Genomic DNA, 72,089 nt, shown 5'->3' on the forward strand with positions numbered 1-72,089 from the left:
ATTATATCATATATTATATATTATATATATTCTATATGATAACATTATATATTATTATATATATAATTGTATAATTATATATATAATTATATATGCTGTTATATGTAAAAATTATATATTACTTATATTATATTTTATATAATAACATAACATTATATATTATATTATACATAATATATTATATATAATATAAGGATGCAGGATGTAAAAGAAAATTATATGTATGTTATATATATTATAAAATTTATATATATTACGTTTTATAAATTATATATTTTTATATATACACACATATATATATATTTGGGGGTGCCCTATTTCCCATCTCATAACTTATTTTAAGAAGTACAGAGTAGTAATATGTGGGCTTGGGATTAGTCTTTTAAACAAAACACTGAGCCTTCAGTGACATTCCTGTACATGGAAAAGCACTGCTGACTGCCTGGCAGCAGTTGGACCTCACAATGTGGATTGTGCCTTCACCCTGGAAAGTGTATGCACTATCGCCGTGGTGATTTGATTAGGGAACTCCTGCCCTTGGTCCTAAGTGCCACTGTCTTTGATGAGTTTTACAAAGCTTAGGGCAGATTGAACCTTTGTGGTTTCATTTCCCAGGATTTTGATTTTTCTCTTGTTGAATCTGTGTTGCTGCATTCAAGGTATTTTCATATTGACCTGTCAAATGCAAACTCTTCAGATTATTAGTTAGTGCTTTGCAAATATGTTATTTAGAATATTATCCTCTGTATTTTACATATGCAGTTGTCAATAGGTTTCATGGTTATGTTTTATTCCTCAATTTATATATTTGATTATTGGACCAAGCAGAGTAACTTTGAAATTTTTCTTCATTTAAAATATATGTATCTTGGCTCAGGCTTCTAATCCCAGCAATTTGGGAGGACAAGGCAAGAGGATCACAACGTGAGGAGATCAAGACCATCCTGGCCAGTACAGTGGAATCCTGTCTCTAATAAAACTAAAAAAAATTAGCCAGGCATGGTGGCAGCTGGAGTAGTCCCAGTATGGTGTAGTCCCAGCTACCTGGGAGGCTGAGGCAGGACAATCGTTTGAACCCATGAGGCAGAGTAAGCAGTGAGCCAAGATGGTGCAATTACACCCTAGTCTGTGCAAAAGAAGAAGACTCTGAATAAAAACAATTATATATATAATATACATTACATATGTAATATATATTATATAATATGTTATACATTACATATGTAGTATATATTATATAATATATTATACATGTCATATATATTATATTTGTTATATATAATATAATATATATGTTATATATAATATATTATATTTGTTATATATAATATATATAATATATAATATGTCATAATTCATAATATATATTATATATTATGTCATATTGTATACAGTACATATAATATGTAATATATATATCACATATAATATATAATATACATAATGTGACATAATATATTACATAGAACATATATAATATGTTTTATATATAATATATATAACATACATTATATGTTATATAATATATATAACATATATATTCTATAATATATAATATGATCTATATTATATAAAGAAATATAATATGTATTACATTTTATGACATTTAAATAATATATATCATATAATATATATTATATATTACGTATATTATATATTAATTATATAACATATAAAATATATGATAAATATATTATATATAATATGTAATAAATAAAATTTATAATATATTCTATAATATGGATATTTGTATATTATATGATATGTAAAGAATATATTTTATGTAAAATATACCATATATAATAAATATAAAATATGAAATATATTATGTAATATATGATATATATAATATTATGTATGAAGTATATATGATATATGCTATATAATATGATATATGCTATATGTCATATGATATATGCTATATATTATATAATATATGATATACATTATATAGTATATTCTACATATTAAACAATATGTGATATATATTATATATAACCTATGATATATACTATTCATAATAAATGATATATAACTTATAATATATGGTACATATTATATATAACATATAATATATATAATTTGTGATACATATTATATATAATATATGATATATAATATAGGACATATATTATATATAATATATGTTATATATTATATATAATAGATGATATATATTATATATTTTATCAAATATAGATAATTATATAATATTCTATTATATATGATTATATTGTATTTTATATATGCTATATCTTAATATATAATATGTATTATAACATGATATATTATATATTATATTATATTATTACTATTGATAATATATGTTGTATATAATCTAATATTTGTAATATATAACATTCTAATATATATTATATTAAGCTATAATATAAAATATGATATAAAATATCTATTATATAATATATTATATAATATATAACATCTAATATAATGTATAATATGTATAATATATTACATATTATATGTAATATGTAATACAGTATTTATTACATTATATATTAGATATTATAAATTATATACTATATTATACATTTAATATTATATATTATATAATATACTATATATTATACATTAAGTATTATATATTATTATGTCATATATAATTATATGATTATATGTATAATTACATGTTATGTTATATATAATTATATAATATTATATATATTATATTGTATATCATAATTTTATAATATTTTACATTATATTATACATAATATATTATATATAATGTGAGGATGCAGTATGTAAAAAATTATATATGTTATAATTATTACATATGTTATATATGTTACCTTATAGATAATTGTATATGTATATACACATATGTATGTATATGTATATTTGGGGGTGCCCTATTTCCCAACTCATAACTTATTTTAAGAAGTACAGCAAGGGAATGTGTGGGCTTGGGATTCAGTTTTTGAAACAAACAGTGAGCCTTCAATGACCTTCCTGTACATGTAAAACACTCCTGTCTGCCTGGCAGTAGTTTGACCTCACAATGTGGATTGTGCCTTCACCCTGGAATATTTATGCCCTATCGCCATGGTGGTGGGATTAGGGAGCTACTGCCCTTGGTCCTAAGAGCCACTGTCTGTGCTGAGTTTTTCGAAGGTAAGAGCAGACTGAACTTTTGTGTTTTCATTTTCCCTGATTTTGATTTTTCTTATGGGGAACCGTGTTTCTTCATTCCAGCTATGTTCATACTGGCCTGTCTAATGCAAACTCTCCAAATTACTAGTTAGTACTCTCCAAATATGTTATTTAAAAAATTATCCTCTGTATTTTCCATATTCAGTTATCGATATGTTTCATGGTCATTTTTTATTCCTCAATGTATACATTTGATTATTGTACCAAGCAGAGTACTTTTGAAATTTTTCTTCATTTAAAAAATATGTATCTTTCTTCAGGCCTCTAATACCAGCATTTTGGGAGGCCAAGGCAAGAGGATCACAAGGTGAGCAGATCAAGACCTACCTGGCCAACAGAATGAAAACCTGTCTCTACTAAACAAAAAAACTTAGCCAGATATGTTGGCAGCTGGTGTACTCCCAGTGTGGTGTAGTACTAGCTACCCGGGAGACTGCAGCAGGACAATCGCTTGAACCTGTGAGGCAGAGTTTGCAGTGAGCCATGCTGGCGCCATTGCCCTCCAGCCTGTGCAACAGAACAAAACTCCGTCTCAAAACTATCATTATTACTAATAATTATTACATATAATATATAATATATATAATATGACATAATATATATTACATATTATGTATTATTTATAAAATATATATAATATGTTATATATAAGATATATATTATATAAAATATATTATATATATTATATATAATATAAGATATATTATATATAATATATTATGGAAAATATATTATATATATTATACATATTATATAAAATATATTGTATATATTATATATATTATATAATTTATAAAATATATATTACATGATATAAAATATATCATATATATTTTATAATATATGATATAGAATGTTATGTATATTATATAATGAACAATAATATATATTATATTTTGTGACATGTATATAATATACATTATATACTATCTATTATATACAATATTTTATATATGTTATTAAATAAATACATAATTTATAAAATATATGATAAATACATTATATATAATATATTTTAAATAAAATATATAATAAAGAATACAGTCAATAAATCATATATTATATGATATGTAAATAATAACTTATAGGTAATATATACCAAATATAATAAATATACAATATGACATACATTATATAATATATGATAAATATAATATAATGTATGATGTATGATATATGACATATGGTATATAATATGATATATGATATATATTATATAAGATATGTTATATATTATATAATATATGCCATTTAGTATATAACATATGCTATACAATTTATAATGTATGATATATATTATATATAACTTATGATATATATTATTGATAATATATTACATATAACATATAATAAATGAAATATAACATAAAATATATGATGTATATTACATACAACATATGATATATATAATATATGTTACATATTTAATATATGATATATTATATACTGTACATGAAATATCAAAATATACCAAACATGTAATATATACTGCACATAAAGTATCAAAGAATGCAAAATATGTATTATATGCTGTACATAAAATATCAAAATATATGCTAAATATGTATCACATACAGTACATAAAATATCAAATTACATAATATATGTATTATATACTGTACATAAAATATGAAAAACTATGCAAAACATGTATTATATACTGTAGATGAAATATCAAAAACTATGCAAAATATGTATTATATACAGTATATAAAATATCAAATTACCCAAAAAAATGTATTATAGACTGTACATAAAACATCAAATTATGCAAAATATGTATTACACACTGTAGATGAAATATCAAAGTACGCAAAATATGTATTTTACACTGTACATAAAATATGAAAGTATGCAAAATATGTATTATAGACTTTAGATATAATACCAAAGTAAGCAAAATATGTATTTTACTCTGTATATAAAATATCAAACTATGCAAAATATGTATTATAAACTCTAGATAAAATATTATATTTCACAAAATATGTATTATACACTGTAGATAAAATATCAAACTACGCAAAATATGTATTATAGTCTGTAGATAAAATATCAAATCAACTAAAATATGTACTATACACAGTACATAAAATATCAAACTAAGCAAAATATGTATTTTACACTGCACATAAAATATCAGACTATGAAAATATGTACTATACACAATACATAAAGTATCATATTATGCAAAATATGTATTATACACTGTACATAAAATATCAAAGTACACAAAATATGTATTATACACTGTACATAAAATATCAAAGTGCCCCCAATATGGATTATGTACTCTACATATAATATCAAAATACCCCAAATATAAACTATATACTGTACATAAAATAGCAAAGAACACTAAAGATATATTATATGCTGTACATGAAATATCAAAATACCCCAAACATGTATTATATACTGTACATAAAATATCAAAGTACCCCGAATATGGATTATATACTGTAGATAAAATATCAAAATACTCCAAATATGTATTATATACAGTACATGAAATATCAAAGAACCACAAAAATGTCTTATATACTGTACAGAATATATCAAATTATCCCAAATATCTCTTACATACTGTACAAAAGTATCAAAGTGAACCAAATATGTATTATATACTGTACATAAAATATCAAAGTGAAAGAAATATGTATTATAAACCGTACATAAAATATCAAAATACACCAAATATGATTTAAATACTGTTCATAAAATATCAAACTACACCAAATAAGTATTATATACTGTTAATAAAATATCAAATTTCACAAAATATGTATTATATGCTGTACATAAAATACCAAAGTACACCAAATATATATTTTATTCTGTACATAAAATATCAAACTACCCAAAATATATATTAAATAATGTACATGAAATATAAAAGTACCCCAAATATGTATTATATACCATACATACAATATCAAAGTACCACAAATATACATTATATACTGTATATAAAATATTAAACTACACCAAATATATATTATATACTTTACATAAAAAAGTATTAGAAATAAGTGTTATATACTGTACATAAAATATCAAAGCACCCCAAAGATGTATTATATACTGTACATAAATCCTCAATGGGAAACAAATATGTATTTTATACTGTACATACAATATCAAAGTACACCAAATATGTATTATATACTGTACATAAAACATCAAACTACACGAAATATGAATTATATACTGTACATAAAATATAAAAGTACACCAAATATGTATTATATGCTGTTCATAAAATATCAAAGTACACCAAATATGTACTATATACTGTACATAAAATTTTAAAATACCCCTAAAACGTATTATATACTGTTCATAAAATACTAAGTACAGCAAATATGTATTCTATACTGTACACAAAATATCAAAGTACACCACATATGTATTATATACTGTGCATAAAATAACAAAGTATCACAAATATGTACTATATACTGACATAAAATATCAAAGTACCCCAAATACGTATAATCTACAGTAGATAAAATATCAAAGTACCCTAATGTGTATTATATACTGTACATAAAATATCAAAGTACCCAAAATATGTATTATATACTGTACATGAATTATCAAAGTACCCCAAATATGTATTATATACTGTACATAAAATATCAATGTACCCCAAATATGCATTATAAAGTGTACATAAAATATCAAAGTACCCAAAATATGAATTATATACTGTAGATAAATTATCCAAGAGAGACAGATATGTATTTTATACTGTACTTAAAATATGAAACTGAAACAAATATGCATTTTATACTGTAGATAAAATATCAAAGAACACCAAATATGTATTTTATACTGTAAATAAAATATTAAAGTGAACCTAATATGTACTATATGCTGTACATAAAATATCAAAGTACACCAAATATGTATTATATACAGTACATGAATTATCAAAATACTCCAAATATGTATTATATACTGTACATAAAATATCAAAGAACCCCAAACATATATTATATACTGTACATAAAATATCAAAATACCGCAATTATATATTACATACTGTGTATGAAATATCAAAGTACCCCAAATATGTATTATATAATGTTCATAAAATATCAAAGTAACCCAAATATATATTATATACTGTACATAAAATATCAAAGTACACCAAATATATATGAAATACTGTATATGAAACATCAAAGGACCCCAAACATGTATTACATACTGTACATAGTTTATCAAAGTACCCCAAATATGTATTATATACTGTACATAAAATATCAAAGTACCACAAAATATGTATTATATACTGTACATAAATTATCAAAGTAACCAAAATATATATTATATACTGTACATCAAATATCAAAGAACGCCAAATATATGTGAAATACTGTATATGACATATCAAATACCCAAAATATGTATTATATACTGTACATAATATATCAAAGTACCCCAAATATGTATTATATACTGTACATAAAATATCAAACGACCCCAAATATATATTAAATACTGTATATGAAATATCAAACTACCCCAAATGTGTATTATATACTGTTCATAAAATATCAAAGTAACCCAAATACATATTATATACTGTACATAAAATATCAAAGAACACAAAATATATATGAAATACTGTATATGAAATAAGAAAGTACCCCAAATATGTGTTATGTACTGTACTTAATATATCAAAGTACCCCAAACATGTATTATATACTGTACATAAAATATCAAAGTACCCCAAATATGTGTTATGTACTGAATATAAAATAACAAATTAAACCAAATAAATATTACATACTGTACATAAGAAATCAAAGTAATCCAAATATGTATTATATAGTGTATGTAAAATATCAAAGTACCACAAATATATATTATATACTGTAGATAAATTATAAAACAGAAACAGATATGTATTTTATACTGTACAAAAAATATCAAAGTGAAACAAATATGCATTTTATACTGTAGACAAAATATCAAAGTACACCAAATATGTATTATATACTGTACATAAAATATTACATTAAACTTAATATGTATTATATGCTGTAGATAAAATATCAAATTACCCCAAACATATATTATATACTGTACATAAAATATCAAAGTACCCTATATATGTATTAACAACAGAATATGAAATATCAAAGTACCCAAATATTTATTATATACTGTTAATAAAATATCAAAGTAATCCAAATATACATTATATACTGTACATAAAATATCAAAGAACACCAAATATATATGAAATACTGTATATGAAATATAAGAGTACCCCAAATATATATTATATACTGTACATAAAATATCATATTACCCCAAATACGTATTATATACTGTACATAAAATATCAAAGTTACCCAAATATATATTATATACTGTACATAAGATATGAAAGTACACCAAATATATATGAAATAATGTATATGAAATATCAAAGTACCCCGAATATGTATTACATCCTGTACATAAAATATCAAAGTACCCCAAATATTTATTATATACAGTAGATAGAATAACAAAGTATCCAAAAATGTATTATATACTGTACACAAAATATCAAAGTACCCCAAATATGAATCATACTGTACATAAAATATCAAAGTACACCATATGTGCATTATATAGTGAACATTAAATATCAAAGAACCCCAAACATGTACAATATCCAGTAGATAAATTATCAAAGAGAAACAGATATGTATTTTATACATTACATAAAATATCAAAGTGAAATAAATATGCGTTTTGTACTGTAGATAAAATATGAAAGTACACCTAATATGTGTTATATACTGTACATAAAATATTAAAGTAAACCTAATATATATTATATGGTGTATATAAAATATCAAAGTGCACTAAATATGTATTATATACTCTACATGAATTATCAAAGTACACCAAATATGTATTTTATACTGTACATAAAATATCAAAGTAACCAAAACTTATACTATATACTGTACATAAAATATCAAAGTACCCCAAATATATATTAAATACGGTAAATGAAATATCAAATTACCCCAAATACGTATTATATACTGTTCATAAAATATCAAAGTAACCCAAATATATACTATATACTGTACAAAAAATGCCAAAGTACCCCAAATATGTATTATATACTCTTCACAAAATATCAAAATAACCCAAATATATATTATATACTGTACATAAAATACCAAATTACCCCAAATATGTAATATATCCTGTACATAAAATTTCAAAGAACCCCAATTATACATTATATACAGTAGATAGAATATCAAAGTACCCAAACGTGTATTATATACTGTATACAAATTATCAAAGTAACCCTAACATGTATTATATACTGTACATAAAATATCAAGGTACCCGAAGTATGTATTATATACTGTACATAAAATATCAAAGTACCCCAAATATGTATTATATACAGTACATACAATATCAAATTACCCAAATTTGTAATATATACTGTACATAAAATATCAAAGTAACCAAAATATGTATTATATACTGTACAGAAAATATGAAAGCACCCAAAGTATGTATGATGTACTGTACAAAAAATATCAAAGTACCCCAAATATGTATTATATACAGTAGATACACTATCAAAGTACCCAACTGTGTATTATATACTGTACATAAAATATCAAAGTACCCCAAATATGTATTATATACTGTTCATAAATTCTCAAAGTACCCCAAATATGTATTACATAATGTAAATAAAATATCAAAGAAACCAAATATGCATTATATCATGTACATAAAATATCAAAGTACCCCAAACATGCTTTATGTACAGTAGATAAATTATCAAAGAGAAACAGATATGTATTTTATACTGTACATAAAACATCAATTTGAAACAAATATGCATCTTATACTGTAGATAAAATATCAAAGTACACCAAATATGTATTATAGACTGTACATAAAATATCAAAGTACCCCATTATGTATTATATACTGTACATAACATATCAAAGTACCCCAAATATGTATTATATACAGTAGATACCATATCAAAGTACCAAAATGTGTATTACATACTGTACATAAAGTATCAAAGTACCATAAACATGTATTATATACTGAACATAAAATATCAAAGTAACCCAAATATGTATTATATACAGTAGATACAATATCATAGTACCCAAATGTGTATTATATACTGTACATAAAATATCTAAGTAACCCTAATATGTATTATGTAATGTACATAAAATATCAAAGTACCCCAAATATGTATTATATACTGTACATAAAATATCAAAGTACCCAAATATGTATTGTACACAGCAGATACAATATCAAAGTACCCAAATGTGTATTATATACTGTACATAAAATATCAAAGTTCCCAAGATATGTATTATAAACTGTACATAAAAAATCAAAGTACCACAAATATGTATTATTTACAGTAGATACAATATCAAAGTACCCAAAAGTGTATTATGTACTGTACATAAATTATCAAAGCAACCCAAATATGTATTATACACTGAACATAAAATATCAAAGTACCCCAAGTATGTATTATATACTGTACATAAAATATCAAAGTACCCCAAATATGTATTATATACACTAGATACAATATCAAAGTTCCCAAATCTGTATTATATACTGTACATACAATATCAAAGTACCCCAAATATGTATTATATACGTGACATAAAATATCAAAGTACCCCAAAAAAGGATTATATAGTGTACATATAATATCAAAGTACCCCAAATATGTATTATATACTGTAGATAAATTTTCAAAGAGAAACGTATATGTATTTTATACTGTACATAAAATATCAAGTGAAACAAATATGCATTTTATTCTGTAGATAAAATATCAAAGAACACCAAATATGTTTTATATAGTGTACATAAAATATTAAACCTAATATGTATTATATGCTGTACATAAAATATCAAACTACACCAAGTATGTATTATATACTGTGCATGAATTATCAAAGTACAACAAATATGCATTATATACTATACATAAAATATCAAATTACCCCAAACATATATAACATACTGTACATAAAATATATATTAAACACTGTATATGAAATATCAAAGTACCCCAAATATGTATTATATACTGTTCATAAAATATCAAAGTAACCCAAATACATATTATGTACTATACATAAAATATAAAAGTACACCAAATATATATGAAATACTGTATATGAAATATCAAAGTCCCCCAAAATGTATTATATACTGTACATAATATATCAAAGTAACCCAAATATATATTATATAACGTACATAAAATATCAAATACCCCAAATATGTATTATATACTGTATATAAAATAACAAAGTAACCCAAATAAATATTACATACTGTACATAAGAAATAAAAGTACCCCAAATATGTATTATATACGGTACATAAAATAACAAAGTAACCCAAAAATATATTATATACTGTACATAAAATATCAAAGTACACCAAATATATATGAAATACTGTATATGAAATATGAAAGTACCCAAAATATGTATTATATACTGAACATAATATATCCAAGTACCACAAATATGTATTATATACTGTACATAAAATATCAAAGTACCTCAAATAAATTTTAAATACTCTATGGGACATATCAAAGTACCCCAAACGTGTATTATATAGTGTTCATAAAATATTAATGTAGCCCAAGTACATATTACATACTGTACATAAAATATCAAAGTACAATAAATATATATGAAATAATATATATGAAATATTAAAGTACCCAAAATATGTGTTACACACTCTATATAAAATAACAAATTAACCCAAATAAATATTACATACTGTACATAAGAAATCAAAATACCCCAAACATGTATAATATACAGTACATAAAATATCAAAGTACCCCAAATATATATTAGGTAGAGTAGATACAATATCAAAGTAACCAAATGTGTACTATATACAGTGCACAACATATCAAAGTAAACCAAATATGTATTATATACTGTACATAAAATATCAAAGTACACCAAGTATGTATTATATACTGTACACAAAATATCAAAGTATCCCAAATATGTATTATATACACTAGATACAATGTCAAAGTACCCAAATGTGTATTATATACTGTACATAAAATATTGAAGTACACTCAATATGTATTATATGCTGTACATAAAATATCAAATTACACCAAATATGCATTATATAGTGTACATAAAATATCAAAGTGCCCCAAATATGTATTATATACAGTAGATGAATTATCAAAGAGAAACAAATATGTATTTTATACTCTACATAAAATATCAAAGTGAAACAAATATGCATTTTATACTGTAGATAAAATATCAAAGTACACCAAATATGTATTATATACTGTACATAAAATATTAAAGTAAACCCAATATGTATTATATGCTGTACATAAAATATCAAAGTACCCCAAATATGCATTATATAGTGTACATATAATATCAGAGTACCCCAAATATGTATTATATACAGTAGATAAATTATCAAAGAGAAACAGATATGTATTTTATACTCTACATAAAATATCAAAGTGAAACAAATATGCCTTTTATACTGTAGATAAAATATCAAAGTACACAAAACATGTAGTACATAATGTACATAAAATATTAAAGAAAACCAAATATGTATTATATGCTGTACATAAAATATCACAGTACACCAAATATGTACTCTATACTGTACATGAATTATCAAACTACATCAAATATGTATTATATACTGTACATAAAATATCAAGGTACCCCAAACATATATTAAATACAGTATATGAAATATCAAAGTACCCAAATATATATTATATTCTGTACATAAAATGTCAAAGTACACAAAATATATATGAAATACTGTATATGAAATATCAAAATACCCCAAATATGTATTATATACTGTACTTAATATATCAAAGTACACCAAATATGTATTATATACTGTACATAAAATATCAAAGTACCCCAAATAAGTGTTATATACTGTATATGAAATAACAAAGTAACCCAAATAAATATCACATACTGTACATAATAAATCAAAGTACCCCAAATATGTATTATATACTGTACATAAAATATCAAAGTACTCCAAATATATATTACATACAATAGATACAATATCAAAGTACCCAAATGTGTATTATATACAGTACATAACATATCAAAGTAACCCAAATATGTATTAATTACTGTACATAAAATATCAAAGTACCCCAAGTATGTGTTATATACTGTACATAAAATATCAAAGTACCCCAAGTATGTATTATATACTGTACATGAAATATGAAAGTACCCCAAATAGGTATTATATACAGCAGATAAAATATCAACGTACTCAAATATGTATAATATACTGTACATAAAATATCAAAGTACCCAAAAGATGCATTATATACAGTTGATACAATATCAAAGTACTCAAATATGTATTATATACTGTACATAAAATATCAAATTACCCCAAATATGTATTATGTACTGTATATGAAATATCAAAGTACCCCAAATATGTATTATATACTTTTCATAAAATATCAAAGTAACCCAAATACATATTTTATAGTGTACACAAAATATCAAAGTACAATAAATATATATGAAATAATGTATATGAAATATCAAAGTACCCAAAATATGTATTATATACTGTGTATAAAATAACAAATTAATACAAATAAATATTACATACTGTACATAAGAAATCAAAGTACCCCAAATATGTATTATATACTGTACATAAAATATCAAAGTACCCCAAACATGTATTATATACTGTACATAAAATATTAAAGTACCCCAAATATATATTATATACAGTAGATACAACATTAAAGTACCCAAACGTGTATTATATACAGTACACAACATATCAAAGTAAACCAAATATGTATTATATACTGTACAAAAAATATCAAATTACCCCAAGTATGTATTATATACTGTACATAAAATATCAAAGTACCCCAAATATGTATTATATACAGGTGGTACAATATGAAAGTACCCAAATGTGTATTATATACTATACATAAAATATCAGAGTACCCCAAATATGTATTATATACTGTACATAAAATATCAAAGTACCCCAAATATGCATTATATAGTGTACATAAAATATCAAACTACCCCAAATATGTATTATATACTGTAGGTAAATTATCAAAGAGAAACAGACATGTATTTTATACTGTACATAAAATATCAAAGTGAAACAAATATGCCTTTTATACTGTAGATAAAATATCAAAGGACACCAAATATGTATTATATACTGTACATAAAATATTAAAGCAAACCTAACATGTATTATATGCTGAACATATAATATCAAAGTACACCAAATATGAATTAGATACTGCAGATGAATTATCAATGTATAGCAAATATGTATTATATACTGTACATAAAATATCAAAGTACCCCAAACATATATAATATACTGTATAGAAAATATCAAAGTACCCCAAATATGTATTAAATACTGTATATGAAATATCAAAGTACCCCTAATATGTATTATATACTGTTCAGAAAATATCAAAGTAACCCAAATATATATTATGTACGGTATATAAAATATCAAAGTACACCAAATATACATGAAATACTCTATATGAAATATCAAAGTACCCCAAATATGTATTATATTCTGTACATAATATATCAAAGTACCGCAAATAAGTATTATATACTGTATATAAAATATCAAAGTTCCCCAAATATAAATTAAATACTGTATATGAAATACCAAAGTACCCCAAATATGTATTATGTACTCTTCATAAAATATCAAAGTAACCCAAATATATATTATAGACTTTACATAAAATATCAAAGTACACCAAATATATATGAAATACTGCATATGAAATATCAAAGTACCCAAAGTATGTATTATATACTCTACATAATATATCAAAGTACCACAAATATGTACTATATACTGTACATAATATATCAAAGTACCCCAAATATATATTATATACAGTAGATACAATATTAAAGTACCCAAAGTTGTATTATATACTGTAGATAAAATATTTAAGTAACCCAAATATGTATTATATACTGTACATAAAATATCAAAGTACCCCAACTATGTATTATGTACTGTACATAAAATATCAAAGTATACTAAATATATATTATATACTGTACATAATATATCAAAGTATGCCAAATATATATTATATACTCTAAATAAAATATCAAACTACACAAAACATATATTATGTACTGTACATAAAATATCAATGTACTCTAAATATATTATATACTGTACATAAAATATAAAAGTACACCAAATATATTATATATGGTACATAAAATTTCAATGTATACCAAATATATATTATATACTATACATAAAATATAAAAGTACACAAAATATATATTATATACTGTACATAAAACATCAAAGTACACCAAATATATATTATACACTGTACATCAAATATGAAAGTACACCAAATATATATTACATGCTGCACATAAAATATCACAGTATACCAAATATATATTATAGACAGTATATAAAATATCACACTACTCCAAATATACGTTATATACAGTACATAAAATATCAAAGTACCCCAAAGATATTTTCTATGCTGTACATAAAATATCAAAGTAAACCAATTATATATAATATACTGTATATAAAATATCAAAGTACACCATATATATTATATACTGTACATAAAATGTCATAGTACACCCAATATATTATATGCTGTAAATACAATACCAAAGTACACGAAATATGTACTATGTACTGTACATGAAATATCAAAGTACACCAAATGAATATTATATACTGTACATAAAATATCAAAGTACAACAAATATATATTATATACCCTAGTTAAAACATCACAGTACACCAAATATATTTTTTATAATGCACATATAATATCAAAGTACACCAAAAATATATTATACACTGCAAATAAAATATCAAAGTACACCAAATGTACATTATATACTGTACAGAAAATATCAATGTACGCCAAATATATGTTATAAACTGCAGATAAAATATCAATGTACACAAAATATATATTGTATACTGTACATAAAATATCAAAGTACCCCAAATATATATTATATTCTATACATATAATATCAAACTACAACAAATCTACATTATATACTGTACATAAAACATCAAAGTACAACAAATATATTTTATATACTGTACATAATATATCACAGTATACAAAAAACATATTATATACTTTACATAAAATATCTATGTACACCATATATATCTTATACGTGGTACATGATATATCAAAGTACACCAAATATATATTATATACTGTACATAAAATATCAAAGTAAACCAAATATGTATCATATACGGTACATAAAATATCAAACTAAACCAAATATATATTATATACTCTACATAATATATCAAAGAACACCAAATATATATTATATACTGCACATAAAATATGAAAGTACACCATATATATTATATACTGAACATAAAATATCAAAGTTCACCAAACATATATTATGTATTGTTCATAAAATATCAAAGTACACCAAATATATATTATGTACTGTGCAAACAATATCAAAGTACACCAAAAACATATTTTGTAGTGTACATAAAATATAAGAGTACACCAAATATATATTATATGCTGTACATAAAATATCAAAGTACACAAAATATATGCTATATATTGCACATAAAATATGAAAGTACACAAAATATATATTATATAATACATGAAATACAAAGTACACGAAATATATATTATATATTGTACATAAAATTTCAAAGTAAAGTACACAAAATATGTATTATATATTGTACATAAAATATCAAAGTACACAAAATATATATTATATATTGTACTTAAAATATCAAAAATAACAGGAAATATATGTTATATGTTGGACATAAAATATCAAATTATATAAAATATATATTATATATTGAACATAAAATTTCAAAGAACACAATATATATCATAATTTTTACATAAAATATCAAATTTCACAAAATATATATCATATATTGCACATAAAATATCAAAGTATACAAAATATATATTATAGGTTTACATAAAATGCCAAAGTACACAAAATATGTACGAAATTTTGCACATAAAATATCAAAGTACACAAAATATATGTTATATGTTACATAAAATGACAAAGTACACAAAATATGTACGATATATTGCACATAAAATATCAACCTACACAATATATATAATATATTGTACATAACATATCAAAGTATACAAAATACATATCATATACTGTACATAAAATATCAATGTACACAAATTATATATTACATATTGTACATAAAATATCAAAGTTCTCAAAATATATATCATATATTATACATTTAATATCAAAGTACACAAAATATATATTATATATTGTACATAAAATATCAAAGTACACAAAGTGTATGTTATATATTGTACATAAAATATGAAAGAACACAAAATATATATCATATATCGTACATAAAATATCAAATTACACAAAATATATATTATATAATGTTCATAAAATATCAATTACACAAAATATATACTATATATTGCACATAAAATATCAAAGTACACAAAATGTGTATAATATATTGCACATAAAATATCAAAAAAATTACACAAAATATATATTATATATTGTACATAAAACATGAAATTACACAAAATATATATTATATATTGTACATAATATATCAAAGTAACGTTCACAAAATATATATTATATATTGTACACAAAATATCAAAGTTCACAAAATACGTGATATATATTGTACATAAAATATCAAAAAGTACACAAAATATAGGTTATATATTGTACATAAAATACCAAAATACACAAAATATATGTTATATATTGTACGTAAAATATCAAAGTACATAAAATATATATTACATATTGCACATAAAATTTCAAAGTATACCAAATATGTATTATGTATTGTACATAAAATATCAAAGTGCCCAAAATATATGTTATATATGGTACATAAACTATGAAAGTACGCAAAATATGCATTATGTGTTGTCCATAAAATATAAAAATACACAAAATATATGTCATATATTGTACAGAAAATATCAAAGTGCACAAAATATATATCATATATTGTACATAAAATATCAAATTACACAAAATATATATGATATATTGTACATAAGCTTTCAAATTTCACAAAATATAATTCATATATTCTACAAAAAATATCAAACTACACAAAATATATATGATACATTGTACATAAAATATCAAAGTATACAAAATATATGGCATATATTGTATATAAAATATCAAAGTACACAAAATATATGTCACATATTGTACATAAAATACCAAATTACACAAAATATATACCATATATTGTACATAAAATATCAAAGTACACACAATATATATTATATATTGTACATAAAATATCAAAGTACACAAAATATATATCATATATTGTACATAAAATATGAGAGTACATAAAATATATATCATATAATGTATATAAAATATCAAACTACACAAAATATATTTTATATATTGTACATAAATTGTGAAAGTACATAAAATATATATTATATATTGTATAAAATATCAAAGTACACGAAATATGTATTATATATTGTACATAAAATATCAAAGTTCACAAAATATATATTATAAATTGTACATAAAATATCAAAGCATACAAAATATATATTACATATTGGACATAAAGTATCGAAGGAATCAAAATATATATTATATATTCTACATAAAATAGCAAATTACACATAATATATATTATATTGCACATAAAATATCCAAGTACACAAAATATTATATGTTGCAAATAAAAAATGAAACTACACAAAATATATATCATATATTGTACACAAAAATTCAAAGTAAACAATATATGCGTCACATATTATATATAAAATATCAAAGTACACAAAATATATGTTATATATTGTACATATAATATCAAAGTAAAGTACAAAAAATACATTTTATATATTGTGCATAACAAACTACAGAAAATGTATATTATATATTGCACATAAAATATCAACCTACACAATATACATATTATATATTGTACATAAAATATCAAAGAATAGAAAATATATATCTTATATTGTACATAAAACATCAAAGTACACAAAATATATATTATGTATTATATATAAAATATGAAAGTACACAAAATATATATCATATATTGTACATTAAATATCAAAGTGCACAAAATATATATTATATATTGTACATAAAATATCAAAGAACACAAATTATATATTATATATTTTACATAAAATATGAAACTACAGAAAATATATATCATATATTCTACACAAAATATCAAAATACAAAAAATATGTATCATATATTGTAGATAAAATATCAAAGTACACAAAATATATATTATATATTGCACATAAAATATCAAATTACACAAAATATATATTATATATTGCACATAAAATATCAAAGTACACAAAATATATATTATGTATTGTACAAAAAAATCAAAGGACACAAAATATATATTATATATTGTACATAAAATATGAAAGTACACAAAATATGCACTATATATTGTACATAAAATATCTATGTACACAAAATATATCTTATATATTGCACATAAAATTTCAAAGTACACTATATATTATATGTTTTACATAAAAAATCAAAGTACACAAAATATATAATAAATAGCACTTAAAATATCAAAAAGTACAGAAAATATATGTTATATATTGTACATAAAATATCTAATTTCTTAAAATGTATATCATATATTGTCCATAAAATATCAAAGTACACAAAATATATATTATGTATTGTACATAAAATTTCAAAGTATAGAAATAATATATTATTTATTTTTCATAAAATAACAAAGAACACAAAATATATACCATATATTGTACATAGAATATCAAATTACAGAAAATATGTCATTTATTGTACATAAAATATCAAAGCACACAAAATATATGTTATATATTGCACATAAAATATCAAAATACAGAAGATATATGTTATATATTGTACATAAAATATAAAAGTAAACAAAATATTTATGTATTGGACATAAAATATCAAAGTAAACAAAATATATATTATGTATTGAACATAAAATATCAAAGTACACAAAAGATATATATTTTACATAAAAAATGTACAAAAATATATATTGTATATTGTACATAATATTTCAAAGTACACAAAATATATATCATGTATTGTACATAACATATCAAAGTACACAAAATATATATCATATATTGTACATAAAATACCAAAGTACACAGTATATATTTCATATATTGCACATAAGATATCAAAGTTCACAAAATATATTTCATATATTCTAGATAAAATATCATAGTACACAAAATATCCATCATACATTGTATATAAAATATCAAAGTACAGAAAATATATGGCATATATTGTATATAAAATATCAAAGTACAGAAAATATATATCATATATTGTACATAAAATATCAAATTACAAAAAATATATAACATATATTCTACATAAAATACCAAAGTACACAAAATATATATTACATATTGTACATAAAATATCAAAATACACAAAATACATATCATATATTGTACATAAAATATCAGAGCATACAAAATATATATCATATAATGTACATAAAATATCAAACTACACAAAATATATATTATATTTTCTACATAAATTGTCAAACAACTCAAAATATATAGTATATATTGTACATAAAATATCAAAGTACACATAATATGTATTATGTATTCTACATAAAATATTAAAGTACACAAAATATATATTATATATTGAACATAAAATATCAAAGCACAAAAAATATATATTATATATTGTACAAAAAATACGAAAGTACACAAAATATGTAGTATATATTGCACATAAAATATCAACCTACACAATATATATATTATATATTGTACATAAAATATCAAAGAACACAAATTATATATCATATATTGTACAAAAAATATGAAAGTACACAAAATATATATTATACATTCTACATAAAATATCAAAGAAGATAAAATATATATCATATATTGTACATTAAATATCAAAGTACACAAAATATATGTCATATATTGTACATAAAATATAAAAGTACAAAACTACATATTTTATATTGTCCATAAAATATCAAATTAGAGAAAATATATATTATACACTGTACATGAAATATGAAACTACACAAATTATATATCATATATTGTACATAAAATATCGATGTACAGAAAATATATATTATATATTGTACATAAAATATGAAACCACACAAAATATATATCATATATTTTACATAAAATATCAAACTACACAAAATATATATTATATATCATACATAAAAGATGAAAGCCCACAAAATATATATTATATATTGCACATAAAATATGAAAATAAAGTACAAAAAATATTTATGTATTGTACATAAAATATGAAATTACACAAAATAAATAACATATATTTTATATAAAATATCAAAGTACACAAAATATTTATGATATATTCTACATAAAATATCAAAGTACACAAAATATATATTATATATTCTACATAAAATATGAAAGTATGCAAAATAAATATTATATATTGTACATAAAATATCAAAGTACACAAAAGACGTATTATGTGTTGTACATAAAATATCAAATTACAAAAAATATATATTATATATGGTACATAAAATATCAAAGGACACAAAATATATACTATATTCTATAATTAAAATGTCAAAGTACACAAAATATATATTATATATTGTACATAAAATATCAAATTACACAAAATAAATATAATAAATTGTACATAAAATATCAAAGTTCTCAAAATATATATGTATTGTACATAAAATATCAAAGTACACAAAATATATATTATATATTGTACATAAATTATAAAAGTACAGGAATATATATTACATATTTTATATAAAATATCAAAGTACACAAAATATATATCACATATTGTACATAAAATATCAAAGTACACAAAATATATATTATATATACACAGATTATCAAAAAGTACACATAATATATGCTTTATATTGTACATACAATATCAAAGTACCCAAAATATACCTTATATTTTGTACATAAAATATCAATGTACACAAATTATATATTTTATATTGTACATGAAATATCAAAGTTCACAAAATATATATCATATATTGTACACAAAATATCAAAGTACACAAAACATATATCACATATTGTAGACAAAATATCAAAATACACACAATATGTATCATATATTGTACATAATATTTCAAACTACACAAAATATATATCATATATTGTACATAAAATATCAAAGTGCACGAAATACACATTTTATTTTACATAAAATATCAAAGTACACAAAATATATATCACATAATTTACATAAAATAACAAAGTACACAAAATATATATTGTATATTGTACATAAATTATCAAAAAGTACGCAGTATTTATGTTTTATATTGTACATAAAATATCAAAGTACCCAAAATACATGTTATATATTGTACATAAAATATCAAAGTACACAAAATATGTTATATATTGCACATAAAATATCAAAGTACACAAAATATATACTATATTTTGTAAATAAAATATTAAAGTACACAAAATATATATTATATATTGTACATAAAATATCAAAATACACGAAATAAATATAATAAACTGTACATAAAATATCAAAGTTCACAAAATATATATTTCGTATTGTACATAAAATATCAAATTACAGAAAATATATATAGTATATAAAATATCCAGTTCACAAAATATATATTATATATAGAACTTAAAATATCAAAGTACACAAATTATATATCATATATTTTACATAAAATATCAAAATACACAAAATATATATGATATATTGTTCATAAAATATCAAAGTACAGAAAATATATATCCTATATTTCACATAAAATAACAAAGTACACAAAATGTATATTATATATTGTACATAAAATATCAAAGTACAAAAAATATTACATATTTTACATAGAATTTCAAAAACTACACAAAATATATGGCACATATTGTACATAAAATATCAAAGTACACAAAATATATCCTATTTATTGTACATAAAATATCAATGTACACAAAATATATCTTATATATTGTACAAAAATATAAAAGTATACAAAATATGTCTTGTATATTGTACATAAAACATCAAAGTTCACAAAATATAACTTACAGATTGTACATAAAATATCAAAGAAAACAAAATATATTTTTTGTATTGTACGTAAAATATCAAAGTACACAAAATATATCCTATATATAGTACATAAAGTATCAAAGGACACAAAATATATCTTAAATATTGCACATAAAATATCAAAGTACACAAAATATATCTTATATACTGTACATAAAATATCAAAGTACACAAAATATATATCATATTTTGCACATAAAATATAAAATAACACAAAATATATATCATAAATTGTACATAAAATATCAAAGTACACAACAAATGTATTATATATTGTACAGAAAATATCAAAATATGCAAAATATATATATAATATTGTACATAAAATATCAAAATACACAAAATATATATTATATATTCGCCATAAAATATCAAATCACATGAAATTAATATTATATATTGTACAAAATATATCAAATTACACAAAATATATATTATATATAGTACATAAAATATCAAAGTAAACAAAATTTATATTATATATTGGCCATAAAATATCAAAGTACACAAAATATATATTATATATTGTACGTAAAACATCAAAGTACACAAAACATGTATTATGTATTGCACATAAAATATCAAAGTACACAAAATATATATTATATATTGTACATAAAATATGAAAGTAAACAAAATAAATACCTTATATTGTAAATAAAATATCAAAGTACACAAAATATGTATCATATATTGTACATAAAATATCAAAGTTCACAAAATATATATTATATATTGTACATAAAATATCAAAGCAAAGTACACAAAATATATGTTATATATTGTACATAAAATATGAAAATACACAAAATATATATCACATATTGTACATAAAATATCAAAGTACACAAAATATATATCATATATTGTACATTAAATATCAAAGGACAAAAAATATGTATTATATATTGTACATAAAATATCAAGGTACACATAATACATATCAAATATTGTATATAAAATATCAAAGTACACAAAATATATGACATATCCTGTACATAATATATCAAACTACACAAAATATATATCATATATATCATATATTGTACATAAAACATCACAGTACACAAAATATATATTATATATTGTACATAAAATATCAAAGTACACAAAATACTTATATATTGGCCATAAAGTATCAAAGTACACAAAATATATATTATACATTATACATACAATATCAAAGTACACAAAATATATGTTATATATTGTACATAAAATATCAAAGTACTCAAAATATACATAGTTCATAAAATATCAAAGTAAACAATATATATAATATATACAGTACATAAATATCAAAGTACACTAAATATATATCTTATATTGTACATAAAATATCAAAGTACACAAAATATATATCATATATAGTACATAAAATATCTAAATACACAAAATTTGTATCATATATTGTACATAAAATATCAAATTACACAAAATATATATTGTATAATTTACATAAAATATCAAAGTACACAAAATATGTATATATACTGTACATGAAATACCACAATACACAAAATATAGGTTATATATTGTACATGAAATATCAAAATACACAAAATAAATATAATATATTGCATATAAAATATGAAAGTACACAAAATATATATCATATATTGTACATAAAATATGAAAATACACAAAATATATGTCATCTATTGAACATAAAATATCAAAGTACAAAAAATATGTATCATATATTGTTCAAACAATATCAAAGTACACAAAATATATATTATATATTCTACATAAAATATGAAAGTAAAGCACAAAAACTATATATGATATATTGTACATAATATATCCAAGTACACAAAATATACATTATATATATACATATATATATATACATGGAATGGATTGAAATGGAATGGAATGCAATGGAAGGGAATCAACATGAGAGAAATGGAATGGAAACAAATTTAAAGGAATGCAATGGAACGGAATTTAATCAACTGGAATGGAATGGAATGGAATGGAATAGAATCAAATGGAATGGAATTGAATGAAATGGAATGGAAAGCAATGGAACGGAATGGATTGGAATGGAGTGGAATGGAATGAAATGCATTGGAATGGAATAAAATGTAATAGGATGGAATGAAATGGAATGGAACAGAATGAAATGGAATGGAATCAAATCATCCCGAGGGGAATGAAATGGAATTGAATGGAATGGAATGGAATTTAATGGAATGGAATGGAATGGAATTTAATGGAATGGAATCAACCCGAGTGGAATGGAATGGAATGGAATGGAATGGAATGGAATAAACCCGAGTGGAATAAAATGGAATGCAATGGAATGGAATGGAATGGAATGGAATGGAATGGAATGGAATGGAATAAACCTGAGTGGAATAGAATGGAATGGAATGGAATAAAATTGAATGGTATGGAATCAACACGAGTGGAAAGGCAGGGAAGAAACTGAATGGAATGGAATGGAATCAAATGGAATGGAACGGAATCAAATGGAATGAAATGGAATGGAATGGAACGGAATGGAATGAAATTAATCCGAGTGGAATGGAATGGATTGCAATGGAATGGATTGGAATGGAATCAACCAGAGTGGAATGGAATGAAATGCAATGGAATGGAATGGAATCAACCCGAGTTGAATGGAATGAAATCGAGTGGAATGGAATGGAGTGGAAAGGAATGGAATGGAATCAAATGGAATGGAACGGAATGGAATGGAATGGAATGGAATGGAGTGGAAACGAATGCAATCAACTGGAATGGAATGAAATGGAATGGCACGGAATAGAATGAAATGGAATGGAATGGAATCAACCAGAGTGGAATGGAATGGAATGGAGTGGAATGGAATGGAATGGAAAGGAACGGATTGAAATGGAATGCACTGGAATCAACCAGAGTGGAATGGAATGGAATGGAATGGAATAGAAAGGAATCATCCAGAGTGGAATAGAATGCAACGGAATGGAATGGAATGGAATGGAATAAAATCATCCCAAATGGAGTGCAATGGAATGGAATGGAATAGAATGAAATGGAATGGAATGGAATGGAATGGAATCAACACGAGTGGAATGGAATGGAAAGGAATGGAATGGAATAAACTGGAATGGAGTGGAAGGGAATGGAATAAACCTGAGTGGAAAACAATGCAATGGAATGGAATCGAATGGAATAGATTGGAATGCAATGAAATCCACCCCAGTGAAGAGGAAAGGAACGGAATGAAATAGAATGAAACGGAATGGAATGGAATGGAATTAACCTGAGTGGAATCGAAAGGAATGGAATAGAATGGCATCAATCCGAGTGCAAAAGAATGTAACGGAATGGAATGGAATGCAATAGAATGTTATCAACACGAGTGGGAAAGAATGTAATGTAATGGAATGGAATGGAATCATCCCGTGTGGAATGCAATGGAATGGAATGGAATGGAATGGAAAAGAATAGAATAGAATGGAAGGGAAGGCAATGGAATCAACATGAGTGTAATGGAATGGAACGGAATGCAATGGAATGGAAAGGAATGGAATCAAATGGAATGGAACGGAATGGAACGGAATGGAATGGAATGGAATGGAATGGAATCAAGAAGAGTGGAATGGAATGGATTGGATTGGAATGTAATGGAATGGAATGGAATCAACCAGAGTGAAATGGATTGGAAGGGAAATTAACAGAATGGAATGGAATGGAATGGAGAGGAATGGAATGCAATGGAATGGAATCATCCACAGAGTAATGGAATGGAAAGGAATGGAGTGGAATGGAATGGAATCAACTGGAACGGAATGGAGAAAAATGGAATGGAATGGAAGGGAATGGAATCAAACTGAGTGGAATGGAATGGAATGGAATGGAATTGAAACAACCCGAGAGGAATGGAAAAGAATGGAGTCAACTGGAATGGAATGGAATGGAATTGAACAGAGTGAAATGAAGTAGAATGGAATGGAAAGGAATGGCATCAACTGTAATGGAATGCAATTGAATGGAAAGGAATGGAATCATGTTGAATGGAATGGAATGGAATGGAATGAAATGGAATGGAAGGGAGTGGGATGGAATGAAATAGAATCAACCCGAGTGGAATGGAATGGAATGAAATGGAATGGAAAGGAATGGAATAGAATGGAAAGGAATGGAATCAACCAGATAGCAGTGGAATGGAAAAAAATTTAATGGAATGGAATGGAACGGAATGGAATGGAATGGAATGGAATAGAATCAACTGAAATGGAACTGAATGAAATGGAATGGAATGGAACGGAATGGATTGGAATGGAATGAAATGGAATAGAATGGAATGACCTGGAATGGAATTGAATGCAATGGAATGGAATCAAATGAACCCGAGGGGATTGGAATGGAATGGAATGGAATGAAATTGAATGGAATCAACTGGAATGGAATGAAATGGAATGGAAAGGAATGGAATGGAATGGAATCAACACGAATAGAATGGAATGGAATGGAATGGAATGGAATGGAATGGAGTGGAATAAACCTGAGTGGAATGGAATGGAATGGAATGGAATGGAATGGAATGGTATGGAATCAACACGAGTGGAAAGGAATGGAATGGATTTGAATGGAATGGAAAGGAATCAACTGGAATGGAATGGAATGGAATGGAAAGGAATCAACTGGAATGGAATGGAATGGAATGGAGTGGAATGGAATTGAATGGAATTGAATCAACCCGAATGGAATGGAATGAAATGGAATAGAACGGAATTGAATGGAATGGAATAGAATGGAATTGAATCAAACCGAGTGGAATGGAATGGAATGGAATGGAGTGGAGTGGAGTGGAATGGAATGGAATGGAATGGAATGGAATAGAATAGAATGGAAAGGAATGGAAAGGAATGGAATGGAATGGAATGGAATGGATTAGAATGAAATTGAATCAACCTGAGTGGAATGGTATGGAAAGGAAAGGAATGGAATGGAATGGAATGGAATAGAATGGAATTGAATCAACGCGAGTGGAATGGAATGGAATTGAATGGAATGGAATGGAAGGGGAAGGAATGGAATGGAATGGAATGGAATGGAATGGAATGGAATGGAATCAACCTGAGTGTAATGGAATGCAATGGAACGGAATAGAAAGGAATGGAATGAAATGGAATGGAATGGAATGGAAAGGAAGGTAATAGAATGGAATTGAATGAACCCGAGTGGAATGGAATGGAATGGAATGGAATGGAAAGGAAAGGAATGGAATGGAATGGAATGGAATGGAATCAACCCGAATGGAATGGAATAAAATGGAATGGAGTGGAATAGAATGGAACAGAATGGAATGAAGTGAAATGCAATAGAATGAAATTGAACCAACCCGAGTGGAATGGAATGGAAAGGAATGGAATGGAATGGAATGGAATGGAAGAGAATTGAATTGAATTAACCTGACCGGAATTGAATGGAATGAAATGAAATGGAATAGAATGGAATGGAATAGAGTGGAATTGAATCAACCCGAGTGGAATGGAATGGATTGGAATGGAATGGAATGGAGTGGAATGGAATGGAATGGAATAGAATGGATTTGAAACAAAACCGAGTGGAATGGAATGGAGTGGTATGGAATCGGATGGAATGGAACGGAATGGAATGGAATAGAATGGAACTGAATCAACACGAGCGGAATGGAATGGCATGGAATGGAATGTATTGGAATGGAATGGAAAGGAATGGAATGGAATTGAATCAACCCGAGTAGAATGGCATGGCATGGAATGGAAAGGAAAGGAATGGAATAGAAATGAATAGAATCAACCCGAGTGGAATGGAGTGAAATGGAATGAAAAGGAACGGAATGGAATGCAATGGAGTGGAATGGAGTGGAATGGAATGGAATGGTATGGAATGCAATGGAATGGAATTGAATCAACACGAGTAGAATGGAGTGGAATGGAATGCAATGTAATAGAATGGAATTGAATCAACCAGAGTGAAATGCAATGGAATGGAATGGAATGGAATTGAATGGAATTGAATCAACCCTATTGGAATGCAATTGAATGTAATTGAATGGAATTGAACGGAACTGTACCGAACGGAATGGAATGGGATGGAAATGAATGGAATGGGATGGAAATGAATGGAATGGAATGGAATAGAATGGAATTGAATTAACCCGAGTGAAATGCAATGGAATGGAATGGAATGGAATGGAATCAACTGGAGAGGAATGGAATGGAATGGAAAGGAATGGAATGGAATCGAATGGAATAGAATGGAATATAATCACCCCGAGTGGAATGGAATGGAATGGAATGGAATGGAATCAACCCGAATGGAATGGAATGGAATGGAATGGAATGGAATGAAACGCAATAGAATGGAATTGAATGGACCCGAGTGGAATGGATTGGAATGGAATGGAATGCAATGGAATCGAATGGAATTGAATGGAATGGAGTAAAACGGAATTGAATCAATCTGAGTGAAATGGAATGGAATGGAATAGAATGTAATGTAATGGAATGGAATAGAAGGGAATTAAATCTACCCCAGTGGAATGGAATGGAATGGATTGGAATGGAAAAAATAGAATGGAATTGAACCAATTCAGGTGGAAAGGAGTGGAAAGGAATGGAATGGAATGGAAAGGAATGGAATAGAATGGAATTTAATCAACACAAGTTCAATGAAATGGAATGGAATGAAATGGAATGGCATCGAATTGAACAGAATGGAACAGAATTAACCCGAGTGGAATGGAATGGAATGGAATGGAATGGAATGGAATGGAATGGATTGGAAAGGAATGGAATGGAATTGAATCAACCCGAGTGGAATGGATTGGAATGAAATGGAATGGAATGGAATGGAATAGAATGGAATTGAATCAACCCGAGTAGAATGGAAAGGAATGGAATGGAATGGAATGGAATGGAATAGAATGGAATGGAATGCAGTGGAATGGAATAGAATGGAATGGAATGCAATGTAATGGAATTGAATTGAATCAACACGAGTGGAATGGAATGGAATGGAAGGGAAGAGAATGGAATTGAAGCAACCCGAGTGGAATGGAATGGAATGGAATGGAATAGAAAGAATTGAATCAACGCGAGTGGAAAGGAATGGAATGGAATGGAATAGAATGGAATAGAATCATCCCGAGTGGAATGGAATGGAATGGAATTGAATGGAATAGAATGGAACGGAATGGAATAGAAAGGAATTGATACAAACCGAGTGGAATGGAATGGAAAGGAATGGAGTGAAGTGAAAAGGAATGGAATGGAATGCAATGGAATGGAACAGAACGGAATGGAAAGGAATGGAATGGAACGGAATGGAATGGAATAGAATGGAATGGAATACATTAGAATGAAATTCAATCAAACCGAGTGGAATGGTATGGAAAGGAATGGAATGGAATGGAATGGAATGGAATGGAATGGAATGGAATGGAATCAACCCGATTGGAATGTAATGGAATGGAATGGAAGAGAATGGAAGGGGATCTAATGGAATGGAATGGAATGCAATAGAATGGAACCAAATCAACCCGAGTTGAATGGAATGGAATGGAATAGAATGGAATGGAATGGAAAGGAATGGAATAGAATGGAATTGAATCAATCCGAGTGGAATGGAATGGAATGAACTGGCATGGCATGGCATGGAATGGAATGGAATGGAATGGAATGGAATGGAATCAACCCAAGTGGAATGGAATGGAATGGAATGGAATGGAATGGAAAGGAATGGTATGGAATGGAATGGAATGGTATGGCATGGAATGGAATGGAATTCAATTGAAGGGAATTGAATGCAATGGAATGGAATTGAATGGAATTGAATCAACTGGAATGGAATGGAAAGGAATGGAATGGAATAGAATAAACTCGAGTGGAATGGAATGGGATGGAATGGAATGGAATGGAATGGTATAGAATGGAATCGATTCAAGCCGAGTGTAATAGAATGGAATGGAGTGGAAGGGAATCGAATGGAATGGAATGGAATGCAACTGAATCAACCGGAATGGAATGGAATGGAATGGAATGGAATGAAATGGAATGGAATAGAATAGAATACAATGGAATTGAATCAACCCAAGTGAAATTGAAGGGAATGGAATGGAATGGAACGCTATCAGCACGAGTGGAATGGAATGGATTGAATTGGAGAGTAATGGAAAGGAACGGAATGGAATGCAACGGAATAGAATCCAACTGAATCAAACCTAGTAGAATGGAATGGAATGGAAAAGCATGGAATGGAATGGAATGGAATGCAATGGATTCGAATAGAATGGAATTGAATCAACCCCAGTGGAAGGGAATGGAATGGAATGGAATAGAATGGAATTTAATAAACTAGAATGGAATGCAATGGAATGGAATGGAATGGAATCATCCCGAACGGAATGGAATGGAATGCAATGAAATGGAATGGAATGGAATAGAATGGAATTGAATCAACTGGAATGGATTGGAATGGAATGGAATGGAACCGAATCAACCCGAGCGGAATGTAATGTAATGTAATGGAATGGAGTGGAATAGAATGGTATTGAATCAACCCAAGTGGAAATGAATGGAATGGAATGGAATGGAATGGAATGGAAAGGAATGGAATGGAAGGGAATGGAAAGGAATGGAATGGAATGGAAAGGAATGGAATGGAATGGAATGGAAAGGAATGGAATGGAATGGAATGGAATGGAATGGAATGGAATGGAATAAACCCGAGTGCAATGGAAAGGAAAGGCATGGAATAGAACTGAATGGAATGGAATGTAATCAACCCGAGTGTAGTGGAATAGAATGGAATGGTATGGAATGGAATGGAAAAATCCCGAGTGGAATGGATTGGAATGGAATGGAATGGAACAGAATGTAATTGAATTAATCCGAATGGAATGGAATAGAATGGAATGGAATGGAATGGAATGGAATGGAATGGAATCGAGTGGAATAGAATGGAATTGACTGAACTGGAATGGAATGGAATGGAAGAGAATGGAATTGAATCAAGTGGAATGGAATGGAATGGAAGGGAATGGACTTCAACGGAATCAACCCGAGTAGAATGGAATGGAATGGAATGGAATGGAATGGAAAAGAATGGAATGGAATGGAATGTAAAAGAATGGAATTGAATGAACTGGAATGGACTGGAATGGAATGAAATGCAATGTAATGGAATGGAATGGAATGGAAAGGAATAGAACGGAATACAATGAAGTGGAATGGAATGGAATGGTATACCATGGAATTAAATTAACCCGAGTGTAATGCAATGGAATGGAATATAACGGAACCGAACGGAATATAATTGAATCAACCCGAAAGGATTGGAATGGAATGGAATGGAAAGGAATGGAATGGAATGGAATGGAATGGAATGGAATGGAATTGAATGGAATGGAATGGAATAAACCCGAGTGGAATGGAATGGAGAGGAATGGAATAGAACAGAATGGAATGGAATGGAATCAACCCGAGTGTAGTGGAATAGAATGGAATGGTATGGAATGGAATGGAAAAATCCCGAGTAGAATGGATTGGAATGGAATGGAATGGAATGGAATGGAACAGAAAGCAATTGAATTAATCCGAATGGAATGGAATGGAATGGAATGGAATGGAACGGAATGGAATGGAAAAGAATGGAATGGAATGGAATGGAAAAGAATGGAATTGACTCAACTGGAATGGAATGGAATGGAATGGAATAGAACAGAATACAATGAACTGGAATGGAATGGAGTGGTATACAATGGAATTGAATCAACCAGAGTGTAATGCAGTGGAATGGAATATAACGGAACCGAATGGAATGCAATTGAATCAACCCGAATGGAATGGAATGGAATAGAATGGAATGGAATGGAATGGAATAAAATGGAATAGAATGGAATGGAATTGAATCAATCCGAGTGAAATTGAAGGGAATGGAATGGTATCAGCACGAGTTGAATGGAATGGAATGGAATGGATTGAATTGGAGTGGACTGGAAAGGACTGGAATGGAATGGAATAGAATGGAATAGAATGCAATTGAATCAAACCGAGTGGAATGGATTGGAATGGAAAGGAGAGGAAAGGAATGTAATGGAATGTAATGGAATAGAATGGAATTGAATCAACCCCAGTGGAAAGGAAAGAAATGGAATGGAATGGGATGGAATGGAATGGAATGGTTTAGAATGGTATTGAATCAACTGGAATGGAATGGAATGGAATGGAACAGAATGGAATTGAATCAAGTGGAATGGAACGGAATGGTACGGAATGGAAGGGAATGGAATGGAATGGAATCAACTCGAGTAGAATGGAATGGAATGGAGTGGAATTGATTGGAATGGAATGGAATGGAATGGAATGGAAAAGATTGGAACTGAATCAACCGGAATGGAATAGAATGCAATGGAATGGAATAGAATGGAATAGAATCAACTGGAATGGAATGGAATGGAATGGAATGGAATAGAGTCAACTGGAACAGAAGGCAATGGAATGGATAGGAAAGGAATGTAATGGAAACAACAAGAATGGAATGGAATAGAATGGAATATAATCAGTAGGAATGGAATGGAATGGAATGCAATGGAATGGAAAGGAACAGAATACACTCGATTGGAGTGGAATGGGATGGAATGGAATGGAATGGGAATGAATGGAATGGAATGGAATGGAATGGAATGGAATGGAATGGAAAGGAATGGAATGGAATGGAATTGAATCAACCTGAGTGGAATGGAATGGAATGGAATGGAATGGAATGGAATGGAATAGAATGGAAGTGAATAAACTCGAGAGGAATGGAATGCAATGGAATGGAATGAAATGGAATGGAATGGAATGGGATAGAATGAAATTGAACCAATTGGAATGCAATGGAATGAAATGGAATGGAATGGTATGGTGTGGAATGCAATAGAATGGAATTGAATCAACACGAGTGGAGTGGAAGGGAATGGAATGGAATGGGATGGAATTGAATCAATCCGACTGGAATGGAATGGAAAGGAGTGGAGTGGAATGAAATGGAATGGAATGGTGTGTAGTGGAATGGAATGGAATGGAATGGAATGGAGTGGAATGGAATGGAATGGAATGGAATGGAATACAATGGAATTGAATCAACAGGAATGGAACGGAATTGAATGGAATGGAGTGGAATGGAATGGAATTGAATCAGTCAGAGTGGTATGGAATGGAATGGAATGGAATGGAAAGGAATGGAATGGAATGGAATGGAATCAACTGGAAAAGAATGGAATGGAATGGAATGGAGTGGAATGGAATTGAATCAACACTAGTGGAATGGAATGGAATGGAATGGAATGGAATAGAATGGAATTGAATGAACCCGAAAGGAATGGAATGGAATGGTGTGGAGTGGGATGGAATGGAATTGAATGGAATAGATTGGAATTGAATAAACCCCAGTGGAATGGAATGGAATGGAATGAAATGGAATGAAATGGAAAGGAATGGAATGGAATGGAATGGAATGGAATGCATGGAATTCAATCAACCCGAGTGGAATGGAAAGGAATGGAATAGAATGGAATGGAATGGAACGGAATGGAATCAACACGAGGGAAATGGAATGGAATGGAATGGGAGGAAATGGAATGGAATGGAATGGGAGGAAATGGAATGGAATGGAATGTAATGGAATGAAATGGAATTGAATGGAATAGAATGGAATGGAAAGAAATGAATGGAATGGAAAGGAATGGAATGGAATAGTATAGAATTGAGTCAATTCAAGTGGAATTGAATGGAATGGAATAAACCCGAGTAGAATGGAATAGAACGGAGGGGAATTGATTGGAATGGAATGGAATGGAATGGGATGGGATGGAATGGAAAGGAATGGCATAGAATGGAATTGAATCAACCTGAGTGGAATGGAATGAAATGGAATGGAATGGAATGAAATGAAATGGAATAGGATGGAATTGAATCAACTGGAATGCAATGGAAAGGAACGGAATGGAATGGAATGGAATAGAACAGAATTGAATCAACTGAAATGGAATGGAATGGAATGGAATTGAATGAACCCGAGTGGAATGGAATGGAATTCAATGAACCCGAGTGGAATGGAGTGGAATGGAATGGGATTGAATGGAATAGAATGGAATGGAATGGAATGGAATCAACATGAGAGGAATGGATTGGAATGGAATGGAGTGATGTGGAGTGGAATGGAATGGATTGGAATAAAATGGAAGGGAATGGAATGGAATGGAATGGTATGCAATGGAATGGAATAGAATGAAATTGAATCAAGCCGAGTGGAATGGAATGGAATGGAACGGAGTGGAACTGAATGGAACGGAATAGAAACGAATAGAATGGAATTGAATCAACCCGATGGAATGGAATGGAATGGAATAGAATGGAATGGAATGAAATGGAGGGGAATGGAATGGAATGGAATGGAGTAGAATGAAATTGAACCAACTGAATGGAATGGAATGGAATGGAATGGAATGGTATGGAATGGCATAGAATGGAAATGAATCAACACGAGCGGAGTGGATTGGAATGGAATGGAATGGAATGGAATGGGATGGAATTGAATCAATCCAAGGGCAATGGAATGGAATGGAATGAAATGGAGTGGAATGGAATGGAATGGAATGGAATGGAATGGAATACAATGGAATTGAATCAACTGGAATGGAACGGAATGGAATGGAATGGAAGGGAATGGAACGGAACGGAATGGAATGGAATGGAATGGAGTGGAATGGAATGGAATTGAATCAAACAGAGTGGTATGGATTGGAATGGAATGGAATGCAATGGAATGGAATGGAATCGACTGGAAAGGAATGGTATGAAATGGAATGGAATTGAATTGAATCAACACTAGTGAAATGGAATGGAATGGAATGGAATGGAATGGAATGGAATAGAATGGAATTGAATGAACCCGAATGGAATGGAATGGAATGGAATGGAATGGAATAAAATGGAATTGAATGAACCCGAATGGAATGGAATGGAATGGAATGCAGTGGAATGGTATGGAATGGAATGGAATGGAATGGAATAGAATGAAATTGAATCAACCCCAGTGGAATGGAATGGAATGGAATGGAATCAACCCGAGGGGAATGTAATGGTTTGGTATGGAATGGAATTGAATGGAATGGAATGGAAAGGAATGGAATGGAATGGAATGGAATGAAAAGGAATTTAAAGCAATGGAATGGAATGAAATGGAATGGAATGGAATGGAATGAAATGGCATGGGATGGAATGCAATGGAATGGAATGGAATGGAATGGAATGAAATGAAATGGAATGGAATTAAATGGAGTGGAATGGAATGGAATGGAATGCAATGGAATTTAATGGAATGAAATGGAATGGTACGGAATGGAATGGAATGGAATGAAATGAAATGGAATGGAATGGAATAGTATGGAATGGAATCAACTCAAGTGGAATGGAATGGAATCGAAAGTAATGTAATGTAATGGAGTATAATGGAATGGAATGGAATGGAATAGAACGGAATGGAATCATCCCAAGTGGAATGGATTGGAATGGAATGGAATGGAATGGAATGGAATGGAATGGAGTGGAATGGAATGGAATAGAATGTAATTGAATCAACTGTAATGGACTGTAATGGAATGGAATGCAATTGAATCAACCCGAGCGGAATGGAATGGAATGGAATGGAATGCAATGGAGTGGAATAGAATGGTATTGAAGCAACCGGAGTGGAATGGAACAGAATGTAATGGAATGGAATGGAAAGGAATAGAATGGAATGGAATGGAATGGAATAAACCCGAGTGGAACGGAAAGGAAAGGAATGGAAAAGAACGGAATGGAATGGAATAGAAAGGAATGAACCCGAGTGGAGTGGAATGGACTGCAATGGTATGGAATGCAATGGAATGGAATAGAATGGAATGGAACAGAATGTAATTGAATCAACCCGAGTTGAATGGAATGGAAAGGAATGGAATGGGAGTAGAATGGAAATGAATGAACTGGAATGGAATTGAATGGTATGGAATAGAATGGAATTGAATGAAGTGGAATGGAATGGAATGGAACGGAATGGAATGGAATTGAATGGAATTGAATAAACCCGAGTAGAATGGAATCGAATGGAGTGGAATTGATTGGAATGGAATGGAATGGAATGGAATGGAATGGAATGAGATGAAAAGGAATGGAATGGAATGGAATGGAAGGCAATGGAAAGGAATTTCATGAAAACAACCAGAATGAAATGGAATGGAATAGAATGGAATGGAATGGAATGGAAAGGAATTGAATCAACCCGAGTGGAACAGAATGGGATGCAATGGAATGGAATGGGAATGAAAGGAATGGAATGGAATGGAATGGAATGGAATGCAATGTAATTGAAACAACTGGAATGGAATGGAATTGAATCGAATGTAATGAAATGGAAAGGAATGGTTTGGAATGGAATGCAATGGAATGGATTGGAGTGGAATTGAATCAACGTGATTGGAACGGAATGGAATGGAATGGAATGCAATGGAATGGAATGGAATAGAATGGAATTGAAGAAACCCAAGTGGAATGGAATGGAATGAAATGGAATGGAATGAAATGGAATGGAATGCAATGGAATGGTATGGAAAGGAATCTAATGGAATTGAATGGAAAGGAATCAAACTGAGTGGAATGGAATGGAACGGAATGGAATCAACTGGAGTGGAATGGAATGGAATGGAATGGAACGGAACACCATGGAATTGAATCAACCCAAGTGTAATGGAATGGAAGGGAATGGAATGGAATGGAATTTAATCAACCCGAGCGGAATAGAATGGAATGGAATGGAATGGAACAGAATGGAATTGAATCAATTGGAATGGAACGGAATGGAATGGAATGGAATGGCATGGAATGGAATGGAATGGAATAGAATGGAGTGTAATGGAATGGAATTGAATCAAACAGAGTGGTATGGAATGGAATGGGATAGAATGGAGTGGAATGGAAAGGAATGGAATTGAAATGAATGGAATTGAATGGAATAAACACTAGTGGAATGGAATGGAATCAAATGGCATGGAATGGAATGGAATTGAATAGAATGGAATTGAATCAATCCAAGAGGAAAGGAATGGAATGGTATGGAATGAAATGGAATGGAATGCAATGGAATAGAAAGGAATTGAATCAATTGGAATGGAATGGAATGGAATGGAATGGAAAGGAATGGTATGGAATGGAATGGAATCATCCGGAGTGGAATGGAATGGAATGGAACACAATGGAATTGAATCAACCCCAGTGTAATGGAATGGAATGGAACGGAATGGAACGGAACGGAATGGAATAGAGTGAAATGCAGTGGAATGTAATTGAATCAACCCGAGTGTACTGGAATGGAAGAGAAGAAAATGGAATGGAAAGGAATGGAGTAGAAAGGAAAGGAATGCAATAGAATGGTATGGAATCCACTCTTGCAAACTGGAGTGGATTGAATGGAATGCAATAGAATGGAATGGAATCCACTCGAGTGGAATGGAATGGAATGGAATGGAGTGAAATTCAATAGAATGGAATTGTATCAACCCGAGTGGAAATGAATGGAATGGAATGGAATGGAATAGAATGGAATGGAATGGAAACGAATGGAGTGGAATGGAGAGAACTCAATAGAATGGAATTGTATCAAACCGAGTGGAAATGAATGGAATGGAATGGAATGGAATGGAATGGAATGGAATGGAATGGAAACGAATGGAGTGGAATGGAGTGAAACCCAATAGAATGGGAATGAATCAACCCGAGTGGAACGGAATGGAATGGAATGGAATGAAATGGAAAAGAATGGAATTGAATAAACCAGAGAGGAATGGAATGGAATGGAATGGAATGGAAAGGAATGGAATAGAATGGAATTGAATCAACTCGAGTGTAATGGAATGAAATGGAGTGGAAGGGAATGAAATGGAATAGGACGGAATTGAATCAACTGGAATGGAATGGAAAGGAATGGAATGGAATGGAATGGAATGGAATGGAATGGAATGGAATCAACCAGAGTGGAATGGAATGGAATGGAGTGGAATGGAATGGAATGGAGTGGAATGGAATGGAATGGAATGGAATGGAATGGAATAGAACGGAATTGAATCAACTGAAATGGAATGGAATGGAATGGAATGGAATGGAATGGAATGGAATCCACCCGAGTGGAATGGAGTGGAATGGAATGGGATTGAATGGAATTCGATGGAATGGAATGAAATGGAATCAACCTGAGTGGAATGGATTGGAATGGAATGGAATGGATTGATGTGGAGTGGAATGGAATGGATTGGAATTGAATGGAAGGGAATGCAATGGAATGGAATGGAATGATATGGAATGGAATGGAATAGAATGAAATTGAATCAACCTGAGTGGAATGGAATGGAATGGAATGGTGTGGAACTGGATGGAACGGAATTTAAAAGAATAGAATGGAATCGAATCAACCCGTTGGAATGCAATGGAATGGAAGGGAATGTTATGGAATGGCATAGAATGGAATTGAATCAACACGAGCGCAGTGGATTGTAATGGAATGGAATGGAATGGGATGGGATGGAATTGAATCAATCCGAAGGCAATGGAATGGAATTGAGTTGAGTGGAGTGGAATGAAATGGAATGGAATGGAGTGGAGTGGAATGAAATGCATTGGAATGGAGTGGAGTGGAATAGAATGGAATGGAATGGAATGTAGAGGAGTGGAATGGAATGGAATGGAATGGATTGGAATGGAATGGAATGGCATACAATGGAGTTGAATCATCTGGAATGGAACAGAATGGAATAGAATGGAATGGAAAAGAATGGAATGGAATGAAATGGAATGGAATGGAATGGAATGAAATGGAATGGAATGGAATGGAATGAAATGGAATGGAATGGAATGGAATGGAATGGAATGGAATGGAATGAAACGGAATGGAATGGAATAGTATAGAATTGAATCAAGTCAAGCGGAATGGAATGGAATCGAACGTAATGGAATGGAATGGAATGGAATGGAATAGAATGGAATGGAATCATCCCAATTGGAATGGATTGGAATGGAATGGAATGGAGTGGAATGGAATGGAATGGAAGAGAAAGGAATTGAATCAACTGGAATGGACTGGAATGGAATAGAATGGAACTGAATCAACCCGAGCAGAATGGAATGGATTGGAATGAAATGGAATGGAATGGAATGGAATGGAATAGAATGGTATTGAAGCAACTGGAGTGGAATGGAACGGAATGTAATGGAATGGAATGGAAACGAATAGAATGGAATGGAATCAACCCGATTGGAATGGAAAGGAAAGGAATGGAATAGAATGGAATGGAATGGAATGGAAAGGAATCAACCCGAGTGGAGTGGAATGTACTGCAATGGTATGGAATGGAATGTAATGGAATAGAATATAATGGAACGGAATAAACCCGAGTGGAATGTAATGGAATGGAATGGAATAGAATGGAATGGAATGGAATAGAATGGAATGGAATGGAATGCAACACAATGTATTTGAATGAAGCCAAATGGAATGGAATGGAATGGAAAGGAATGGAATGGAATGGAATGGAATGGAGAAGAATGGAAATAATGAATTGGAATGGAATTGAATGGAATGGAATAGAAAGGAATTGAATCAAGTGGAATGGAATGGAATGGAATGGAATGGAATGGAATGGAATGGAATTGAATAAACCCGAGTAGAATGGAATCAAATGGAGTGGAATTGATTGGAATGGAATGTAATGGAGTAGAACGGAATGGAATGGAAAAGAATGGAATTGAATCAACTGGAATGGAATAGAATGGGATGAAAAGGAATGGAATAGAATGGAACGGAATAGAACCAACTGGAATGGAATGGAATGGAATGGAATGGAATGGAATGGAAAGGAATGACATAGAAACAACTGGAATGGAATGGAATGGAATGGAATAGAATGGAATGGAATAGAATGGCATTTAATCAATAGGAATGAAATGGAATGGAATGGAATGGAATGGAATGAAATGTAAAGGAATTGAATCAACCCGAGTGGAATAGAATGGGATGGAATAGAATGAAATGGGAATGAATGGAATGGAATGCAATGGAATGGAATGGAATGGGATGGAATATAATGAAACGGGAATGAATGGAATGGAATGGAAAGGAATGGAATTGAAACAACCTGACTGGAATTGAATGGAAATGAATGGAGTAGAATGGAATTGAATAAACCAGAGTGGAATGGAATGGAGTGCAATGGAATGCAATGGAATTGAAACAACTCGAATGGAATGGAATGGCATCGAATGTAATATAATGGAAAGGAATGGATTGGAATGGAATGGAATGGAATTGAATTGAATCAACCTGAGTGGAACGGAACGGAATGGAATGGTATGGAATGGAATGGAATGGAATGGAATGGAATGCAATGGAATAGAATGAAATTGAACCAATTGGAATGGAATGGAATGGAATGGAATGGAATGGAATGAAATGGAACGGTATGAAATGGAATAGAATGGAATTGAATGGAATGGAATCAACCCTAGTTGAATGGAATTTAACGGAATGGAATCAACCGGAGTCGAATGGAATGGAATGGAATGGAATGAAACACAATGGAATTGAATCAACCCAAGTGGAATGGAATGGAATGGAATGGAATGGAATAGAGTGAAATGCAGTAGAATGTAATTGAATCAACCCGAGTGGAATGGAATGGAATAGAAGGGAATGGAATGGATTGGAATGGAAAGGAATGCATTAGAATGGTATGGAATTCACTCCTGCAAAATGGGATGGAATTAAATAGAATGCAATAGAATGGAATGGAATCCACTCGAGTGGAATAGAATGGAATGGAATGGAGTGAAATGCAATAGAATGGAATTGAATCAGCACGAGTGGAAATGAATGGAATGGAATGGAATGGAGTGGAATGGAGTGAAACGCATTAGAATGAAAATGAATCAACCCGAGTGGAATGGAATGGAATGGAATGGAATAGAATGGAACTGAATCAACCCAAGTGGAATGGAATGAAATGGAATGGAATGCATGGAATTCAATCAACCCGAGTGGAATGGAAAGGAATGGAATGGAATGGAATGGAATGCAATCAACACGAGGGGAATGTAATGGAATGGAATAGAATGGAATGAAATGGAATGGAATGGAATGGAATGGAATGGAATAGAACGGAATGAAATGGAACGGAATGGAATGGAATGGAATCAACCCGAGTGGAATGGGACAGAATGTAATGGAATGGAATGGAAAGGAAAAGTATGGAATGGAATGGAATGGAATCAACCCGAGTGGAATGGAATGGAAAGGAATGAAAAAGGACGGAATGCAATGAAATGGAAAGGAATCAACCCAAGTGGAGTGGAATGGAATGGAGTGGTTAGGAATGGAATGAAATGGAGTAAACCCAAGTGGAATGGAATGGAATGGAATGCAATGGAATGGAACAGAATGTAATTGAATCAACCCGAATGGAATGGAATGGAAAGGAGTAGAATGCAAATGAAAGAACTGGAATGGAAATGAATGGAATCAAATAGAAGGAAATTGAATCAAGTGGAATGGAATGGATTGGAATGGAATGGAATGGAATGGAAGTGAATAAACTCGAGAGGAATGGAATGGAATGGAATGGAATGAAATGGAATGGAATGGAATCAACCCGATTGGAATGGAAAGGAAAGGAATGGAATAGAATGGAATGGAATGGAATGGAAAGGAATCAACCCTAGTGGAGTGGAAAGTACTGCAAAGGTATGGAATGGAATGGAATGGAATAGAATGTAATGGAATGGAATAAACCCGAGTGGAATGGAATGGAACGGAATGGAATGGAATGGAATGGAATAGAATGGAATGGAATGGAATGGAACACAATGTATTTGAATGAACCCGAATGGAATGGAATGGAATGGAATGGAGAAGAGTGGAAATAATGAACTTGAATGGAATTGAATGGAATGGAATAGAAAGGAGTTGAATCAAGTGGAATGGAATGGAATGGAATGAAATGGAATGGAATGGAATGGAATGGAATAAACCCGAGTAGAATGGAATCAAATGGAGTGGAATTGATTGGAATGGAATGTAATGCAGTGGAATGGAATGGAATGGAAAAGAATGGAATTGAATCAACTGGAATGGAATGGAATGGGATGAAATGGAATGGAATGGAATGGAATGGAACGGAATGGAATAGAACGGAATAGAAGCAACTGGAATAGAATGGAATGGAATGGAATGGAATGGAAAGGAATGTCATGGAAACAACTGGAATGGAATGGAATGGAATAGAATGGCATTTAATCAATAGGAATGAAATGGAATGGAATGGAATGGAATGGAAAGGAATTGAATCAACCCGAGTGGAATAGAATGGGATGGGATAGAATGAAATGGGAATGAAAGGAATAGAATGGAATGGAATGGGATGGAATTTAATGAAATGGGAATGAATGGAATGGAATGGAATGGAATGGAATGGAATGGAATTGAATCAACCTGACTGGAATTGAATGGAATTGAATGGAGTAGAATGGAATTGAATAAACCAGAGTGAAATGGAATGGAATGCAATGGAATGCAATGGAATTGAAACAACTCGAATGGAATGGAATGGAATCGAATGTAATATAACGGAAAGGAAAGGATTGGAATGGAATGGAATTGAAACAACCTGAGTGGAAGCGAGTGGAATGGAATGGAATAGAATGGAATGGAATAGAATGGAATTGAATAAAGCCATGTGGAATGGAATGGAATGAAATGGAATGGAATGCAATGGAATAGAATGAAATTGAACCAATTGGAATGGAATGGAATGGAATGGAATGAAATGGAATGGTATGGAATGGAATGAAACCCAATAGAATGGAAATTAATCAACCCGAGTGGAATGGAATGGAATGGAATGAAATGGAATGGAATGGAATAGAATGGAAGTGAATCAACCCGAGTGGAATGGAATGGAATGGAATGGATTGGAATGAAATAGAATGGAATTGAATCACACCGAGTGGAATCGAATGAAATGGAATGGAATGGAATGGAATGCATGGAATTCAATCAACCCGAGTGGAATGGAAAGGAATGGAATAGAATGGAATGGAATGGAATGAAATCGAATTGAATGGAATCAACACGAGGGGAATGTAATGTAATGTAATGGAATGGAATGGAATGGAATGGAATGGAATTAAATGGAATGGAATTAAATGGAATGGAATGGAATGGAATCAACCCAAGTGGAATGGAACAGAATGTAATGGAATGTAATGGAAAGGAATAGAATGGAATGGAATGGAATGGAATCAACCCGAGTGGAGTGGAATGGAAAGGAATGAAAAAGAACGCAATGCAATGAAATGGAAAGGAATCAACCCGAGTGGAGTGGAATGGAATGGAATGGAATGGAATGGAATGAAATGGAGTAAACCCGAGTGGAATGGAATGGAATGGAATGGAATGGAACAGAATGTAATTGAATCAACCCGAATGGAATGGAATGGAGTAGAATGCAAATGAAAGAACTGGAATGGAATTGAATGGAATCGAATAGAAGGGAATTGAATCAAATGGAATGGAATGGAATGGAATGGAATGGAATGGAATGGAATGGAATGGAATAAAACCTAGTATAATGGAATGGAATGGATTGGAATTGATTGGAATGGAATTGATTCGAATGGAATGGAATTTAATGGAATGGAATGGAATGGAATGGAAAAGAATGTAATTGAATCAACTGGAATGGAATGAAATGGCACGAAATGGAATGGAATGGAATGAAATGGAAAGGAATGGAATGGAATAGAATGGAATAGAATCAACTGGAATGGAATGGAAAGGAATGGAAAGGAATGTAATGGAAACAACTGGAATGGAATCGAACGGAATGCAATAGAATGGAATTTAATCAATAGGAGTGGAATAGAATGGAATGGAATTTAATGGAATTGTATGGAAAGGAATTGAATCAACCTGAGTGGAACAGAATGGGATTGAATTGAATTGAATGGGAATGAATGGAATTGAAAGGGAATGAATGGAATGGAATGGAGTGGAATGGAATAGAATGCAATTGAATCAACCCGACAGGAATGGAATGGAATTGAATGGAGTAGAATGGACTTGAATGAAACCGAGTCGAATGGAATGGAAGGGAATGGAATGCAATGGAATTGAAACAACTGGAATGGAATGGAATGGATTGGAATGGAATGGAATGGAATTGAATCAACCTGAGTTGAATGGAATGGAATAGAATGGAATTGAAAAAACCCCAGTGGAAAGTAATGTGATGGAATGGAATGGAATGAAATGGAATGGAATGGAATGGAATCGAATAGAATGAAATTGAACCAAATGTAAAGGAATGGAGTGGAATGGAATGGAATGGAACGGAATGGAATGGTATGGAATGGAATCGAATGGAATTGAATGGAATGGAATGAACCCTAGTGGAATGGAATTTAACGGAATGGAGTCAACCGGAGTGGAATGGAATGGAATGGAATGGAATGGAACACAATGGAATTGAATCAACCCGAGTGTAATGGAATGGAATGGAATGGAATGGAATGGAATGGAATGGAATAGAGTGAAATGCAGTAGAATGTAATTGAATCAACCCGAATGGAATTTAATGGAATGGAATGGAATGGAATGGAATGGAATGGATTGGAATGGAAAAGAATGCATTAGAATGGTATGGAATCCACTCTTGCAAAATGGAATGAATTTAAATGGAATGCCATAGAATGGAAGGGAATCCACTCGAGTGGAATAGAATGGAATGGAATGGAGTGAAATGCAATAGAGTGGAATTGAATCAGCACGAGCAGAAATGAATGGAATGGAATCGAATGGAATGGAATGGAATGGAATGGAATGAAACTGGATAGAATGAAAATGAATCAACCCGAGTGGAATGGAATGGAAAGGAATGGAATGGAATAGAATGGAAGTGAATCAACCCAAGTGGAATGGAATGGAATGGAATGGATTGGAATGAAATAGAAGGGAATTGATTCAACCCGAGTGGAATGGAATGGAATGCATGGAATTCAATCAACCCGAGTGGAATGGAAAGGAATGGAATAGAATGGAATGGAATGGAATGGAATGGAATGGAATGGAATGGAATCAACACGAGGGGCATGTAATGGAATGGAATAGAACGGAATGGAATGGAATGGATTGGAGTGGAATGGAATGGAATGGAACGGAATTAATTGGAATGGAATGGAATGGAATGGAAACAACCCGAGTGGAAGGGAACAGAATGTAATGGAGTGGAATGGAAAGGAATAGAATGGAATGGAATGGAATGGAAGCAACCCGAGTGGAATGGAATGGAAAGGAATGAAAAAGAACAGAATGCAATGGAATGGAAAGGAATCAACCCGAGTGGAGTGGAATGGAATGGAATGGTATGGAATGAAATGAAATGGAGTAAACCCGAGTGGAATGGAATGGAATGGAATGGAATGGAACAGAATGTAATTGAAACAACCCGAATGGAATGGAATAGAATGGAATGGAATGGAGTAGAATGTAAATGAATGAACTGGAATGGAATTGAATGGAATCGAATAGAAGGGAATTGAATCAAGTGGAATGGAATGGAATGGAATGGAATAAACCCTAGTAGAATGGAATGCAATGGAGTGGAAGTGATTGGACTGGAGTGAAATGGAATGGAATGGAATGGCATGGAAAAGAATGGAATTGAATCAACTGGAATGGAATGAAATGGCATGAAATGGAAAGGAATGGAATGGAATGGATTGGAATGGAATGGAATGGAATAGAGTGGAATAGAATCAACTGGAGTGGAATGGAATGGAATGGAAAGGAATGTAATGAAAATAACTGGAATGGAATGGAATAAAATGGAATTTAATCAATAGGAATGGAATAGAATGGAATGGAATTAAATGGAATGGAGTGGAAAGGAAATGAATCAACCTGAGTGGAATAGAATTGGATTGAATGGAATTGAATGGGAATGAATGGAATGGAATGGAATAGAATGCAATTGAATCAAACCGACAGGAATGGAATGGAATTGAATGGAGTAGAATGGAATTGAATGAACCCGAGTCGAATGGAATGGAATGGAATGGAATGGAATGCAATGGAATTGAAACAACTGGAAAGGAATGGAATGGAATCGAATGTAATGGAATAGATTGGAATGGAATGGAATGGAATGGAATGGAATGGAATCAACCTGAGTTGAATGGAATGGAAGGGAATGGAATGGAATGGAATGGAATAGAATGGAATTGAATAAACCCGAGTGGAATGTAATGTCTTGGAATGGAATGGAATGAAATGGAATGCAATGGAACGGAATGGAATGGAATGGAATGGAACAGAATGAAATTGAACCAAATAGAAAGGAATGGAATGGAATGGAATGGAATGGTATGGAATGGAATCGAATGGAATTGAATCAACCCGATTGGAGTGGATTGGAATGGAATGGAATGGAATGGAATGAGATGTAATTGAATCAATCCGAGTGGAATGGAATGGAATGTAATGGAGTGGAGTGGAATGAAATGGAATGGAATGTAGTGGAGTGGAATGGAATGGAATGGAACGGAACGTAATTGAATGAAATGGAATGGAATAGAATGGAATTGAATCAATGGGAATGGAACGGAATGGAATGGAATGGCATGGAATGGAATGAAATGAAATGGAATGGAGTGGAATGGAATGGAATTGAATCAACCAGAGTGGAATGGAATGGAATGCACTGGAATGGAATGGAGTGGAATGGAATGGAATTGAATCAACACTAGTGGAATGGAATGTAATGCAATGGAATGGAATTGAATGGAATTGAAAATAATGGAATTGAATCAATCCAAGAGGATTGGAATGGAATGGAATGAAATGGAATGGAATGGAATAGAATGGAATTGAATCAATTGAAATGGAATGGAATGGAATGGAAAGGAATGGTATGGAATGGAATGGAATCAAACGGAGTGGAATGGAATGGAATGGAGTGAAATGCAACAGAATGGAATTGAATCAACCCGAGTGGAAATGAATTGAATGGAATGGAATGGAATGGAGAGAAACCCAATAGAATGGGAATGAATCAACCCAAGTGGAATGGAATGGAATGGAATGGAATGGAATGGAATAGAATGGAACTGAATCAATCAGAGTGGAATGGAATTGAATGGAATGGAATGGAATGCAATGAAATAGAATGAAATCGAATGGTATGGAATGGAATGGAATGGAATGGAATGGAATGGAATGGAATGAAATGGAATGAAATCAAATGGTATGGAATGGAATTGAATGGAATGGAATCAACCCAAGTGGAATGGAATTTAACGGAACGGAATCAACTGGAGTGGAATGGAATGGAATGAAATGGAATGGAATGGAATGGAACACAATGGAATTGAATCAACCCGAGTGTAATGGAATGGAATGGAATGGAATGGAATGGAATAGAGTGAAACGCAGAAGAATGTAATTGAATCAACCCGAGTGGAATGGAATGGAATAGAAGGGAAAGGAATGGTTTGGAATGGAAAGGAATGCATTAGAATGGTATGCAATGCACTCTTGCAAAATGGAATGGAATTAAATGGAATGCAATAGAATGGAATGGAATCCACTCGAGTGGAATAGAATGGAATGCAATGGAGTGAAATGCAATAGAATGGAATTGAATCAGCACGAGTGGAAATGAATGGAATGGAATGGAATGGAATGGAATGGAATAGAATGGAATTGAATCAACCTGAGTGGAATGGAATGAAACGGAATGGAATGGAATGGTATGGAATGGAATGGAATGGAATGGAATGGAATGGAATGCAGGGAATTCAATCAACCCAGGTGGAATGGAAAGGAATGGAATAGAATGGAATGGAATGGAACGGAATCAACACGAGTGGAATGTAATGGAATGGAATAGAACGGAATGGAATGGAATGGAATGGAGTGAAACCCAATAGAATGGAAATGAATCAACCCGAGTGGAATGGAATGGAATGGAATGGAATAGAATGCAAGTGAATCAACCCGAGTGGAATGGAATGGAATGGAATGGATTGGAATGCAATAGAATGGAATTGAATCAACCCAAGTGGAATGGAATGAAATGGAATGCAATGGATTGGAATGGAATGGAACGGAATGGAATGGAATGGAATGCAGGGAATTCAATCAACCCGAGTGGAATGGAAAGGAATGGAATAGAAAGCAATGGAATGGAATGGAATCAACATGAGTGGAATGTAATGGAATGAAATAGAACGGAATGAAATGGAATGGAATGGAATGGAATTGAATGGAATGGAATGGAATGGATTGGAATGGAATGGAATCAACCCGAGTGGAAGGGAACAGAATGCAATGGAATGGAATGGAAAGGAATAGAATGGAATGGAATCAACCTGAGTGGAATGGAATGGAAAGGAATGAAAAAGAACGGAATGCAATGGAATGGAAAGGAATCAACCCGACTGGAGTGGAATGGAATGGAACGGTATGGAATGGAATGAACTGGAGCAAACCCGAGTGGAATGGAATGGAATAGAATGGAATCTACCATAGAGGAATGGAATGGAGTGGAATGGAATGGATTGGAATGGAATGGAACGGAATGGAATAGAACGGAATAGAATCAACTGAAATGGAATGGAATGGAATGGAATGGAATGGAATCAACCCGAGTGGAATGGAGTGGAATGGAATGGGATTGAATGGAATGGAATGGAATCAATCTGAGTGGAATGGATTGGAATGCAATGGAATGGAGTGATGTGGAGTGGACTGGAATGCATTGTAATGGAATGGAAGGAAATGGAATGGAATGGTATGGAATGGAATGGAATAGAATGAAATTGAATCAACCCGAGTGGAATGGAATGGAATGGAACGGAGTGGAACTGAATGGAATGGAATGGAATGGAATAGAATGGAATTGAATCAACCCGATGGAATGTAATGGAATGGAATAGAATAGAATGGAATGAAATGGAGGGGAATGGAATTGAATGGAATGGAATGGAATTGAATCTACCTGAGTGGAATGGAATGAAATGGAATGGAATGGAATGGAAAAAATGGAATGGAATGGAATAGAATGGAATTGAATAAACCCGAGTGGAATGGCATGGAATGGAATGGAATGGAATAGAATGAAATTGAACCAATTGAATGGAATGGAATGGAATGGTTTGGTATGGTATGGAATGGAATAGAATGGAATTGAATTAATACGAGCGGAGTGGTTTGGAATGGAATGGAAAGGAATGTAAAGGAATGGGATGGAATTGAATCAATCCGAGTGCAATGGAATGGAGTGGACGGGAATGAAATGGAATGGAATGGAGTGGAGTGGAGTAGAATGCAATGGAACGGAATGGAATGGAATGGAATGGAATAGAATACAATGGAATTGAATCAACTGGAATGGAACGGAATGGAGTGGAATGGAATGGAATGGAATGGAATGGAACGGAATGGAAGGGAATGGAGTGGAATGGAATGGAATTGAATCAACCAGAGTGGTATGGAATGGAATGGAACTGAATCGACTGGAAAGGAATGGAATGGAATGGAATGGAATCTAATTGAATCAACACTAGTTGAATGGAATGGAATGGAAAGGAATGGAATTGAATGAATCCGAATGGAATGGAGTGGAATGGAATGGAATGGAATAGAATGGAATTGAATCAACCGCAGTGGAATGGAATGGAATGGAATGGAATGGCATGGATTGGAATGGAATGGAAAGGAATGCAATAGAATTCAATCAACCGAAGTGCAATGGAAAGGAACGGAATAGAATGGAATGGAATGGAATGGAATCAACCCGAGGAGAATGTTTGGAATGCAATGGAATGGAATGGAATTGAATGAAATAGAATGGAATTGAATGAAATGGAATGGAATGGAATGCAACGGAATGGAATGAAATGGAATGGAATGGAATGCAATGGAATGGAATGAAATGGAATGCAATGGAATGGAATGAAATGGAATGGGATGGAATGCAATGGAATGGAATGAAATGGAATGGAATGAAATGGAATGGGATGCAATGCAATGGAATGGAATGAAATGGAATGGAATGGAATGGAATGGAATGAAATGGAATGGAATGGAATGGAATGGAATGAAATGGAATGGAATGGAATGGAATGGAATGGAATGAAATGGAATGGAATGGAATGGAATGGAATGGAATGGAATGGAATGGAATAGAATGGAATTGAATAAACCCGAGTGGAATGGCATGGAATGAAATGGAATGAAATGAAATGGAATGGAATGGAATAGAATGAAATTGAACCAATGGAATGGAACGGAATGGAAACGTATGGTATGGAATGGAATAGAATGGAATTGAATCAATACGAGCAGAGTGGAATGGAATGGAATGGGAAGGAAGGTAATGGAATGGGATGGAATTGAATCAATCTGAGTGCAATGGAATGGAGTGGACGGGAATGAAATGGAATGGAATGGATTGGAGTGGAGTGGAATGGAATGGAATGGAATGGAATAGAATACAATGGAATTGAATCAACTGGAATGGAACGGAATGGAATGGAATGGAATGGAATGGAATGCAATGGAATGGAATGGAGTGGAATGGAATGGAATTGAATCAACAAGAGTGGTATGGAATGGAATGGAATGGAATGGAATCGACTGGAAAGGAATGGAATGGAATGGAATGGAATTGAATCAACACTAGTTGAATTGAATGGAATGGAAAGGAATTGAATGAACCCGAATGGAATGGACTGGAATGGAGTGGAATGGAATGGAAAGCAATGGAATGGAATGGAATACAATGGAATTGAATCAACCCCAGTGGAATGGAACGGAATGGAATGGAATGGAATGGAATGGAATGGAGTGGAATGGAATGGAATTGAATCAACCAGAGTGGTATGGAATGGAATGGAGTGGAATGGAATCGACTGGAAAGGAATGGAATGGAATGGAATGGAATGGAATGGAATGGAATCAACACTAGTTGAATGGAATGGAATGGAATGGAATTGAATGAACCCGAATGGAATGGACTGGAATGGAGTGGAATGGAATGGAATGCAATGGAATGGAATGGAATACAATGGAATTGAATCAACCCCAGTGGAATGGAATGGAATGGATTGGAATGGAATGGAAAGGAATGCTATAGAATTCTATCAACCGAAGTGGAATGGAAAGGAATGGAATAGAATGGAATGGAACGGAATGGAATCAACCCGAGGAGAATGTTTGGAATGGAATGGAATGGAACGGAATGAAATGGAATGGAATGGAATGGAATGCAATGGAATGGAATGGAATGCAATGGAATGCACTGCAATGGAATGGAATGGAATGCAATGGAATGGAATGGAATGGAATGGAATGGAATGCAATGAAATGGAATGGAATTTAATGGAATGGAATGGAATGGGATGGAATGCAATGGAATGGAATGAAATGGAATGGAATGAAATGGAATGGAATGGAATGGAATGAAATGGAATGGAATGGAATGGAATGAAATGGAATGGAATGGAATGGAATGGAATGGAATGGAATGAAATGGAATGGAATGGAATGGAATGGAATGGAATGGAATGAAATGGAATGGAATGGAAGGGAATGGAATGAAATGGAATGGAATGGAATGAAATGGAATGGAGTGGAATGGAATGCAATGAAATGGAATGGAATGGAATGAAATGGAGTGGAATGGAATGCAATGAAATGGAATGGAATGGAATGAAATGGAGTGGAATGGAATGGAATGGATTGAAATGGAGTGGAATGGAATGGAATGGATTGAAATGGAGTGGAATGGAATGGAATGGAATGGAATGGAATGGAATTGAATGAAATGGAATGGAGTGAAACGGAGTGGAATGGAATGGAATGGAATGGAATGGAATGGAATAGAATGGAATGGACTGAAATGGAATGGAATGAAATAGTATAGAATTGAATCAACCCAAGTGGAATGGAATGGAATCGAACGTAATGTAATGAAATGGAATGAAATGTAATGGAATGGAATAGAATGGAATGGAATCATCCCAAGTGGAATGGATTGGAATGGAATGGATTAGAATGGAATGGAGTGGAATGGAATGGAATGGAATAAAATGGAATTGAATACACTGGAATGGACTGGAATGGAATGGAAAGTAATTGAATCAACCCGAGTGGAATGGAATGGAATGGAATGGAATGGAATAGAAAGGTATTGAAGCTACCCAAGTGAAATGGAATGGAATGGAATGGAATGGAATGGAAAGGAATAGAATGGAATGGAATGGAATGGAATCAACCCGAGTGGAATGGAATGGAAAGGAATGGAATAGAATGGAATGGAATGGAATGGAAAGGAATCAACCCTAGTGGAGTGGAATGGACTGCAGTGGTATGGAATGGAATGGAATGGAATGGAATGGAATGGAATGGAATGGAATAAACCCGAGTGGAATGGAATGGAATGGAATAGAATGGAATGGAATGGAATGGAATGGAAAGGAATGTAATTGAATCAACCCGAATGGAATGGAATGGAATGGAATGGAGTAGAATGGAAATGAATGAAGTGGAATGGAATAGAATGGAATGGAATGGATTGGAATGGAATGGAATGCAATCGAATAAACTCGAGTGGAATGGAATGGAATGGAGTGGAATTGATTGGATTGGAATGGCATGGAATGAATGGAAAAGAATGGAATTGAATCAACTGGAATGGAATGGAATGGGATGAAATGGAATGGCATGGTATGGAATGGAATGGAATGGAAAGGAATGTAATGGAAACAACTGGAATGGAATGGAATGGAATGGAATGGAATTTAATCAATAAGAATGGAATGGAATGAAATGGAATGGAATGGAAAGTAATTGAATCAACCAGAGTGGAATAGAATGAGATGGAATGGAATGGAATGGTAATGAATGGAATGGAATGGAATGGAATGGAATGGAGTGGAATGGAATGCAATGAAATGGAATGGAATGGAATGAAATGGAGTGGAATGGAATGCAATGAAATGGAATGGAATGGAATGAAATGGAGTGGAATGGAATGGAATGGATTGAAATGGAGTGGAATGGAATGGAATGGATTGAAATGGAGTGGAATGGAATGGAATGGAATGGAATGGAATGGAATGGAATTGAATGAAATGGAATGGAGTGAAACGGAGTGGAATGGAATGGAATGGAATGGAATGGAATGGAATAGAATGGAATGGACTGAAATGGAATGGAATGAAATAGTATAGAATTGAATCAACCCAAGTGGAATGGAATGGAATCGAACGTAATGTAATGAAATGGAATGAAATGTAATGGAATGGAATAGAATGGAATGGAATCATCCCAAGTGGAATGGATTGGAATGGAATGGATTAGAATGGAATGGAGTGGAATGGAATGGAATGGAATAAAATGGAATTGAATACACTGGAATGGACTGGAATGGAATGGAAAGTAATTGAATCAACCCGAGTGGAATGGAATGGAATGGAATGGAATGGAATAGAAAGGTATTGAAGCTACCCAAGTGAAATGGAATGGAATGGAATGGAATGGAATGGAAAGGAATAGAATGGAATGGAATGGAATGGAATCAACCCGAGTGGAATGGAATGGAAAGGAATGGAATAGAATGGAATGGAATGGAATGGAAAGGAATCAACCCTAGTGGAGTGGAATGGACTGCAGTGGTATGGAATGGAATGGAATAAACCCGAGTGGAATGGAATGGAATGGAATAGAATGGAATGGAATGGAATGGAATGGAATGGAAAGGAATGTAATTGAATCAACCCGAATGGAATGGAATGGAATGGAATGGAGTAGAATGGAAATGAATGAAGTGGAATGGAATAGAATGGAATGGAATGGATTGGAATGGAATGGAATGCAATCGAATAAACTCGAGTGGAATGGAATGGAATGGAGTGGAATTGATTGGATTGGAATGGCATGGAATGAATGGAAAAGAATGGAATTGAATCAACTGGAATGGAATGGAATGGGATGAAATGGAATGGCATGGTATGGAATGGAATGGAATGGAAAGGAATGTAATGGAAACAACTGGAATGGAATGGAATGGAATGGAATGGAATTTAATCAATAAGAATGGAATGGAATGAAATGGAATGGAATGGAAAGTAATTGAATCAACCAGAGTGGAATAGAATGAGATGGAATGGAATGGAATGGTAATGAATGGAATGGAATGGAATGGAATGGAATGGAATTGAATCAACCTGACTGGAATGGAATTGAATTGAATTGAGTAGAATGGAATTGAATCAACCCGAGTGGAGTGGAATGGAATGGAATGGAATGGAATGGAATGGAATGCAATGGAATTGAAACAACTGGAATGCAATGGAATGGAATCGAATGTAATGTAATGGAAAGGAATGGATTGGAATGGAATCTAATGGAATGGAATTGAATCAACCTGAGTGGAACGGAATGGAATGGAATGGCATGGAAAAGAATGGAACTGAATCAACTGGAATGGAATGAAATGGCATGAAATGGAATGGAATGGAATGGAATGGATTGGAATGGAATGGAATGGAATAGAATGGAATAGAATCCACTGGAATGGAATGGAATGGAATGGAATGGAATGGAATGTAAAGGAATGTAATGAAAACAACTGGAATGGAATGGAATGGAATGGAATAGAATGGAATTTAATCAATAGGAATGGAATAGAATGGAATGGAATTTAATGGAACGGAATGGAAAGGAATTGAATCAACCTGAGTGGAATAGAATTCGATTGAATGGAATTGAATGGGAATGAATGGAATGGAATGGAATGGAATGGAATGGAATAGAATGCAATTGAATCAACCCGACTGGAATGGAATGGAATTGAATGGAGTAGAATGGAATTGAATGAACCCGAGTTGAATGGAATGGAATGGAATGGAATGGAATGGAATGGAATGGAATGCAATGGAATTCAAACAACTGGAATGGAATGGAATGGAATCGAATATTATGGAATGGATTGGAACGGAATGGAATGGAATTGAATCAACCTGAGTTGAATGGGGTGGAATGGAATGGAATGGAATGGAATGGAATAGAATGGAATTGAATAAACCCGAGTGGAATGCAATGTTTTGGAATGGAATGGAATGAAAGGGAATGCAATGGAATGGAATGGAATGGAATGGAATGGAATGGAATGGAATGGAATGGAATGGAATAGAATGAAATTGAACCAAATAGAAAGGAATGGAATGGAATGGAATGGTATGGAATGGAATAGAATGGAATTGAATCAACCCGATTGGAGTGGATTGGAATGTAATGTAATGGAATGGAATGAGATGTAATTGAATCAATCCAAGTGGAATGGAATGGAATGTAATGGAGTGGAGTGGAATGAAATGGAATGGAATGTAGTGGAGTGGAATGGAATGGAATGGAACGGAAAGTAATTGAATGAAATGGAATGGAATAGAATGGAATTGAATCAATTGGAATGGAACGGAACGGAATGGAATGGCATGTAATGGAATGAAATGAAATGGAATGGAGTAGAATGGAATGGAATTGAATCAACCACAGTGGAATGGAATTGAATGGAATGGAATGGAATTGAATCAACCAGAGTGGAATGGAATGGAATTGAATGGAATGGAATGGAATGGAATTGAAAAGAATGGAATTGAATCAATCCAAGAGGATTGGAATGGAATGAAATGGAATGGAATGGAATGGAATAGAATGGAATTGAATCAATTGAAATGGAATGGAATGGAATGGAAAGGAATGGTATGGAATGGAATGGAATAAAACGGAGTGGAATGGAATGGAATGGAGTGAAATGCAACAGAATGGAATTGAATCAAACCGAGTGGAAATGAATGGAATGGAATTTAATGGAATGGAATGGAATGGAATGGAAAGAAACCCAATAGAATGGGAATGAATCAACCCGAGTGGAATGGAATGGAATGGAATGGAATGGAATGGAATGGAATGGAATGAAATGGAATAGAATGGAACTGAATCAATCAGAGTGGAATGGAATGGAATGGAATGGAATGCAATGAAATGGAATGAAATCGAATGGTATGGAATGGAATTGAATGGAATTGAATGGAATGGAATCAACCCTAGTGGAATGGAATTTAACGGAATGGAATCAACCACAGTGGAATGGAATGGAATGAAATGGAATGGAATGGAATGGAACACAATGGAATTGAATCAACCCGAGTGGAATGGAATGGAATGGAATGGAATGGAATGGAATGGAATAGAGTGAAATGCAGTAGAATGTAATTGAATCAACCCGAGTGGAATGGAATGGAATAGAAGGGAATGGAATCGCTTGGAATGGAAAGGAATGCATTAGAATGGTATGCAATGCACTCATGCAAAATGGAATGGAATTAAATGGAATGCAATAGAATGGAATGGAATCCACTCGAGTGGAATGGAATGGAATGGAGTGAAATGCAATAGAATGGAATTGAATCAGCACGAGTGGAAATGAATGGAATGGAATGGAATGGAATGGAATGGAATGGAGTGAAACCCAACAGAATGGAAATGAATCAACCCGAGTGGAATGGAATGGAATGGAATGGAATAGAATGGAATGGAATGGAATAGAATGGAAGTGAATCAACACGAGTGGAATAGAATGGAATGGAATGGATTGGAATGAAATAGAATGGAATTGAATCAACCCGAGTGGAATGGAATGAAACGGAATGGAATGGAATGGTATGGAATGGAATGGAATGGAATGGAATGGAATGCAGGGAATTCAATCAACCCGAGTGGAGTGGAAAGGAATGGAATAGAATGGAATGGAATGGAACGGAATCAACACGAGTGGAATGTAATGGAATGGAATAGAACGGAATGGAATGGAATGGAATGGAATGGAGTGAAACCCCATAGAATGGAAATGAATCAACCCGAGTGGAATGGAATGGAATGGAATAGAATGCAAGTGAATCAACCCGAGTGGAATGGAATGGAATGGAATGGATTGGAATGCAATAGAATGGAATTGAATTAACCCGAGTGGAATGGAATGAAATGGAATGGAATGGAATGGAATGGAATGGAATGGAATGGAATGCAGGGAATTCAATCAACCCCAGTGGAATAGAAAGTAATGGAATAGAATGCAATGCAATGTAATGGAATCAACACGAGTGGAATGTAATGGAATGAAATAGAACGGAATGAAATGGAATGGAATGGAATGGAATGGAATGGAATGGATTGGAATGGAATGGAATCAACCCGAGTGGAAGGGAACAGAATGTAATGTAATGGAATGGAAAGGAATAGAATGGAATGGAATCAACCTGAGTGGAATGGAATGGAAAGGAATGAAAAAGAAAGGAATGCAATGGAACGGAAAGGAATCAACCCGAGTGGAGTGGAATGGAATGGAACGGTATGGAATGGAATGAATTGGAGTAAACCCGAGTGGAATGGAATGGAATGGAATGGAATGGAATCTACCATAGTGGAATGGAATGGAATGGAATGGAATGGAATGGAATGGAATAAAATGGAATGGAATCATCCCAAGTGGAATGGATTGGAATGGAATGGAATGGAATGGAGTGGAAAGGAATGGAATAGAATGTAATTGAATCGACTGGAATGGACTGTAATGGAATGGAATGGAATTGAATCAACCCGAGCGGAATGGAATGGAATGGAATGCAATGGAATGGAATGGAATAGAATGGTATTGAAGCAACCGGAGTGGAATGGAACTGAATGTAATGGAATGTAATGGAAAGGAATAGAATGGAATGGAATGGAATGGAATAAACCCGAGTGGAATGGAAAGGAAAGGAATGGAAAAGAACGGAATGGAATGGAAAGGAAAGGAATGAACCCTAGAGGAGTGGAATAGACTGCAATGGTATGGAATGGAATGGAATGGAATAAACCCGAGTGGAATGCAATGGAATGGAATAGAATGGAATGGAACAGAATGTAATTGAATCAACCCGATTTGAATGGAATGGAATGGAATGGAATGGAATGGGAGTAGAATGGAAATGAATGAACTGGAATGGAATTGAATGGTATGGAATAGAATGGAATTGAATGAAGTGGAATGGAATGGAATGGAACGGAATGGAATGGAATGGAATGGAATGGAATGGAATAAACCCGAGTAGAATGGAATCGAATGGAGTGGAATTGATTGGAATGGAATGGAATGGAATGGAATGGGATGGAATTGAATCAACTGTAATGCAATGGAAAGGAATGGAAGGGAATGGAATGGAATAGAACAGAATTGAATCAACTGAAATGGAATGGAATGGAATGGAATGGAATGGAATGGAATGAACCCGAGTGGAATGGAATGGAATTCAATGAACCCGAGTGGAATGGAGTGGAATGGAATGGGATTGAATGGAATAGAATGGAATGGAATGGAATGGAATCAACCTGAGTGGAATGGATTGGAATGGAATGGAGTAATGTGGAGTGGAATGGAATGGATTGGAATGGAATGGAAGGGAATGGAATGGAATGGAATGGTATGCAATGGAATGGAATAGAATGAAATTGAATCAAGCCGAGTGGAATGGAATGGAATGGAATGGAACGGAGTGCAACTGAATGGAACGGAATAGAAACGAATAGAATGGAATTGAATCAAACCGATGGAATGGAATCGAATGGAATAGAATGGAAGGGAATGAACTGGAGGGGAATGGAATGGAATGGAATGGAGTAGAATGAAATTGAACCAACTGAATGGAATGGAATGGAATGGAATGGTATGGAATGGCATAGAATGGAAATGAATCAACACGAGCGGAGTGGATTGGAATGGAATGGAATGGAATGGAATGACATGGAATTGAATCAATCCAAGGGCAATGGAATGGAATGGAATGGAATGGAGTGGAATGGAATGGAATGGAGTGGAATGGAATGGAATGGAATGGAATGGAATACAATGGAATTGAATCAATTGGAATGGAACGGAATGGAAGGGAATGGAACGGAATGGAATGGAATGGAATGGAGTGGAATGGAATGGAATTGAATCAAACAGAGTGGTATGGATTGGAATGGAATGGAATGCAATGGAATGGAATGGAATGGAATCGACTGGAATGGAATGGTATGAAATGGAATGGAATTGAATTGAATCAACACTACTTGAATGGAATGGAATGGAATGGAGTGGAATGGAATGGAATAGAATGCAATTGAATGAACCCGAATGGAATGGAATGGAATGGAATGGAATGGAATAAAATGGAATTGAATGAACCCGAATGGAATGGAATGGAATGGAGTGGAATGGAATGGAATGGAGTGGAATGGAATGGAATGGAATGGAATAGAATGAAATTGAATCAACCCCAGTAGAATGGAATGGAATGGAATGAAATGGAATGGAATGGAATGGAATGGAAAGGAATGCAATAGAATTCAATCAACCCAAGTGGAATGGAAAGGAATGGAATAGAATTGAATGGAATGGAATGGAATCAACCCGAGGGGAATGTAATTGTATGGTATGGAATGGAATGGAATGGAATGGAATGGAATGGAATGGAATGGAAAGGAAAGGAATGGAATGGAATGGAATGGAATGGAAAGAATGGAATGGAATGGAATGAAAAGGAATTTAAAGCAATGGAATGGAATGAAATGGAATGGAATGGAATGGAATGAAATGGAATGGGATAGAATGCAATGGAATGGAATGGAATGGAATGGAATGAAATGAAATGGAATGGAATTAAATGGAATGGAATGGAATGGAATGGAATGCAATGGAATTAAATGGAATGAAATGGAATGGTATGGAATGGAATGGAATGGAATGAAATGAAATGGAATGGAATGGAATAGTATAGAATAGAATCAACCCAAGTGGAATGGAATGGAATCGAAAGTAATGTAATGTAATGGAGTAGAATGGAATGGAATGGAATGGAATGGAATGGAATGGAATCATCCCAAGTGGAATGGAATGGAATGGAATGGAATGGAATGGAATGGAATGGAGTGGAATGGAATGGAATAGAATGAAATTGAATCAACTCTAATGGACTGTAATGGAATGGAATGGAATTGAATCAACCCGAGCGGAATGCAATGGAATGGAATGCAATGGAGTGGAATAGAATGGTATTGAAGCAACCGGAGTGGAATGGAACAGAATGTAATGGAAAGGAATAGAATGGAATGGAATGGAATGGAATAAACCCGATTGGAATGGAAAGGAAAGGAATGGAAAAGAACGGAATGGAATGGAATGGAAAGGAATGAACCCGAGTGGAGTGGAATGGGCTGCAATGGTATAGAATGGAATGGAATGGAATAAACCCGAGTGGAATGCAATGGAATGGAATAGAATGGAATGGAACAGAATGTAATTGAATCAACCCGAGTTGAATGGAATGGAATGGAATGGAATGGAATGGAATGGAATGGAATGGGAGTAGAATGGAAATGAATGAACTGGAATGGAATTGAATGGTATGGAATAGAATGGAATTGAATGAAGTGGAATGGAATGGAATGGAATTGAATAAACCTGAGTAGAATGGAATCGAATGGAGTGGAATTGATTGGAATGGAATGGAATGGAATGGAATGGGATGGGATGAACAGGAATGGAATGGAATGGAATGGAATGGAATGGAATGGAATAGAACGGAATAGAATCAACTGGAATGGAACAGAATGGAATGGAAGGCAATGGAAAGGAATTTCGTGGAAACAACCAGAATGAAATGGAATGGAATAGAATGGAATGGAATGGAATGGAAAGGAATTGAATCAACCCGAGTGGAATAGAATGGGATGCAATGGAATGGAATGGGAATGAATGGAATGGAATGGAATGGAATGGAATGCAATGTAATTGAAACAACTGGAATGGAAAGGAATTGAATCGAATGTAATGCAATGGAAAGGAATGGTTTGGAATGGAATGGAATGGAATGGAATGGATTGGAGTGGAATTGAATCAACCTGATTGGAAAGGAATGGAATGGAATGGAATGCAATGGAATGGAATGGAATAGAATGGAATTGAAGAAACCCAAGTGGAATGGAATGGAATGAAATGGAATGGAATGCAATGGAATAGAATGAAATTGTACCAACTGGAATGGAATGGAATGGAATGGAATGAAATGGAATGGTATGGAAAGGAATCGAATGGAATTGAATGGAATGGAATCAAACTGAGTGGAATGGAATGGAACGGAATGGAATCAACTGGAGTGGAATGGAATGGAATGGAACGGAACACCATGGAATTGAATCAACCCGAGTGTAATGGAATGGAAGGGAATGGAATGGAATGGAATGGAATTTAATCAACCCGAGTGGAATGGAATGGAATTGAATCAAACAGAGTGGTATGGAATGGAATGGGATAGAATGCAGTGAAATGGAACAGAATGGAATTTAATCAATTGGAATGGAACGGAATGGAAGGGAATGGCATGGAATGGAAGGGAATGGAATAGAATGGAGTGTAATGGAATGGAATTGAATCAAACAGAGTGGTATGGAATGGAATGGGATAGAATGGCGTGGAATTGAAAGGAATGGAATTGAAATGAATGGAATTGAATGGAATCAACACAAGTGGAATGGAATGGAATGAAATCGCATGGAATGGAATGGAATTGAATAGAATGGAATTGAATCAATCCAAGAGGAATGGAATGGAAGGGTATGGAATGAAATGGAATGGAATGCAATGGAATAGAATGGAATTGAATCAATTGGAATGGAATGGAATGGAATGGAAAGGAATGGTATGGAATGGAATGGAATCAACCGGAGTGGAATGGAATGGAATGGAACACAATGGAATTGAATCAACCCCAGTGTAATGGAATGGAATGGAACGGAACGGAACAGAACGGAATGGAATAGAGTGAAATGCAGTGGAATGTAATTGAATCATCCCGAGTGTACTGGAATGGAAGAGAAGAAAATGGAATGGAAAGGAATGGAGTAGAATGGAAAGGAATGCAATAGAATGGTATGGAATCCACTCTTGCAAAAAGGAGTGGAATTGAATGGAATGCAATAGAATGGAATGGAATCCACTAGAGTGGAATGGAATGGAATGGAATGGAATGGAATGGAGTGAAATTCAATAGAATGGAATTGTATCAACCCGAGTGGAAATGAATGGAATGGAATGGAATGGAATGGAATGGAATGGAAGGGAAAGGAATGGAGAGGAATGGAGTGAAACCCAATAGAATGGGAATGAATCAACCCGAGTGGAACGGAATGGAATGGAATGGAATGAAATGGAATGGAATGGAATGGAAAGAAATGGCATAGAATGGAATTGAATCAACTCGAGTGTAATGGAATGAAATGGAGTGGAATGGAATGAAATGGAACAGGACAGAATTGAATCAACTGGAATGGAATGGAAAGGAATGGAATGGAATGGAATGGAATGGAATGGAACGGAATCAACCAGAGTGGAATGGAATGGAATGGAATGGAATGGAATGGAATGGAATGGAATGGAATGGAATAGAACGGAATTGAATGAACTGAAATGGAATGGAATGGAATGGAATGGAACGGAATCAACCAGAGTGGAATGGAATGGAATGGAATGGAATGGAATGGAATGGAATGGAACGGAATTGAATGAACTGAAATGGAATGGAATGGAATGGAATGGAATTGAATCCACCCGAGTGGAATGGAGTGGAATGGAATGGGATTGAATGGAATTCGATGGAATGGAATGAAATGGAATCAACCTGAGTGGAATGGATTGGAATGGAATGGAATGGAGTGATGTAGAGTGGAATGGAATGGATTGGAATTCAATGGAAGGGAATGGAATGGAATGGAATGATATGGAATGGAATGGAATGATATGGAATGGAATGGAATAGAATGAGATGGAATCAACCCGAGTGGAATGGAATGGAATGGAACGGTGTGGAACTGGATGGAACGGAATTTAAACGAATAGAATGGAATCGAATCAACCCGTTGGAATGCAATGGAATGGAAGGGAATCATATGGAATGGCATAGAATGGAATTGAATCAACACGAGCGCAGTGGATTGTAATGGAATGCAATGGAATGGGATGGGATGGAATTGAATCAATCCGAGGGCAATGGAATGGAATTGAGTTGAGTGGAGTGGAATGAAATGGAATGGAATGGAGTGGAGTGGAAAGAAATGCATTGGAATGGAATGGAGTGGAATAGAATGGAATGGAATGGAATGTAGTGGAGTGGAATGGAATGGAATGGAATAGCATACAATGGAATTGAATCATCTGGAATGGAACACAATGGAATGGAATGGAATGGAAAGGAATGGAATGGAATGGAGTGGAATGGAATGGAATTGAATCAACTAGAGTAGTATGGATTGGAATGGAATGGAATGGAATGGAATGGAACGGAACGGAATGGGACGGAATTGAATTGACTGGAAAGGAATGGAATGGAATGGAATAGAACTGAATTGAATCAACACTAGTTGAATGGAATGGACTGGAATGTAATGGAATTGAGTGGAACGGAATGGAGTGGAATGGAATGGAATGGAATGAAATGGAATGGAATGGAATGAAATGGAATGGAATGAAATGGAAGGGAATGCAATAGAATGGAATGGAATGGAATGGAATGGAATGGAATGGAATGGAATAGTATAGAACTGAATCAACTCAAGTGGAATGGAATGGAATCGAACGTAATGGAATGGAATGGAATGGCATGGAATGGAATGGAACGGAATGGAATAGAATCATCCCAATTGGAATGGAATGGAATGGAATGGAATGGAGTGGAATGGAATGGAATGGAAGAGAAAGGAATTGAATCAACTGGAATGGACTGGAATGGAATGGAATGGAATTGAATCAACCCGAGCAGAATGGAATGGAATGGAATGAAATGGAATAGAATGAAATGGAATGGAATAGAATGGTATTGAAGCAAATGGAGTGGAATGGAACGGAATTTAATGGAATGGAATGGAAAGGAATAGAATGGAATGGAATCAACCCGATTGGAATGGAAAGGAAACGAATGGAATAGAATGGAATGGAAAGGAATCAACCCGAGTGGAGTGGAACGTACTGCAATGGTATGGAATGGAATGGAATGGAATAGAATGTAATGGAATGGAATAAACACGAGTGGAATGGAATGGAATGGAATAGAATGGAATGGAACACAATGTATTTGAATGAAGCCGAATGGAATGGAATGGAAAGGAATGGAATGGAATGGAATGGAGAAGAATGGAAATAATGAACTGGAATGGAATGGAATGGAATGGAAAAGAAAGGAATTGAATCAAGTGGAATGGAATGGAATGGAATGGAATGGAATGGAATGGAATGGAATGGAATGGAATTGAATACACCCGAGTAGAATGGAATTGAATGGAGTGGAATTGATTGGAATGGAATGGAATGGAGTGGAACGGAATGGAATGGAAAAGAATGGAATTGAATCAACTGGAACGGAATGGAATGGGATGAAATGGAATGGAATAGAATGGAATGGAATAGAACGGAATAGAACCAACTGGAATGGAATGGAATGGAAAGGAATGGAATGGAAAGGAATGTCATGGAAACAACTGGAATGGAATGGAATGGAATAGAATGGAATGGAATTGAATGGCATTTAATCTATAGGAATGAAATGGAATGGAATGGAATGGAATGGAATGTAAAGGAATTGAATCAACCCGAGTGGAATAGAATGGGATGGAATAGAATGAAATGGGAATGAATGGCATGGAATGCAATGGAATGGAATGGAATGGAATGGGATGGAATATAACGAAATGGGAATGAATGGAATGGAATGGAATGGAACGGAATGGAATTGAATCAACCTGACTGGAATTGAATGGAATTGAATGGAGTAGAATGGAATGGAATAAACCAGAGTGGAATGGAATGGAATGCAATGGAATGCAATGGAATTGAAACAACTCGAATGGAATGGAATGGAATCGAATGTAATATAATAGAAAGGAATGGATTGGAATGGAATGGAATGGAATGGAATTGAATCAACCTGAGTGGAACGGAACGGAATGGAATGGAATGGAATGGAATGGAATGGAATGGAATGCAATGGAATAGAATGAAATTGAACCAATTGGAATGGAATGGAATGGAATGGAATGGAATGGAATGAAACGGAATGGTATGGAACGGAATCGAATGGAATTGAATGGAATGGAATCAACCCTAGTTGAATGGAATTTAACGGAATGGAATCAACCGGAGTCGAATGGATTGGAATGGAATGAAACACAATGGAATTGAATCAACCCGAGTGGAATGGAATGGAATGGAATGGAATGGAATGGAATAGAGTGAAATGCAGTAGAATGTAATTGAATCAACCCGAGTGGAATGGAATGGAATAGAAGGGAATGGAATGGATTGGAATGGAAAGGAATGCGTTAGAATGGTATGGAATCCACTCTTGCAAAATGGAATGGAATTAAATAGAATGCAATACAATGGAATGGTATCCACTCAAGTGGAATAGAATGGAATGGAATGGAGTGAAATGCAATAGAATGGAATTGAATCAGCACGAGTGGAAATGAAAGGAATGGAATGGAATGGAATGGAATGGAATGGAATGGAATGGAGTGAAACCCAATAGAATGGAAATGAATCAACCCGAGTGGAATGGAATGGAATGGAATGAAATGGAATGGAATGGAATAGAATGGAAGTGAATCAACCCGAGTGGAATGGAATGGAATGGAATGGATTGGATTGAAATAGAATGGAATTGAATCAAACCGAGTGGAATTGAATGAAATGGAATGGAATGAAATGGAATGGAATGGAATGCATGGAATTCAATCAACCCGAGTGGAATGGAAAGGAATGGAATAGAATGGAATGGAATGGAATGGAATGGAATGGAATCAACACGAGAGGAATGTAATGGAAGGGAATAGAATGTAATGAAATGGAATGGAATGGAAAGGAATGGAATTAAATGGAATGGAATGGAATGGAATGGAATCAACCCGAGTGGAATGGAACAGAATGTAATGGAATGGAATGGAAAGGAAAAGTATGGAATGGAATGGAATGGAATCAACCCGAGTGGAATGGAATGGAAAGGAATGAAAAAGAACAGAATGCAATGAAATGGAAAGGAATCAACCTGAGTGGAGTGGAATGGAATGGACTGGTTAGGAATGGAATGAAATGGAGTAAACCCAAGTGGAATGGAATGGAATGGAATGGAATGGAATGGAACAGAATGTAATTGAATCAACCCGAATGGAATGGAATGGAATGGAGTAGAACGCAAATGAAAGAACTGGAATGGAATTGAATGGAATCAAATAGAAGGGAATTGAATCAAGTGGAATGGAATGGATTGGAATGGAGTGGAATGGAATGGAATGGAAGTGAATAAACTCGAGAGGAATGGAATGAAATGGAATGGAATGAAATGGAATGGAATGGAATGGAATGGAATCAACACGAGGGGAATGTAATGGAAGGGAATAGAATGTAATGAAATGGAATGGAATGGAAAGGAATGGAATTAAATGGAATGGAATGGAATGGAATGGAATCAACCCGAGTGGAATGGAACAGAATGTAATGGAATGGAATGGAAAGGAAAAGTATGGAATGGAATGGAATGGAATCAACCCGAGTGGAATGGAATGGAAAGGAATGAAAAAGAACAGAATGCAATGAAATGGAAAGGAATCAACCTGAGTGGAGTGGAATGGAATGGACTGGTTAGGAATGGAATGAAATGGAGTAAACCCAAGTGGAATGGAATGGAATGGAATGGAATGGAATGGAATGGAACAGAATGTAATTGAATCAACCCGAATGGAATGGAATGGAATGGAGTAGAACGCAAATGAAAGAACTGGAATGGAATTGAATGGAATCAAATAGAAGGGAATTGAATCAAGTGGAATGGAATGGATTGCAATGGAGTGGAATGGAATGGAATGGAAGTGAATAAACTCGAGAGGAATGGAATGAAATGGAATGGAATGAAATGGAATGGAATGGAATGGAATGGAATGGAACGGAATCAACCCAATTGGAATGGAAAGGAAAGGAATGGAATAGAATGGAATGGAATGGAATGGAAAGGAATCAACCCTAGTGGAGTGGAACGTACTGCAATGGTATGGAATGGAATGGAATGGAATAGAATGTAATGGAATGGAATAAACCCGAGTGGAATGGAATGGAATGGAATGGAATAGAATGGAATGGAATGGAATGGAATGGAACACAATGTATTTGAATGAACCCGAATGGAATGGAATGGAGAAGAATGGAAATAATGAACTTGAATGGAATTGAATGGAATGGAATAGAAAGGAGTTGAATCAAGTGGAATGGAATGGAATGGAATGGAATGGAATGGAATAAACCCAAGTAGAATGGAATCGAATGGAGTGGAAATGATTGGAATGGAATGGAATGGAGTGGAATGGAATGGAATGGAAAAGAATGGAATTGAATCAACTGGAAGGGAACGGAATGGGATGAAATGGAATGGAATGGAAAGGAATGTCATGGAAACAACTGGAATGGAATGGAATGGAATGGAATAGAATGGCATTTAATCAATAGGAATGAAATGGAATGGAATGGAATGGAATGGAATGGAATTGAGTCAACCCGAGTGGAATAGAATGGGATGGGATCGAATGAAATGGGAATGAATGGAATGGAATGGAATGGAATATAATGAAATGGGAATGAATGGAATGGAATGGAATGGAATGGAATGGAATTGAATCAACATGACTGGAATTGAATGGAATTGAATGGAGTAGAATGGAATTGAATAAACCAGAGTGAAATGGAATGGAATGCAATGGAATGCAATGGAATTGAAACAACTCGAATGGAATGGAATGGAATTGAAAGTAATATAATGGAAAGGAATGGATTGGAATGGAATGGAATTGAATCAACCTGAGTGGAATGGAGTGGAATGGAATGGAATGGAATGGAATGGAATGGAATGGAATAGAATGGAATTGAATAAAGCCATGTGGAATGGAATGGAATGAAATGGAATGGAATGCAAAGGAATAGAATGAAATTGAACCAATTGGAATGGAATGGAATGGAATGGAATGGAATGGAATGGAATGGAATGAAATGGAATGGTATCGAATGGAATCGAATGGAATTGAATGGAATGGAATCAACCCTAGTTGAATGGAATTTAACGGAATGGAATCAACCGGAGTGGAATGGAATGGAATGGAATGGAATGGAATGGAGTGGAACACAATGGAATTGAATCAACACGAGTGGAACGGAATGGAATGGAATGGAATGGAATAGAGTGAAATGCAGTAGAATGTAATTGAATCAACCCGAGTGGAATTGAATGGAATAGAAGGGAATGGAATGGATTGGAAAGGAAAGGAATGCATCAGAATGGTAAGAAATCCACTCTTGCAAAATGGAATGGAATTAAATGGAATGCAATAGAATGGAATGGAATCCACTCGAGTGGAATAGAATGGAATGGAATGGAGTGAAATGCAATAGAATGGAATTGAATCAGCACGAGTGGAAATGAATGAAATGTAATGGAATGTAATGGAATGGAATGGAATGAAACCCAATAGAATGGAAATGAATCAACCCGAGTGGAATGGAATGGAATGGAATGAAATGGAATGGAATGGAATAGAATGGAAGTGAATCAACCCGAATGGAATGGAATGGAATGGAATGGAATGGAATGGAATGGATTGGAATGAAATAGAATGGAATTGAATCAAACCGAGTGGAATCGAATGAAATGGAATGGAATGGAATGGAATGGAATGCATGGAATTCAATCAACCCGAGTGGAATGGAAAGGAAGGGAATAGAATGGAATGAAATGGAATGGAATGGTATCGAATTGAATGGAATAAACACGAGGGGAATGTAATGGAATGGAATGGAATGGAATGGAATTAAATGGAATGGAATGGAATGGAATTAAATGGAATGGAATGGAATGGAATGGAATCAACCCAAGTGGAATGGAACAGAATGTAATGGAATGTAATGGAAAGGAATAGAATGGAATGGAATGGAATGGAATGGAATCAACCCGAGTGGAGTGGAATGGAAAGGAATGAAAAAGAACGGAATGCAATGAAATGGAAAGAAATCAAACCGAGTGGAGTGGAATGGAATTGAATGGAATGAAATGGAGTAAACCCGAGTGGAATGGAATGGAATGGAATGGAATGGAACAGAATATAATTGAATCAACCCGAATGGAATGGAATGGAGTAGAAAGCAAATGACAGAACTGGAATGGAATTGAATGGAATCGAATAGAAGGGAATTGAATCAAGTGGAATGGAATGGAATGGAATGGAATGGAATAAACCCTACTATAATGGAATGGAATGGAGTGGAATTGATTGGAATGGAATTGATTGGAATGGAATGGGATTTAATGGAATGGAATGGAAAAGAATGGAATTGAATAAACTGGAATGGAATGAAATGGCATGAAATGGAATGGAATGCAATGAAATGGAATGAAATGGAATGGAATGGAATGGAATGGAATAGAACGGAATAGAAACAACTGGAATGGAATGGAATGGAATGGAAAGGAATGTAATGGAAACAACTGGAATGGAATCGAACGGAATGGAATAGAATGGAATTTAATCAATAGGAACGGAACAGAATGGAATGGAATTTAATGGAATTGTATGGAAAGGAATTGAATCAACCTGAGTGGAATAGAATGGGATTGAATGGAATTGAATGGGAATGAATGGAATGGAATGGAGTGGAATGGAATAGAATGCAATTGAATTAACCCGACTGGAATGGAATGGAATTGAATGGAGTAGAATGGACTTGAATGAAACCGAGTCGAATGGAATGGAAGGGAATGGAATGCAATGGAATTGAAACAACTGGAATGGAATGGAATGGAATGGAATAGAATGGAATTGAAAAAACCCCAGTGGAATGTAATGTGATGGAATGGAATGGAATGAAATGGAATGGAATGGAATGGAATCGAATAGAATGAAATTGAACCAAATGGAAAGGAATGGAATGGAATGGAATGGAACGGAATGGAATGGTATGGAATGGAATCGAATGGAATTGAATCAACCTGAGTGGAGTGGATTGGAATGGAATGGGATGGAATTGTGTCAATCCGAGTGTAATGGGATGGAATGGAATGGAGTGGAGTGGAATGAAATGGAATGGAATGGAGTGAAGTGAAATGGAATGGAATGGAATGGAACATAATTGAATGAAATGGAATGGAATAGAATGGAATTGAATCAATTGGAATGGAACGGAATGGAATGGAAAGGCATGGAATGGAATGAAATGGAATTGAGTGGAATGGAATGGAATTGAATCAACCCGAGTGGAATGGAATGGAATGGAATTGAATGGAATGGAATGGAATGGAACGGAATGGAATGGAATGGAATGCAATTGAATGG

Source organism: Pan troglodytes, chromosome 15 (genome assembly GCF_028858775.2).
Source record: "Pan troglodytes isolate AG18354 chromosome 15, NHGRI_mPanTro3-v2.0_pri, whole genome shotgun sequence".
Lineage (NCBI taxonomy): Eukaryota > Metazoa > Chordata > Mammalia > Primates > Hominidae > Pan > Pan troglodytes.